The following is a 72,089-nucleotide window of genomic DNA, read 5'->3' on the forward strand; positions in this document are numbered from 1 at the left end:
AAAAATATTTTTATAAAAATGGCTGAAGCAATGAGACAAATATGTTGTTTTTACAATTTAAAAATGTAAATATTTTTAATTTGATGGGGGGGGGGGGGGATAAAATAACTTTTAAAAAAAACTTAATTTGGCAAACCTCCAAACAAAATTATAAAATTTAAACCATTTTTATATGTAGTTTTTTCACAAGCAACTTCTGTTAATTTTTATTAAAAAAAAACACCATAATAAAATAAAATTTATATATACCACATTTTGTCCTTATAAATAATATATAGTAGAATAAAAACTATGGACGTTATAAAATAATTTAAATAAAAAATGAGGGTGGAGGGGGTTGACAATAGATGTCTAACATTATAATTGATTTTAAAAAATGACATTTTTGTTTATTTCTCTAAGCATGATTGACCACGCAAACAAATGACATATTTGAAAATGTCTCTTTATTTATAGTCCAATTATTATTTTTTACTCCATCTTATAAAAAAATAATTTTTCCCTCCAATTCCTTTGTTTTAGTGTTTTAAATAAAAGAATTTTTTTTATCTTTGTTTTATTTGCATATTTTATAAAATATAGTAATTTTAATTAATTACCAAAAATAAAATAAAATTAAAATAGCTTGCTTTTTTTAGGAAAATTTAAATTATAGAATTCCATAAAGACAATCATCAACTGCCATGAAGACATTTAAGATTCCATTCTACAATCTCATCCCTCCAACTACAAATACAGAGTTCTATGAGTGATGTTTGTGTTTCTAGTGCCATGTGTAATATTAAAAAGAAATAATCATGACTAGATCCACACTCATCCCTTATGGGATCTCGATAATATTTTCTTCTTTAATCAGCAACTACAGAAAGCCAAATTATTTACACAAAGGTGAATGTAACCTGGAAAGATGTTTTTAAAGTACCAAAAAAATTTATTATATCCATCACCGGGTACACATTCATCAATGTGCAATAAAGCATTTTGATGTAACAATTAAGAATATACAATTAACAACTTTATTTTACATATACTATATATATTACATTTATATAAAAATTATGCATTTGATTTATCGATAATATCGTGACTAAGAGGAATTGATTTTTGCGGCATATCTTTACCGGTGCTAAATGCATGAGAATCGATGTAAGAAAATAAAATTTTCGACGTTATAGGATTTTGTATACTGTCCCATACGCCTATATTTTTAAAATATATAAAACATATTTTTTAGAATATAAGAATTCACACCTTTAACTGTTGATATATGATTAGGGAAAGATTTGTCAGTTCTTTGTTTCATAAATTTCCAGAGTTTATCTTCGACTTTGCATTCGATTATTTTGTCGTGATATTTTTTAAGCTCTTTCGTAACCTTTAGCAAGGAATTTATATATTAAATGTAGGCTTAAAAATTTCATAATATTAAACTTTAATTTGTGAGAAGGGTCTATCGTAACCGCCTACGTATAAATATCCTTTGAATTCAGGAATCATGCTTAAAGATTATAAATAAAATAGTTTGAATATCCCAATGAACAGGTAAATAATATTGTTTGGAAAAAGCATAAATTATGATATTTAAGAAGATACAAATTTGCCAGAAGGACCCCCCCCCCCACTAGCCATATCCGCATTATGTTTCTTCATTATAGAACGATTTAATGATAAAAAGTTCTTATGTTCATTGTTGTGTTGATCAATTAAATGTCCAGCAACGGTGTTAAGGCAAAATATCAGATTATTGTCCTATTTTTTTTAATTACACATAAATTAATTTTTTTTTTCAAATTTGTTAAAAATTGTGTCTGGGAGGTCCAGAGGATAACACATTGACCTACCATATTCTAAAAGTAATTAATGATTAATATGATTTTAAAAAAGCGGGATAAGCGCTACCATTTTATTCAATATATATTTTTTTTTGTCAAATTACGAATTCACAAATCTTCATTTGATAATTATGCATATTTACAAAGCCAAAATATAAAAAATATTAAATATAAATCTCTACCTATTTATTTATCGGAAGAACTATTTAATTTAAGTTTCTTATCTTTGGAAATAAATTTTGCGAACTCTTCAAATTAAAATTCTAGCTAGGAGCATTTGAGTAGGGAATCGAAAATATATAATTACACATTTTTTCTATGTTGTTTATTGCTTGATTATAGTTAAAAATTCATCCTTTTTTTGATGAAATAAACCTGATAGTTTTGACGAATTTGGAGAGTATAACAAATTCTGAAAATATCATATTATGTGAAATTAACATTATTTTCGACAAATTTAATTGTACATTATATTAGAATAGACTAAATAAGTTATATTATATTGACCACATGAAAATGAAATACACATAAGCTATAAGGAAAGACCGGGACCAGGTGTTTTGCTCTTTTCTGATAAAATTTTAATTATTAGATGAAACTAATTATACCAAAAGATAGCCTCATTATTAGACTACAAAATAAAATAAGCACGGGCTTTATACCTTCTTTAGTATGGTCTAAGGTTTAAATAAATGTAAAAATTTTTGCTATTTACCAACGACCATGGGTAAGATGGCAAATATCAAATTTACATATATTTTTTAATTTTTATTGTTATAAGTTAAATCTCAATTTACCTATTGATCTAAAAAATACTAATATAAATTTTGAATTAACTCACTTTAATTTTTAATTCCTTATTTTTTTTACGCTTGATTTGATTATTAAAATATAATCTCTATCTAACGACTTTGTAAAAATTAACTACGGATCATTTCTAGCACAACTAGAATGTGGCTATTCAGGACATTTGGTACACTGAATCCAATCTTCTCCTTTTTTTTAATATAACATTTACTGCACTATACAATTCCAATCTTATTTTTTTAAATATTTTTATCGTTTTTACATTTTTTTTTTTTATGGAGACAAGATAATTATTTTTGACCCTTTTTATCAATAGGAATATAATGTTTCGGCATTGGAATAATTGAATTTGGATTAAATCTATAAAAACATGAAGGAATATTATTATTTAATAGCATTTCAATATCATTATCATGATTTCAATATTTATATTATCACTCCGAGTATCATTGAGAGAAATAACGTCCTTCAAAATAGTTTGATTCTTCTATCATAATCAGATTCTGTGGAAATATCTGAATTTAGAAGGAATATTATATAGGCTATAAACTCACTTAAAATATTCTGTGGAGACGTAGCCCTAGGTAAATTTTGCTTAACAATATTAGGGATATCGTATATTACGAAATGTTTCCCAACATTGGATCTCATCCAATTATCTAAAGCTGCACTATAAAATTTATTAAAAGGGCCATAAATTATCCCAACGGTTGAAACTTGTGAAAGCAATGAGGAGGAAGAGTCAAAGCTACAATACCGTTATTGCGACAGAAATTTATTGATGTAATTGAGCAATGTGATGTATGGTTATCTAAAATGAGTAATACTTTATTTTTGCAATTATAACTAATAACTTTATAAAAATGTCCCAAAAAATTATGATTTCGGATTCTTGCATCCATCTCGATGTATTCCCAACAGATTTTGGGCCGATTGGCTGATTATTTAAAAAATGATCTTTATATTTTTTCCTAGGAAAAATCTTTGCTCATACAAGCTCTAACCGTAACAGTTTATAGCCCTTTTAAAATTTTATAATGCATCTTTAGCTAATTGGATGAGATCCAATGTTGGGGTATTTCAAGTGGGTTTTTAGCCTGTAAAATATTCCCTCTAAATCCAGATATTTTCACAGAATCTTATTATATTTGTAATGATAGAAAAAGAGATAAACTATTTTGAAGTACGTTATAGAAAAAATTAAAAGCAAGATTGGAATTGTATATTGTACAGTAAAAGCAGGGCCGTAGCCACGGGGGGCCCCCCTAAAATTTTTTTGGCCCTCAAACATGGCCCCAGAAAAAATCTTTGGCTCCCAAAAATGGCCCCCATATATTTTTCCGCCCCCCCCCAATTTAAAAACTTTTTTGTAATTGATTATTTTTATATTTTTAAAATAAATTTTAAATATTTATCCAAAAAACATGTCTTGTTTGTAAATTTCTTCCTATCCTGTTTTATTTTTTTCCAATAATAAATCATCATTCATTCGTATTTTATTTTTCACGTGTGTTTGTGTATAACATTATATAGGCGCTTAATTATAACGTTTAAGTTGTACTTATTTCAATGATAATTATTTTATATATTATGGTTCAATCACAATATTATTATCCTTTGAAGGTCTCTGATATAGATCTGGGTGCAAATAATAAAAAACCGATTGATATATATCAGAGACCTGCAGGCCCGGCCCTAAGTCCGGCCCGTATTTTAAATTTTTTAAATATACCCGAGCCGGGCCTAAAAAAATTTTTTTTAAACATATCCGGGCTGAGCCTAAAAAAATTTTTTTAAATATATCCGGGCCGGGCCTTAATATTTTTTATAAAAATTTTTACATTATGAGTTAATGGTTATAAGATTATATTATATTATAGTTATGATTAATATAATATTGGGTGATGGTTAACACTACCTAACACCCACAGATCGATTTAATTATTAATTTCCTGCAAATTTATTTAAAGTATTAATATATTTTTTTATAATTCATATCTAAATTTTTACAACATATACCAAAACAATCAAATAAAGGAATATCTTAAATAAGCCCCAATATTCAAGTATTATTAATATATTTTTTAATAATTAATATCTAAATTTTTAGAATATATTTTACCAAAACAATCAAATAAAGGAATATCACTTCTTGAAGTTTGTAATACCTTTCAAAGCAAAATTGATTTTACTTAATATAAAGCATTTTTTAATTGAAAAATTTGTTTTACACAAGTATCATTTTATTTATCTTTTTCTCTGTCCCAAATTCAAGCAATTAAGTATGTTGTCAGGGACAGATCGCAAGATGACGGAAAACTATATAAAAGATAATATTAAATTACAAGAGGCTCAGGAAGTAAATGAAATACCATCGACCAGTCAAATTACGACTGTTGTTAAACAAACTGAATCGTTTTATTACAAATGGGGCGATGGTAATTTTGGTAATATGTCAATACCCGATGATGAGTATTATAATTACATAAATAAAAAAATAGATGAAACATTTAAGGTGGATAATTTGTTAGAGTGGTGGGCGGCTCATCAAAGCGAATTTTTTGCAATATAAAATATAGTATATGCTCAAAATATCCATTTTATAAATAACAGTTTTATAATTTTTATAAATTCAATATAATATTCTCAAAATATTTACTTTTTACATGTATTTTTTAAATAATAAGCGATAATACTCGCTGAAAAATATGGTAAAATACCTCATAGGTGAATTTTTATATATACCAGGTCGAATATAATTTTAAAAAATTCCGAGCCGGGCCTGAAATTTTTTTTTAAAAAATATCCGGGCCGGGCCGTAAAAATTTTTTTAAAAAATATACGGGCCGGGCCGGGCCTAAAAAATTTAAAACCGGGCCGGGCCGTGCAAATGGTGCCTCTGCAGGTCTCTGTCCAGATATTTTCACAGAATCTGATTATATTTGTAATGATAGAAAAAGAGATAAACTATTTTGAAGTACGTTATAAAAAAATTAAAAGCAAGATTGGAATTGTATATTGTGCAGTAAAAGCACCCCCGAAAATTTTTTTTGACCCTCAAACATGGCCCCAGAAAAAATCTTTGGCTCCCAAAAATGGCCCCCATATATTTTTCCGCCCCCCCCCCCCTGTTGCATGTGCTCTTTTGTACGCTATTATTTTATTACTTATATTTAAAATGTCAGTTACACTTAATAATATATTATTGTATTTTTATATACGAAGCCTTTAGCCACAATTTATTTTACCATAAATTATATATTACGATATATATATATTGAGATTTGGTTAAAATACACACAATAAAATAATCACTTTCTTTTCTTATATTTTAATACAATTACTCAATTCGATTATAATAAATTATTCTGGATTAATACTTTCTAATAAAGTTATTCTAAATTGAACACTACCATATTTGTTCAATATGGTGGAGGATAGTAATAATAACATTAAAGTCTTACTCAAAACCCTTGACCTAAAATTTATTTCCGAAAACATAACTGATGAACCTACTAAGAACAGTGACCCCTACAACGGGGGGGGGTCCGAAGCAACTGCTTCTATAAATTTCTATGGGGGTACTTTTTTTTTTTTAAAAATTTTTTATTTATTTTTTAAAAAATTTTTATGGTCGATGTTTAGCAAATTAGTTTGTTATCCGATATTTCTTATCATAAAATTATTTTTCCACTTTCAAGATTTGGCGCAAAATTAAAATTTTATCAAAGGGAATAGTAAAAATTTAAATATTTAATTTTATATATAATCATTTATAATTTCAAGATCATTGTCAAAATATGCCCAAAAATATTAACCAAAAAAATATAAATACTTGATTAAAAATTAAGATGGCAATATGATGAGCCTTATTAAACTTATTGCGGATTCTAGCCTGTTCTTAAAATGTATATACAAGATAATGAAGAAAGAAGTGAGAAAAAATTTAAGGGATTAAAATCTAAATTATATTCAAATCTGTTATATAATAACATAAATATTCTTATTGAAACCATGAAAAATATGGTTATAAAAAAAATTCAAAAGGAGATTGAATTCAACAGGTGCTATTCAATTATAGTTGATGGCACATATGATGTATCGAAATCAGAAGCAATAGCTTTGATAGTAAGATATGTTGAAAATAGCGAGACACCTAAGCCCGTTGAAAGGCTGATTAGACATTTATTGTACGGGAAATACAACGGGCCTCGATATTAAAAAGAATATAATATCCAAGCTTGGCTCCATGAATCTACCCCTCGAATTCCTAGTGGGGCAAAGCTATGATGGCACCTCAAACATGAGTGGAAGAATTAATGGAGTGCAGGCTTTGATTAGAGCGGAGGCGCCAAAGGCAGCTTTTATTTGGTGCTATTGTCATCGATTAAATTTAATAGTTGTTCAATTATGCCAATCAGTAAAAGAGCTGCGAAATGTCTTGGGAATATTAGACGAAATTTACGTATATTTTAATGGTGTTAAAAGATATGAAGTGCTCAAAACATGTCAGAGTGATTTACTGACAAAATCACATAGATTTTTACGCATCAAGAATACCGGTAATATTATCTTAATTGTTTTGATATATAATGTTTATTTTATATTTATAGAAGCTGGCTAACATCATATAAGGCGATTGTAAATTTTTTCCAACTTTATGATGCTTTGAGGGCAGCTTTGGCAAATTTAAAGGATTCCGAAGATCCTGCCACTTCCACTATGGCTAGTGCTATAGTCTATAGAATAGAAAAATTTTATTTTATTTTATCACTATGTGTTTTGGATAAAATATTGTTGATAACAAGCTTGGCTTGTACAAAATTGCAAACCATTTCGAAGGATATAGGGTTTGCAATAAATCAAATTCAATTGGCAAAAGATTGCGTGATTAATATGAGAAGTATAATTTAAATTATTATCTTTTATTATTTTATAATCCTAAAATTGATAATAACACTGAATTTTTGGATGTCTTTTCAAAGGCCCAAGATTTTATAAAGAAGAGAAATTTACCTTTTGATTTTGAAAGTTCAAGACTTCAAACATTACAATCCAAAAAGGAGAGGTATATATATACTTTCATCATTAAATATAATATTTTATTTTAGCTTTAAAATCAGTGTGTTTTATGCTGCACTTGATATGCAGTTTAGTGAAAGATTTAACGATGAATCGATAAAATTTTTGAGTCAAACATCATTTTTTACCCCAAAGGGAATGGCGGAAAAGGCAATTGTTAAAGATGATATCAAGGATATCTGTGAATTTTATCAATTAAATACAAGTCAAGTTTTTGAGGAAATGTTGATGTTTAGAAATATTTATAAAATGGCTAAAACGGGGGACGTAATTATTACTCGTGACCTAGAGGTTAAAGAAGATTTGTCAGATTCTGAGAATTGTAAATTTATTTAATTAAGATATTTTTACTAATACATTATTTAGCTTCTTCTGATGATGATAATAATTCTGAGATGAATGATTCAGACTGGAGAAACTATTCATTTATTTTACCTTATCGTCTGCTTATAAATTTTTCTGCTTTCCCAAATTTAACAATTTTATATAAATATTTATTAACTATTCCTACTACATCATGTACTGCCGAAAGGGTCATGAGTAAAATTAAAACAAGACTTCGTAGTGTCATGAAAGATCCATTTCTTAATAATTTAACCATTTTATCAATGGAAAATAATTTATTTAAACAATTAAATATTGATGAAATTATAAATTCTTTTGCTTTCTCTTCCCCTAATTTATCTAAATTATTAATTTAAAAATAATATTTTTAAAGCATATATTTTTTACAAATATTGATGCAATAAAAATTATTTTTGAAATTTATTGGTGTCAAAAAATAATTTACAATGGGGGGGGGGTACTTTAGGGGGGTATTCTGCTTCTATCCCTCAAAAAGTGTAGGGGTCACTGACTAAGAAGTATAAACTGTTCGAGACAATAAATAAAATTTGGCGGTGAGTATAATGGATTCGATTGATAATTTATCTTATGAACAAATGAAGGATTTAATTCAAAAAAAGGTTGAAAAGAACAAAATTACACGTATAATGGAAGTTTTTAGTACTAAACCAGATAGATTAGAGTCATCCAGAGCAGGCGCGTACGCAGGAATTTGGTCTGGGGGGGGATAATAAATTTTTTAAGAAATAATATTTTTAATTAAAAATACTAAGCATAAATTTATTAGGATTAATAACTTTTCTAATACACAATTTTAAACTAATGTGAATTAAAAAAATTATATATATAAACCGGCATTTAAATGTGAATCATAAAATATAAAGTGAATATAACCCACGATATGAATCACTTAAATGACCCAAAATTGAAATTTGAATTTTTTGAGCTTTTAAAATATATAAAGTATAAAAAATTTAAATGTTGTAAATATAAATTAATACACAAAAAGTTTCTTAGGAATAATTGTATTTTGTATGTTTTGAGCTAATTTTTCAATTATCAATCCTTGCTTGGCGTTTAATGTCTATGAATATTCAAAAGATCCAAATCATTCAATCTACTTTCAGATGTTGTATTTCATAGGTATGTTTTTCATAGACTTGCAGGCCCGGCCCCCGAATTTTAATTTTTTTAAATATACTCGGGCCGGGCTCGTAATTTTTTTTAAAAAAAACACCCGGGCTGGGCCTGAAAATTTTTTAAGAAAAAATATCCGAGCCGAGTTGTATATTTTAAAACCAAATATTTGAAATCGCCATTATTAGCTATAAATATAATTTATTTTAAAAAATTCGGGCTGGGCTAGCCGGGCCGGGCCTGAAAATTTTTTTAAAAAAAACTCTACTTCAAAAAAGAATTAATAAAAAGTTCCTTTTATAAATTGCTACAACCACATGTTGCATCTTGTGGTTCAAAATTGGTATAATAATATTGTTATCATTTCTAATTTTTTTAAATTTATTCAATGCATTGCATAATTTTTTAGGCAGTTTAACGTATCCTATAAATATGCAGGTCATACTCTTAAGAGACTTTTATACCAAATGTGCACTAGTCATTTAGAAACATCTCGCATCATTTATGTTAATTTTGAGGCTATTGGCGAAGTATTAGTTTACTTTTCTAATAGAACTCTTAATTCAGAGGTTTCCACTCATGATTCAGTCGAAGCCTCTGGTCTTTTATCTCAATGCGTCAATATATAATACATTATATTAGCCATTATAATTTATGAGATATAATAACTATAGATCCACTAAATAAGTATCTACAGTCAGTAGGTACTTATCAAGTGGATGCTAAAAATTGTATTGATTCCACTATCAATATATTAAAAAAATATAAGAAGCAATAATTCTATTGATTTGATTAGAATAAAGGCTGAAAAACTTTTAGCAAAATTTAATCTCACTCACCACAAATCATCAAGAATATGTAAAACGCCTATATTTCAACATTTTTTAGTCGAGACCAAATTATAATTTGATTGTGAAAAAAACTCCAATTAGAGTTTTAAAAAGGAATTGATTACTTTGTTGATAATTTATTATATAGATTTACACAAGATGATTATAATCTTCTATCAAGTTTTAATGCATTGTCCCCCTTTGATAGTGATTATTTTATATCAGACAAAATGACCCGATTAGAATAATTATTAAACTTAAATTTGAAGTTTTACATCATGAAATGAAAATAGCTAAAGGATTATTAGCTGCAGAAGTTAATGAAACACATAATTTTGGAAATAACCTAAATATTATGTATAAAAAAATATCATCATGCATTTAAAGAATTGTATAAATGCTACTCAGCAGCCATCATCGACCAACGGCTTGTGTGGCTACTTTCTCTATAATAAAGAGAGTTCTATCGAGCACTAGAGGGTCGATGAAAGATCAAATGTAAGCAAAATTTAGTATTGATGACTTATGAAAAAAAAATTAACACAAAATTTATCCTTTAATTCATTTATGTTAAAAATAAAAAATCGTCGTATTATATTATAGTATTATTTTGTATGTTCATATTATAGTATTATTTTGTATTCATATAACATTAATAATTTTTTAATAAAAATAGCAAAAAATTTCTATGAATGCTTAAATATTTGTTTTATTTTTAAAAAAATAGTGGCCCCCCTAAGTAAGCAGCTGGTCCCCCTAACTGAAAATTCCTAACTGGCCCTGAGTAAAAGTTATAACAATAGTAAAAAGTGAGAAGATTGGATACAGTTTACCAAATGTGCTGAGTGTGAATCAGTTGTACTAGGAATGATCCTTTTTTTGTGCGCCCTTCTCTATTTTATTCGCCATTTTACCCCTGAAGCTTTACCCCGGGGGTAGTTTAGCTTAAATGGCTCTAGAAACATTTCCAGATAAGCTATCCGGATTAAGTTCAATAAAGAACCTAAACATTGAGGAAATTAATCTGAGAGAATACCTTTGACTTAAAGCCAAGATACTTTAAAAAAATGTTACAAAAGGGCTAAAAATTTATTTTTTGATCAATATTTTTTGAATACGGAGCTCTTACTATTAAATGAAAATAAGGTGTATAGAAATACATTATGAAAAAATTTGAAACAATTCGCTCTAAAAATGAAAAGGTTATAGATATTTGCCTTCTTACCCAACTTAACGTAAGGCTCCGGTCTCCCCCTGATAAAAAATACAACCATTTCAGCCAGCCCATTATTCGATTCTATCCAATACTTCAGCCAAATGATAGACTTGTAGTGCATGAATGGCTAAAAGCACTCCTTAATCGTAACCTTAGCAATCTATTAACAGATTAACATTTGGGTGGTCATTGGTTTGACATTGTGCAACATTGTGTTAAAATCTTGCCAGTATAAGAATATACATAGTTAAACTGTTTATATGGCACCACCCAGCTATAGATAATATAATCGATCCTGGCTAACACCTGCTCACATACCTAATCATTTTGATCCCAGTAACTATCCCCCAAAAATGGACACAAAACTTGATGGCCTTAAAATAATTCTTTAGGCGTCATAAATAACCAATCTAGGACTGTCTCATCACTTCCCTCAAATATCAACGTTAACGCACTCATTTTCTTGGAAACAAAAAAAATAGAGTTTACCCGAAAGTTACATCAATTAATGACTATTTTTACAAAGAGCAATCAAATTTTAAAATAAGCAAAAAAAATTATAAATTTTATTAAAGGCAATTCGGATTAAAATTAAAATTTTTTTAATTATAACTATTGTTCCTTTTTGGGGATACAACTTTTAATAATAAATTGATTAGGTTAATACAATTGCAAAGTCGGTATTTTTAAACAATGAACATGAGGTTAAAACCTATTCCTGAAGTATAATTTTATGCATTATTCAATAAAATGAAAGTTATTTTTAAATTCTAGTATGTTTTTTTTTTACTTTTTGTTTAAAAAATATTTTGTACCATTTTTTTAATGCATATTAAATATTTTATTTAATAAAAAAAACCTTCTTAATATGGCAAATTATATACTGATTTACTGTAATTTTCGAAAAGGATTTTGATATTAGACATAGAGTTCTTTAGTAAGATCATTATAAATTTTTATTGTCCCCTTGATCGGATATATGATAAATTAGGGCTGTGACTAAAATTGCCGTGAGATGGGGGGGGGGCACTTTTTAAAAATTGCATATTTCAGTCATATTTTTTCTGTAATCTTATCCTCATGAACTAATACTAGATTAATCACTTTTTAAATTTTGATTCGTTAATAAACATTTTAGAGAATTAATTTATGTAATATTTATAATTTCATAAATTAAAATCTACTTCAAATGCCAAAAAAGACAATTAGTAAATTTTCAATTTTAAGGGGCATAAAATATTTAAGGGTCCACATGGCCCTGGCTGAGAACAACGTGAAGCACCCAATTAATTTGATTTTACTGATTCTTGCTTGATATGGGCTAGACCTAAGCAAAAAGAATTATTCTATTCGTTTTTTTCCAGAGATGCACCAATATGGTATCGGCCAGTATTACTATATATTTTAAAAGATACCAGTGGTCGATACTCAGAAATGAATTATCCTTCATAAATTAAAAAAAAAATTCAATCAACATTATGCTATGATTTTTTTAAAAAAGATTTTAAACCAATAAAAAAGAAATGGCTGTTAATCTTTATTTCCTATTTCTTTAATTTAGTTTGCAAATTTCATAAATTAATTATACATGATAATAATGATAAATTATATATTTGCTTTTTTTCAATGAATATACTTTATTATTATTTTTGGTATCGGCCTATATTGTATTAGTATCAATGCTATAGGTATCGACTACAAAGATGGTATTGGTGCATTTCTAGTTCTTCCAAATCTTGGGAAAACATAGTTGACTTGACATATTCAAAAAAAATTGTTTTCATTTTGATATTATAAAAAATTTCCGATCATATAGTGTTAGATGATTACTCTATAATTTTATCTTTGTGCGCAAAACGGGAATATGCAATAATTAATTTAATTTATGTCCTAAATAAAATTTAACGAATCCGCTGATTATAGCATATCTTTTTCTCGAATATAAATCGATTTAGAATGATTCACGAAACCTGCTATAATAATATATTAATGATTTAATTTTTTTTAAATAAGGGTGCCAATTGGGCTGGGACATGTCAGTGAAAAACACAAATAAAACGTTTAATTAAAAAAAATTGTCACGTAAAAATATATTAAAGTAACTATCGGTTTTTAAAAATGTAGCGATCTAATATAAATAAATAAAAATAAAGTTAAACTATAGTAAAGTTATAAGCTATTCTCCAATAAAAAAAGATAGTGAATTATGATGACAAAATTTAGGATATAATTTTTAGAGGGAAAACCCTGAGAACCAAGCGGGAGAAGTCATCGTGGATTAAATCAATTTCTTATTACCGTGGACCAATGAACATTGGAGTTTCATGCTACCCAAGTAATCTGAATGTTCAATCTGTAGCTAGGTAAAAGTTCAGATATTTAGGGCGAGTCAAGCTGTGTCATACAGCTGATGAACTATAGGCAAATGAAATAAATCAAACAGAGATTGGGCACGACTAATCATGTGTTGTGATCTTTTAACCTAGTGCAAAGTTGAGCTGTGACATATTAAAATATAACAATATAACGAAGGTTATTTCGAATAGCCACATCTCCTTTTACCTCAGTTATTACTCCATTAATGATAATTATTTTCCTTTCAGTGGGTCTAGCAACCCTAATTATAATTGTAGCTTAGCTCTAGCTACTGTTCATCTTTGACAATATACATCACGAGAAAAAAAATGAAAAATCCCAAGTTTATTATAAATTGTTTTACGGTAAGATCAAAACTTCGAGAAACTTGAAATAGACAATATATACGACTAATTTATTTCATGAGTATATCATTGTAATGTTATAATTTGTATTATTGTTAATGGCACAGTATTTAAAATGCCAACCACCTTCACCCTCGCCTTGTACAACCTGTTGCAAAAAATGAACTGATTTTATATGTCCAAAATATATAAGGAAACAAACAATAAAAATTTTTTTAACCCATAATTTGTTTCCTTCATGATTTTTAATTTGAAATCAACAGAATTTAGCTCGGGGGGTTTCCATTTTAATAGTTCCTCACATCTTCCCATGTTGTAGGGCTGCAAAAATATTAAATAATATAATTTATAAACACATAAAAAGATTTTTCATTTTTCTAATTTACAATATAATATAAAAGTCTCAGAAATTTTATATTCTCACCAATATGTCCACCAAACGCACAGTACGCATCTTCAACTTTTAACTTTATAAAAAATTTAGTTCACAAAATCAAATCATAAGCATCTGGACCAAGATAATTTCTATCATCTCAGACAGAACATACAAATCAATATTTTCAAATTTAATTATTGTTCCTTTTTAGGAACTCAATTTTACATTTTCTTAAAATTTAATTTTTTTTTTATGAAGAATGTATAATTTGTAAAATATACTCAACTTCTGATACAGGTTGAAAAATTAAGCCATCCATCGTATGACACAGATTTTTCATGAAATCTCCTTCCCAGAGCTAATGCAAATATAATTTAAAAAAACAAAGAAATCATATTATTAGTGTATTTGTTTATGTAGCTATAATATTTTTTAACGATATGAGCTTTTATTAGTTCTGATTCAGGTTTCGTAATTAAATTAATAATTTGTATAATTGATTAAATTTATTCTTTAATTTACTTAACAACAATTGAAAAAGAATCTAGATACAGATACAGATTCTTTGTGAAAAAATGAATCTTAGATACAGATACTAGTATATTTTATCAAAAAGATACAAAATAAAAGATACTTGTAATGTGTTAATTATAATAATCAGGCATTTTAATATTAGTATTAGCCCATTATTAGCATAGAATGAGAAGGGAAACTAGTATTTTCAATGGGAGTTGAAATATTAATTTGCCAAAGAGTATTTAAAATACATTCAATATAAGCTAATCATTATTCAAATAATTTATTATTAAACCAATATTGTACCAAAACTAAATAACCTTTCAATTGGAGCTGATAATGGTATTGCGGTATTATATGTATAAAAAATTTCCTTAATGGAAGGATAATAATTAAGCATTTATAATACATTTCGACTTCCTTTAATATAATTTAAAACCTCCATCTCAATGTTATTTGTATTATTGAACTCAGCACCATTTGTTTCACCAAAAGAAAAATAATCATCATTTTCTTTATTAGATATTAATCCTATGGTTTTTTTAGCTTGATTATATACTCTGGTACTACATTTAGGGCTTCTTTTATCAATATATTTTGAATTATTTAGTTTTATTATCCCACTCAATCCATAAGTTCTTAAAATATGGATGTGATATTGATGTCAAAAAAAGCCATATCTGTGTCCATTTGGGCAGCTTTTACTAAAGATGGACAATATTGTATACTTGAATTTTTAAGATAACTTTTACCCCTTTTAATTACACATAAATAATATAATTTAATATGTTTAATAAAATATGTGTATAACCCTTTATCATTTTTTTGTTTATATAGGTTTTACATCTAACCTGTAAATGTCTTTTATAACTTTAAAATTTCCACATAAAATTTTAGGATTTTGATATGATTCAGGGGAACTTATTTCTATAATTTAAATTTCACTACCTTCTTCTTCACTACCATGAGTGTTACTCATCCTACAAATTAAAAATATTGAGTAAAATTGGTAATGATATGCTATTGAGTTACATTTATATATAAAATATAATCTATATTTATTTCATTTTGGTATTGTTATTTTTTATCTTTCTACATTAATATGAGTTGTATTTTCCATGTAATTTTGGCTGTAAATATATTAAAATATGGTGGAAAAAAATAAGGAAATTAATATAAGATTCTCAAAAAAAAAATATATACTGTGATATGTAAAATTTTAAACATGAATATTAAAAAGAATCTGTATCTCTATCTTTTGTCAAGAAAATAAAAAGGAAAAGGATATAAGATTCTTTTCAGAATAAAGGATCTTAGATACAGATACTAGTCTCTTATTAGAAATGTCAAAAAGATATTGAGTACAAGATATAAAAGGATCTTATATCTTAGACAAGTATTCTATGTTCCGCCCAACTCTGACAACAAATAATAAATATTTTAATTCATTTAATTTAGAATCGATATATAGATTGGTTGTCTCATCGTAAATACTTATTTTGAAATTTAAACAAGATAATTGAATCTCTATCTTAGATTCTTTTTTCAAAAGTATCGTTTAGATTTATAATTTTTATGATTAGTTACAGATCAAAAATAGGGAGAAGAAATTATTTTAAAATGAACAAAGAGAGAATTTGAAATGAACTGGTGGACTTTGGTAATTTAACGAATAATTTTCTAATTGAACATTTAAAATATAAAACACTTTTAAAATATGATATGAATAACCTATAAATTAAGTGTGAACATTAATTTATATATAATTTAATATTTCTGAATATTCATTTGAGTAAGCTAGCTTTTTGACTGTTGTATTTTTTACGAAAAATATGATTATCCCAATATTTTTAAATAATAAAATTTTAGAAATGTCATTCAGGTAGTTTTAAGAATTATCAATTATATCTCTAGCAATAACATATAATTAACTTCACTACAAAACTCAACCCAGTATATCAAAATAATGCAGTTATCAAATTTAGACCAATAAACGAACAAATTTGCGAAGGGGGACCCCCCCCCCCCCGATTATGCCATTGGCCAGCTATTAGTCAGCAAATACATGTATTGCCTGATTAAGCATATTGCCAATATCATATCATAACTAAATTTGTAAAAAAATAAACAAATAACCTTCCTGGCTTCTTTCAAAGGCCAAAAGGGTTTGGCTCTGACCCCAAAAGGCTCCTTGGTTTTATCCAATTTCCCGGAATAGAAGGCTTGATTTCGGACCTGTATGATCTCCTTATCTATGCATATGAGGCGGATATCAAATATATTTTGGCCAACCTTTTGTGACTGTCACATGAAAATTTATAAATTTTAAAAAATCATAATATTTCAAAGGTCCATAATATTATAGAACAGTAAATGTACTGGTATGGCTTTTTAGCCGATATCAAAACTCTGATATCAAATATAATATGCAATAATATTTGAATTTATAGAAATAAGCTGATATAATTTATCAACATTACTTTATATTTATTTATTATTTAAAATTAAATTAAAAAATATGAAATAAAAATTAACAGCACTTTTTTCTTCTTTTTTTTCGGTTTAGAATTTTATTATAAATTCATGGCATGTTCTTAAATATTATTTTTTATCTATAAAGGTTAATGATCATTTTTGAGAATCCGCCTATTGGTATCGAAATTTAAAGCGTTACCAATACTGACCGATACCATAAGTACCGAATCGACACTTGCATTTATAGAATAGATTTGTGAAATTGCATATCCTTTTGTAATCAAATGGATTTATAAACGGCTATTATATGAGTGAAGTTCAAGGATTTGGTCCTTAAGGTCTTATACTGAACCCGGATAGTGAATGATGGATTGTATTTAAGTTCCCTTCCATATCCCTTTAGATCACCCAGGTATAACAGGACCTAGACCTTCTCAAGAATTCTCCTAAAACATTTATAGCTAAGATAATATTCACAGGATGTGAATATTTCCTGCAAGTTAGTGAGCCATAGGCACTATTAAATATCCGTGATCAATTCTTGAGATAATTTTAATTATATAAATATGAAAACCGAGTTTCAAACAGCAAGTGGAAACATTTTAAAAAGTTTTCCCTTAATAAAAATCGTGTCCTCAATATTGCAGTGCCAAACGGTTTGAATTGAAAAATATAAGACCCTTCGGGTTTTTAGAGTTCAATTATAAATCCCAGAAAAAAAAACGATTCCATTCCTTTACCAATTATTTATATCTATAAAAAAGAAGATATCGATTGATTGGATTGAATATCTTCCAAATTAAACAAACAAACACCCATCACTAACTTCTACCGAAGGTTTAAAAAAATCATTTTCATTCGATATCTAAACTAAATTTAATTAAACCAGGCTCTTCCTTTCTTGTTATGTGAAAAAATGTCACATTATAATATTTATAACTTAAGCAACTTCTCTTTGCATTATTAGCCTATAGGACCTGTGTATCACATGAGATTTGTATTGACCTTGAACAAAATATTTTGTTTACTCCCACATGTCCGAAAATATCTAGGATATATTGTAAGTTTTCTCTTTATTCGTTATGTTAATCAATCAACGGATCTAAAAAAATAAGGTTTTGTTTCCTGATCCTATTCTTATATAGTACGCGGGTTTGGGCCATTTCTAACATCATTCTTGTGTTAGAAAATTTTATTTTAGTGGGATAGTCATCATCTTTCTGGATGTTCGACTCCTATTGATACTGCAGACGATTCTAGTTAAGATATGCCGGTATCTTCTTCGATTTTCCCGTATTCGCTCCACCAAAATTGCTATGCCTATTTTAATTCCTAAGCTATCATTGATCATACATTTGATTTACTATTATATTTAAAGTCCCGTTTTAACGAGAAAAAAATTCCTTTCTAAAAAAATTTCACTGATAGCCCTTATGGCTAACGATAACAGTTCATTTTGATAAATGCATTTAGGCCTTATTTTGATATTATAAAAATGGCGTTAATAAATTTAACCCTCATCTCATAAGTCTTTCACAATCAGCATGTTATCAATTTTAAATTAACATTAATTAAATATATAAACAGTCAGACTTCAAATGTAATAATATCGTATATGAGATAACGAGGAAGTTTTTCTTCACCCACTATATCGATGACCATTTCCTGGATATATAATTTGATTATTTATTAAAAATTAAAATGGTAATTAATCCTATCATGAAAGAAATTTATCATTTTAAAATAGTGCTGTAAACATTTCTAAAAAAATCGAACGCGTTCACGTTCATAAACCGTTCAAAATTTTATCATAAATTTTTTTAAAATTTAATCTAATATAAATAAATGTTTTATATTTTTTAACACAATATATTAGCCTTCTTAAAAAATAATAGTTATATTTTGATAATATAATTATAAATAAAATATAATATAGCAAATAAAAAGATATTTTTATTTATAAAAAATTTTTAATAACAATTATTTTTCAAAATTTTCATTTGATAGACAGAAACGCTTGGCAGTTAATACGGCATTAGCTATACTAAAAACGCGTTCTACAAGGGCAGATGAGGGAATTACGGTATTATACTTAATAAACAACTCTTTTAACGTGGGGAACTTATTAAAAACTTGTTTTGTCCTTTGCTTCAAAAAATAGAGATAAGTTATCCTCCTCTAATCCATTCTATACTTCCTCATCAAAAAAAAGGATATCTCAAAATTAACAGTTCTTGCATTCATTTCTAGGGTTTTCAATGCATTTTTCTTCAATAACGCTATAAGTTTATTTTTTATAGGTTCGTTCTGTAGAAGTTTTATCCATGGCCATTGAAGCTTGAATACTGGATGTATAATTGCAGAAAGACATATTGATCTTCATATATATGTTCAAATCTTTAAAATAGGTTTAATACCTTTTATTAATCCCATTTAATACTGCGTCTATAAATGGTTGAGGCCAATAATTTTTTTAATTTTAAAATAACTATCGTTATTGTTGGGGTCAAATAGCCCAAATGCATTTTTTCTTCAATTTTAATGATTTTATTTAGTTATATTATATAAAATAAAAAATATTACAATTAAATGTCGCTTTAAATTGGAACTTAAAGATTTTGACACTGATATAATACTCTTTGGGCACATTTTGCACTTGGTAAGCCTTGAATTAGTTCCTTCAATATAGGATGTTACTGTAAAACATTTATCATAATTGGCCATGGTAATGTTAATTCATCTGATTTTGAATTTCAGAATCAGATGATGATGATGAAATAATAATATCCATGCTTATGCTAATCTATTAAATTAAAATATAAACAATAATATTAAAATTAATAAACTATAATAATGGAGTGTTAAAAAAAATTGAAATGTGAAAAAGGAAATACAGCCGATTAAAAAATATAAATAAAAAATTCGGATTAATAAATTTTTCAAATAAATAAAAATAAAAAGTATTTTTAAAAGTGAACGAACGTTAAATTCGAACGCGTTCGTCATAAAAAAGGAACGCGTTTACGTTCAAAGTTCGTCAAAAATAAAAGGAACGCCGTTCATCATTTTTTTTAAAAAAAACGAACTTGAACGCGTTCGTTTACAACACTATTTTAAAATGATCGAATGAATTCAGTTATATAATTTTAAATGTAACTTTTATCATATATACCCCATCTAAGAGTGTGTTTTCAATAAGTTGATCAGGTAGCTTTCTCTTAGGAAAAGTTAAATTGTGAACCCTAAAATATCGATTATCTCTATCTATCATATAAACAAATTCTTTGTCAATAAGCATCATGTACCTTTTTTTTATTTAAAAAAAGAATAAATTATTATATAAAATGAAGTTGATTTTAAAGTAGGGCCATAACTATCGGGCATTTGGGCCCCCTCCTCACGAAATGTTAACCCCCCCCCCCATTATAAAAAATATGTGTTGCGTAAATTAACCATAATTTTACATAAATTCTCATGTACAAAATGATGCGAAATATTACATGAATTATGCTTTTATATTTTTTTTATTACCTAATTCATATTACAATCTGCTTACTCACCATAAAAATAACGAAAAATGCAATACAATTCTGATCAAAATAAGGAAAAAGATCCCCCTCCCCCCCTTCGAGAAAAATTCCTAGTTACGGTTCTGAGATTATGATAATAAAAATTCCATTTTAAAAAGGGGGGGGGGATCTAAGAGCTAAGACATCACAAATTTTTTTATTACTAAATAAATATTTTAATAGAAGCATGAATTGTGGCATCTCTGGCTTTGAAAGCTGCATGCATAGTAGACGCAAAAATTCACGATAAATACCAAAATTATATACAAAAATGGCTTAGTTTATGCATGCTCAAATGAAATGGCATGCCGAGCTTGCCACCCCCCCCCCACCCCCCCCTTAGAGAGTCAAGTCTAGATTATTCCAAGTGTTTTTACATGAGGATAACAAAAATTTAAACACTTTTTATACCAAATTTAAGAAGAAGAAAAGAATAGAAAATAACAAAAAAGAACAAGATATTTTTTTGATTTATAATAAAAATATATCATCAAAATTAATCTTATTTTCTATCCATTAAAAAAATATATCAAGTAAAATAAAACAATTTTTTTAAAGGAATATTAACCATCTCATATATACTAAGTCACTAATGCCCTACATTAACTCACCCGATTCCAATTCGACTAAAAATCGTTAGGACATTTTGTATGTCTTGGACAAGGCCGGGTTTGTATTGTTAAACGACCCGACCCGATGGCCAATTTTTAAAAATGGCTCGATTAATATTTTAGCCAAAATGATATTATGTAAGCAAGGCTCTTATACTAACCCTAGCGAAATTCGGCATATTTTGTTAAATAAAATTAGCAATTTAATGTGCAAATTATATAAAATATATCTACTTATCACTATATTTTTTTTATTGTTTAGATGATTTGTTTTATAAATTTTGCTCATAAGTATTTAAATCAGAGTCAAGTTTATGAGATTAAAGCAAACTAAATAGAAATTATGTTAAATTATATTTTCTAGTTTAAACCTACCTCATTCCATCGGCTTTCCAACTAACTTTATAAGGCTTTTGTGATAAAAGAGTTATATTTTGAATGTGCATAGAAACGGGTTGACTTCCTGGGAAAGAATTTCTAAGGGAAAAAAATTTATACATGAATTCATTTAAAAAAATATATATAACTTTATTAATAGTTAAAAATAAAAATTAATAAATAAATTAAATTGTTATTGATAAACTTAAGGTAATTAAAATTACAAAAAAACATTATCCATTCAATAAATAATCAATATTTAATTTGAATATATAGAAGTAGTTTTCAATTTTATCGAATATCCTTCAATGTAAGAATCCTAAATTTATAAATATTTAATTTATATAATTGAACAATAATATTGTCACTTAAACCAAACTAATTTTAAAAAGAAAACCTTGTCTTGTGATTGAAAAAAAATGATTGTTATTAAAAAATTTTAATGTAACCCCTTATAATCGCACATTTCTTTGCACATTTTGCGTAACGAAGAGAGTTGTTTAGAATTGACGATTTGTTCGATACCAGTTATGCCTTCCATAAATAACGAGCTTTTACTCTTAATCATATTGTTTTTAAAAAAAAGTATATCTATGTAAATAACAATGGAATAATAAAATACTTTTTCAGCCTATATTTTTTCATAATTTTAATTCAGCACATTGAATTAATCTTTAATGATTGGATATAAATTTGTGTTAATCATCATTAAAATTCAACAAAAACAAAAACTTGAGAGGCATCTGATTCTGATGTAGTTAATGAGTTGGAGACATTATTGTTAGGTACGTCTTCACCATCATTGTCATCATCAATACCTAGTTCGGTAACACTTTTCAAATCTATCACATAAATAAGAAGTTCTAAAGAAATTGATCAAATTATATTTCTTCAAGGATACATCATACATACAAATAAATATTTATATTAAATCTATTTTTTATTTTTTAACCTTATTATGTAAAATTATGATTATTATTATGGACGATTTAATTTGAATAACTTAAAAGATTTAACTGTTTGCAAAGCATAAATTTAAAAAAAAATTAAAAGAATATAATTGTAGTAAAGCCTTAGAAGACCAACCCCAATCAGGTATATCGGGTGCGACGGGAGTTTCCATTTCGGAGTCAAAGCGCGAAAATAGTTCGTTCAAATATTCTTGCTTGTATATACCCGGTGGTCTGCACTTAAAAATTATAGATTATTTTTAAATTTAATAGGTTGGGAAAATTTATACTAACTAAATAAAAGTATAATATGAATTATTGTTGTAAGTGCGTGTCGTGAAAAAATCTAAGCATTGAAAGTTAGTTAATTAATTTATTTCCTTAAGAGCCATATTTTTAAAAAAAAAATTTAAGAGGAGTTAATGGATTTGGTTAAAACTTAACTTAGCCTTTTTTTCGACAGCATAAAATATAACAATTACTCAATTATAGTAAGGAGTGACCGAGGCCAAATAACCAGGGGGAGGGATTCCATTGAAAATTTGCAAAGTTTCGAAATATCATTTTAAGCAAATAAAATTGATATCCCTACCCCGCCCTCTCCCCAAGAATAAATATAAGTATTATAAAAAATATTTTGAGGCCCGCAATAGAGCCTATAGCCCTCCAAAAAATTAGTGGATGGCAAGCCACTCAAAGTTCCCCTAAAGAAAATCTTAGATATGCCTATGGCTGGGATAATAAATTTGGGTTATAGCGAGAGTTGGGTTTTCTTTCTAAAATACTATACTTCAAGGGTTAATTTTTCTACAAAAATATTAACTATGTAACATAGAGATCAACATGGCCTACCTAATCTGTTTTTTGCCCGATCATTAATATATTTTTTGTACTAGTTGTAAATTGGAAATTTGCATTATTCCTTTGAAAATATTTTACGATATTATGGGCGGACCTGTTTCACAAGCTGCCAGGTTCATAAAAAATATACAGAGAATGATTGCCATTTACATTATTCAATAGTTTATTTCAAAGAGATGGAGGCACCTCGGGTAGTTCTTTGTAAAACGTGTTAAGTAAATATTAACGAAAAATCTTAAATTTTTCAAACGCTATCTAACTAATTTATCTACTTAATATTTATCAGACATGCAGATTTGGAAAAAAAAATCGCCCTGCCCTGATTTTTTTAAATAAATTTTCCACCCTATTTTTTTTAAATAAATTTTCAACCCGGATTTCTTTCGGCCAGGGTAAAAATTTTTTCTACGGCCTTCGTTTAAAAAAAATATATATTACCTATTCCTCATTTAACAGATCGATTTTCAACGAATATGAAATCCATATAATAACTTTTCAAATTATCTTATTCCCTCATTTGTCATAAAGGAGTGAGTTTGAATCACCACATTTCTATTCGACTGGTCGATGGTAATTCCATTAATCCCTGTTCCTCTTGTAATTTAATATATTCATTTATATAGGTTCAGTCATTTCGCTCTCTCCCTGGCAGTATAAGTAATTGCCTGAATTTGGGACCGAGAAAAGAAGAAATAAAATGATACTTATCTAAAACAAATTTTTCCCTTAAAAAGTGTATTATATTTTGAATATTGAGTGTATCTTTGAAGCTTTTAATTTGATTGAAAGTCACTTAAAATAATGATTAGTTGAATGATTAATTTGAATAATATTTTACTAGAAATATTTTCTAAGAATCGAAATAATCGAAATAGTAAAATAAGTGAATAAATGTGATATTATTCTATGATATACAATTTTTAAATATATTTTATTTATTTTTAATTTTTATAGATAATAATGGCGATTTAAAATATTCAACTAGACTTTAAAAAATTCTTTTAGACAAAAAACACCTGCCGATATTTATGCTAATGTAACAGGGCCAGGCTTAAGACCGAGCCATATCTAATATTTATGCTAAATTTTTAAAGTAATTCAAACTTTCCAAATATTTTAAAGTTAAAAAAAACAGGACAATTGGACATAGTCAGATACAGGGCGCATAAGGCAACCCAGAAAATTATTAATAATAAATTATCCTTATATAAATAAAATTGTAAATAATCTATTTTGTTTATAAAAAAATTAATATAAGAATATATATTTGAAATCTATATAAAGTAAAAATTTGTTTAAAAAATTAAACGATTAAATATTGCACTCTTAACATTCACAACAAATGTATTTTAATGCACAAGAGTGTGCTTCAATACAACATTGTAGCTATATTTCATTATGATGTTTTTTATGGAATTCTGAAACAAGATTTTTTTGTTTGTGTACGGTGATAATAAGTATACATCTTAAATTTATTTCTGGCTGTATTTTTAATTAAAAACGCGGAGGGTAGGAAAACTGTTTCAGTAAAATTATTGTCATATTAAGATTTCGCTTTCTCAATATAATTTTAGGAACAACTCCGATAAAAGGGTTATTATTATCATCATTTTCTATATTTGTATGGTTATCATTAATTATTATATATTCAGTAACGTAGGCATGGGGGAAGGGGCCTTGAAAAAATTTTTTAAAACTATTTTTTTATTTAAATTTAGTAAATTGATAATAAATGCTTGAAATTTAATAAACAACTATTTTTATGTTTTTAATTTGTTATAAATAATAATTGGCAGTATTTGATTATTTATATATTTTTTAAATAAATTATATGATGTTGTATTTGCAGCACTTGAATTTTATATATCAAGCAAGTAAAAAAATTCAGCAGATGCTGAGGGATTTAAGGGAGGTTATGAATAGAGCAAAGGATATTGATGAAATATTAACATATCAGAGAGAATGTGGATGAAAAATTTCATGAAATATATAAGAGAGTAAATGAGATTGCTAATATGTTTGGGATTGAAATTTGTAAACCTAGAGCAGTTTCTAGACAATTCAATCGCTCAAATATTGATGTATCTACGATTGAGGATTTTTATAAAATAAACATTTTTATTCCCCTTTATTGATATATTTTTATTTCATTAAAGGAAAGATTTTAATTTTTTTTAAAATACTTTTATTTTCTTTTTTCCGGTTGAGTCTAACCAGATAATTACATTTGAAACAAGGGAGGATATTAAGATTATCTTAAAGTTTTACGCTGATGATTTAGTAGGCTTATATGATAAGATACTTTGTGATGCCGGATTTTGTATAAAAATCTTGACAGAATGTATTCTTTGAGACCAAAAAATGCTCTGCAGGCTCTTTCTATGTGTAATTGCACTTTAGATTCCCTGCCTAATATCAAAACATTGTTAATTATTTTAGCTACCTTACCAATTTTTAACTTTAAAAACCACCGGTGAAAAACGTTTAAATGGGCTAGCCCTAATAAATATTTTAAGGAGATTATTCTAAATAAAAATTTGATTCTAAATGAATTAGCAAAATCTCAGAGAAAAGTAGACCTCTCTTTATAAATTCAAATCATTGCAATATGATTATTTTAGTTTTAATATATAATATTTATAATCAAATTTTTTAGTAAAATGAATTCTTAGTTATAACATTTATATAATCTTTGTATTAACTCTTAAAATTTATGCAATTAATACTATTTTTAAACAAGATGTATTATTTATATTTTGATAATATTGTCATATGTTTTTAAATCATTATTTGCATACTTATATTTTATGTAATTGTTAAATTATATATTTTTTTAAATAGTTTTTATACAATAAATTTTTTAATATTATTATATATATAAAACATCTATATTTTGAAATTTATTTTAAATAATAAAAGCAAATACATGATTAAATAAAGGAAAGTATTTTTATATAATAAATAAAATCTATAATGAAAACTCTCTAAAATTGTTATATGCAAATATTTAAAATAATTTTAACATAGCCTAAGATTTATGCAATTGAGCGTTCGTAAAAAATGGGAGGTTTGGGGAGCGAAGCCCCCTTTAAACCCCCCTCCCATGAGAAAATTCTGATTACGCCACTGATTTTATTATTATTATTGTTAAAAGCAGATATGCATCATTACTCATATAAAAAAAATCCAAAATCGAAACTTACCTCCCCCCCCCCCCATTTTCATGACGAATTTGCGCCTTATCCATATACTCCCCTAGTAATAGAAGTTCTTGGGTATGGCATCAGCTGATGCTTTTTATTTTTTGATGATACCATGGGTGTTTTAACTCGATCGAAACTAAACCGGAAAGGTTATTAATTTCTTAATCAAAACCGAACAGTTGAAAATTGAACGCGTTTGAAACCAAACTATTTTAACGATTATTAATATCAGTTTTTATTGATTAGTATTTTTAGATATTTTTTTATATCGCTATGCTATTGACTATAAAAAAAATAGGAGGTAAATTACTAATATTCAGTATTTATCATTTTGAGATAACAGATTTTAATGTTTTTTTAAATTAAAATGATTTTAGAACATTAAATTTATATAAGATATAAAGGGGGTAATACAAAATAAAATAATTATAATTTCAGAATAATAATACAAAAGATAGAGTGGCCAAAAATGATGTTATATGTATAAAAATATTTAACGAGTCACATTCAGATATTACTCGTTAAACGCTCTAACCCGCTTATAAAAAAAAGGTCTAACTCAAGATTTTATCCAAAAAAAATTACTCAAGTTTGGAGATTTTGCCAATAGATGGTAAAAATGCTTGGACATCGAGTCGGAATTTTGAGGCATAAGTAATAATATTTTGGCTAAAATCTTGATTTATCGTTTTTAAAATAGGTTAAATCGAGGAGTTTTATAAAATTCCATTCAATCAAAAACTTTGCCAATATTTATATAAGATTATTAACTTTTTGAGAATAAAAAAAATAATACATCTAATCATTTAAGAAAAATTAGTTGAGAGTTAATTTTTGAATATAAAACATTTGACTTTTTTATGACAGGTTCAAAAATAGTAAATAAAAAACAATATCAATATCAGATCGGCATTTTGTAGTAATATCGGATAGTAAAAAATTTATAGATCGGCATAGCTAAAAGTAACCAACCAATATTCATTGTTTTATAATGTGATTATCAAGATATTTGATTTTTAAAAAATTATAAAAGAAAGTTACAATAATGAAAACTAAAAAAAAAGAAGTATTAAAAAGGATTAGTGAAGGTCAACAGTTCGGTCCTATTGGTCTCAGTCCAATTAACGAACCGGTTATTTCTAGGAAGGTGGCCCGGGCCAGTTTTTAATTTTTCTAGTCCGGAGAAGGTTTTTATTAATATTTAGGCTTGCCGTACTATTAAATTCATATAATTTTTTACGAAATTTTTATATTTAATTCATCTTATATTACCTTTTTAGAGGAGTTACCTTAGTTTTTGTAATTCTATTTATTTTTTAATTCATTTCTATTTTGCAATATACTATGAAAAGGAAAGTCAAAAAAGCATTTACTTATAGTACCAATAACACAAAATATGTGCTCACTGCAATACCAATTTATATCATCAGCAACAATAATTTTAAATATTTTTGGGTGCTTAGCAGACATCTCATAAAACATCAAATTTTTTCTTTCATGATGAAAATATCTTAGAAATCTAATCTACTCTGAATTTTAATATGCCATCCACGACAAAGTCACTTTTCTCAATACCATTAGACAAATATTAAACTGAACAAATGAACCAAATAAATTAATTCATTTTTTATGAACACTCAATTGCTTAAATCTTAGGCTATGTTAAAATTATTTTAAATATTTGCATATAACAAAATTTTAGAGAGTATTTCTTATATATTTTATTTATTATATAAAAATACTTTCCTTTATTTAATATAATATTAAATGGTTTATGATAGACAAAATGGAATAAACCCACCACTATTAAGCCCCCTTTTCTTGACATTAGCATTATTTTAAATTATTTGTATTATTTATTATATTATTCATATTTGACTTGATATATTAACAGAAAATATATACTTTTATATATAAAATGACAAAACAAAAATTAAATTAGGTTAGGTTAAAAACGTAAATATTCTTAAAATAAAAAAAATACCGATAAAGTAGATAAAATTTTTATCAACTTTTTGGCATAAATTAATGCATAAATAATATAAAATTCAATCACTATTCAGACATGGGGCTGATAAAACAAAAAATATAAATTTTGTTTTTGGTTTTATATTTTCAATTTTTTTATTGAAAGCTGTGTCCAAAATATCAAATAATTAAATTTGCAAACTTATGATAGTTTATTTCCAGGAATAAGGAGGGAGTGACACCTACTGAATTGTTTTTGGGCAGGAGGACTAAGGTTCCCCTAGATTTTCTAAGGGCAGAGAGTCACGAGAGGGGAATTCTGGAGGACCGAAAAATTAGATTTGGAGTTGGAGAAAAAGTATGGACTCGTCTGTTTGACGGGGGCAGGAAATAATGGGCCAAGGGCATTGTTGGGGAGAACAGAGGTTCAAAGTTGAATTTGGTTCAATTGGAAATGGGCGGCACAGTTATGCGCCACAACGATCATATACGACCCCGGGAGTAGACCGGAGGTAGCTTAGATGACAATACAAATATGATATATATAAATAAAATGAAGGTGCATCCCGAAGGATTAGACTCGTCTCCGAGCCGATATAAAATGTAGATGTGATAAATGAAGATTTGGGGTAATGTATCGTACGTGGGAATGGGAGGTTAAAGGGATCAAATAGGAGAGGGGCTCACATCTTAGAGAGGTCATAAAAATGTTTATGTGAAAGCGAGAAATTGAATAAAGAGGTTATACGAGAAATTAAAGTATATGTATGTATATGTAATGTTAAGTTAAACTGGTTTAATGTTCCGGCTGTCGGTAATAAAAAAGGAAAAGAGATTGAAATTGTGGTGGTGTAATTATTGTAAAAAGGAAAAGAGATAAAAAAAGTTGTAATTCATTTAGTGAGTACATTTTTGTTCATAGCCTTATAGGATAAATCACGGCTGTTGAACATTAGTATTGGTACTGGGAAGATATTTGTAAAAAAAAGAGAAATTAAAAAGTTTTTTTGGTTAGCACGTGCGGCATGTTTGGGTTATTTGGTACTGGGAAGATATTTGTAAAAAAAAAGAAATTAAAAAGTTTTTTTTGTTTGAGTTATTTTTTTTTCTTCCCCCCTTTTCTCTTGTTTATAATGTAATGGCCCGTATATGTTTGGAAGACCTTAAAAGGAGATACGAATAGATTTAAAATGTGTTTATGTTTCGTAACGCAATCATTGATTATTGTTTTATTGGTAAATTAGTCAGTGTTGTAAAAGTTTTAAATACATAATCGGTAATTTTTTTTTTGCATTAAATAATTTATTTGTTTGTGAATTCATTTTTTTTTAACAAAAAAACATTAGCATTATTCATTTAATTTTTTTTTGTGTGAAAGTTTTGTTTTAAAAAAAAAAAATTATTACCAACATTTTTTCAAAGACCTCGAATAAAAAATGCAATATATATCCTTGAACAAGAATCTCCTCATAGTTCCAACGTATAGTATTGGAGCATTATCTAACGGTCTATCCATAAATATTTTCACAAATCGGCGTAATGGAGACTCCCTCTAGGCTTGTCGATCTTGGGGACTTTTATCTCCAGGTTACGTTAATAAAAAAAAACAATGGCATGATCTTGGGCCCAAGACCCACTGATGAAAACCAACCACCTTACCCAGGAGTTCGCCGGAAAAGATGTTACAATTGCCAGGGCGAGGGGCACCTCCGTCACCAATGTTCCAGACCCCTAAGGGGAACCCGGGTACCTTTGGAGACCGTTTCCGACAATGCATGGCGGGGACCAAACGATGGGAAAAGACGAGCGTATCGCAAGTTAGGACCCGTGGCGACTTCGGTTCCTCAAGGACTCATAGCCAGCACGGGCAGACCTCCGCAGAATGATCAAAACTGTGACGTGTCGATACCTTCCGCAAGAGGATCTGAAATTTCAGTTGGGGAATTACAACGAGCGGTGGCTGCGTTGGCCACGCATGTACACCCGTCAGCGGAGTCAGCATTTGGAGAATCCAGATCGGGCACAGATGACTTTTGGGGAAATGCCATGTCAGCATAGGGAGGTATTCGGGAAGACTGAGGTAAGTCAATGAACTTTTCCTCATATTTTTTTTTGTTTGTGTAATATGTATTAGTTTTTTTTTTAGATATATACATTTTTGATTTGTTGATATATATATATGTGTGCCAGGCCAATAAAGGGTGGGCATGTCCTATCTTCAGGATAATTAGATATAATCATAGTTTATAAATATATATCTTATATTATAACACGCCAATTATAATCACGTGATGTTTTTTTTTATATATTTAGTTTATATAACATAGGAAAAAGAGATAGAAAGGATTATTAAATTTTATGAAAATTGATTTTTATTGTATGTTTGATTAAATAAAGAAAGAAGTTATTGTCTTATAATTTTGTCTATTTTGATATAACTCTAAAACGTCTTTGGGGTACATAGTTTTGGGTAATATTTAATTTGAGTAATTAAGATTAAGAGGGAAAGAAAGGGGTTTTTTTAGTCGTAATTTGAACGGAATTATGGCTCGACTACCCCTCATTAGGCAATCATCCACCACAGACAATTCCTCTTCCACCTTCTTAAAAACTTTACAATCCTCTTCCCAAGGTCTTTTCCCCGTTACACATAATTTTACCAGTCATTTCTCTATCCTTCAATGTACTCAACTTAAGATCCTCCCAATTGGTAGGACCCCCTGTGAGCATATGCGAAAGCGAACAATCCAGGGCCTTTTCAATGTCCCCCACCCTGTCCTCCTTCAACTCACAATTTTCATCATCAGACCCTAATCGTGATAAAATATCCGGCAAACAATTCTCTTTGCCCAGACGATATCGAATTTCCACATTAGAACTGCCCACCAGCAACAACCACCGTTGCAACCGGGGGGACATCATCAACTCTCGGTTATCTTTCCGAAATAAGTGAATTAACGGTTTGTGATCAGTAAAAATTACAAATCTTTTATCAATCAAATACTCACGGCATTTTGTCAAACCGAAAATCACTGCCAGGACCTCCTGCTCAATCACAGAATACGTCTCCACCTCATGAAAAACACGCGAGAAAAATATAATAGGTCTTTCCAAGCCCTCCACTAAATGCAACAACGCCCCTCCAACCTTTTACTCGAGGCATCAACCGCCAAAATGATCTCCCAGTCGTTATTAAAACACGCAAAAATTGACTCTTTTATAATCTTTTCCTTTAAAACCTCGAAAGCTGATTGCTGTTCACATTTCCACTCAAAATGAGTTCCCTTCTTCAGTAATTCATATAACGGCGCTGCCAACTTGGCGAAATCCTCCACAAAACGATGATAATAATTTACCATTCCCAGGAATGACTGTATCTCCGCCTTATTATTCGGCTGCATCATATTTGTTATATTTTTCAAATTTTTATCAAGGGGTTTCACCTCAATACCATTTATTCGATGCCCTAAATACTCTACCTCCGTTACGCCCAGAACGCTTTTCTCCTTACTAGCTCTCAAGCCCTTGTCACAAATTCTCCTAAACACTTCTTCCAAACGTTGATTATGCTGCTCCGGCGTCACGCCGGTAATTAACATATCATCTATATAGTAAAATACCCCTTCCATTCCCTGGAAAACAGACGCCATAGTACGTTGAAAAATGGGAGCCGATACGCTCAACCCAAATGGTAATCTACAAAAAGCAAATAACCCCTTTGGCGTCGTTATCGTCAATAATTTACGAATTTTTTCCTTCAATGGTAACTGTAAATACGCTGAAGAAAAATCCACCTTTGAAAAATATTTAGCCCCCTTTAACTGAGCCAAAATCTCTTCAATTCGAGGCAACGGATATTTTACCTACACTACCCATCGATTTACCGTGACCCTGAAATCCGCACAAAGTCTCAATTTACCATTTGCCTTCCTAACTGGCACTAACGGGGTTGCCCATTCGCTATATCCCACAGGAATAATAATGCCATCCTTCACCCATCTATCTAATTCCTCATCGATCTCCTCCATTCGAAAGGAACTCGCCGACAAGCCAAAAAGATCGGTGAAAAACCCTCCCTAAGTTGAACATCAACTTGATAATCATTCAAACAACCTAATTTTTCATCAAAAATTATGCCATACTGCCTCACTAGAACAGGAATAGCTTGATTAACTTTACTCCAATCCCCTTTTCCCCCGACCATAATTTGCTTCTCATTTATCTCATCATTAAAATCCGACTTACTCGGTTTCTCCATCATCTCCTCCGAAATTTCACAAATTTTATTACCGGTATTATCCAAATTTCCATTCTCTTCCACATCAGTTATTACATTATCATTAATATTAAAAATATTCCAATAATTATTAGGAGGACCAAGCATGGTAATCCAATCCCAACCCATAATAGTCTCAACATTTTCCTTTACTACCCATAAATATGGACTCCCTCTCAAGTGTTTTTCCAGGCCAATACCTAAAAATTTTCGCTAGACATAATCAAAATGCTAGCTCCCGTATCAAATAACATATCTATATTCTTATTGCCAATCTTCAAATTAACCTTCGAACACATAACTGGTCCATCTAGTCTTTCCGTCATTAAAATATCATATATTTTAATCGAAGAATTAGCGTTTATTTTATCTAAAATAATAATTTCATTGGCATTCACACTGCCCCTTAAATTCAACTCGGAATTTAAATTCTTATTACTGACAATTACATTTCTTTTAACCAGATTTGTGGGACATCTTTCCCAAATAAAATTCCTAACATCATTTCTAAGAGAATAACGAACAATATTCCTCGGATATTGTTCCCACCTAAATCGATTAACCCCTTTCTCAGGGAAATTACGAGAATGACTTCTTATTTTTATTATATCCTTCCCATTATCTCGACTAATAACATTAAATGTTTTATTATACAAATTTTTCCGAACTCTCGGAACCCCGACTCCTATATGATTTACATTGCAATCATATAGTCAACACAAATTTTGAGATACCTCCATGCAGTCCACAGCTACATGTCCCGGCCTTTTACATTTATAACATACTCTGGTCCCGTTTAAACTAACCATCTTTACATTAGCATTTCCTACTTCAGATTTCTTTAACGGAAATCCATCTTTAAACCTATGCTCTGGGACCACGCAGGTATCCCTTTTATGTCCTCTCCATCCGCAACGATGGCAAATGATAATTTCCTCAAATTTTTTATTTACCGACACCCCATTATTTTCCTTGTAATTATTTTTACCATTATAACTATTTTGTTCACATTTAAGACACTTCCCAGAATTTCTGCTCAACCTCATCAACGCATTGATGGCCTCCTTCATTTCCTTCACTTCCCGGAGAATCTCTCTGAACCTCTCCAAATCATTTCCAGCCTTGATTTCATCTAAAACATCTTTTAGACTACTTTCCAAGTCTGCCTTTTTAACCAAATCAGCCAACACCGCAGTGTCCTTTTTAAAATTACCATACATTTCTGCCAGTACCGCAATACCCCTTTTCACCAAAAATTTCAATATAATAATCAATAAATACATCATTACCAATATTCCCACAGTAATCAACTGTTTACCTAAATCCAATTCATTAAAGTTCTTATACATAACTTTATAACCCAAATCCTTATAAAAGAGAATCTTATCCCCAAAACTATGCTCCCCACTATGCCTAAAAAAATAATAATTAAATAAAAATGTTTATATAAAAAGAATATATCGATATTATTACCAAAAAAAATTCCCAATTAAATCCGTATTTTGTGTTAGTACTACTGCGTTGCCAAAAATTTATCAGATAAAATATATATCAATAAAATTTTGTTTTACCTTTAAAACCGAATCACTCCAAATCTTCCGATCTGCGTCACGAGCACCACTAAAAAAAACCCCTTTCTTTCCCTCTTAATCTTAATTACTCAAATTAAATATTACCCGAAACTACGTACCCCAAAGACGTTTTAGAGTTATATCAAAATAGACAAAATTATAAGACAATAACTTCTTTCTTTATTTAATCAAACATACAATAAAAATCAATTTTCATAAAATTTAATAATCCTTTCTATCTCTTTTTCCTATGTTATATAAACTAAATATATAAAAAAAACATCACGTGATTATAATTGACGTGTTATAATATAAGATATATATTTATAAACTATGATTATATCTAATTATCCTGAAGATAGGACAATTTCTATTACCAATCAAAATTTTATTCTAAATATAAAATTAAATTTAAGACATTTTTATTAAATTTTTTTTTATTAAATTTTTATTAGTCAAATTGAACGTTAAAAGTAAAACATATATATACGTAATTTAAAAATATATATTAAAAATATCATCTAAACTATTTGTAAAATAAAATCTATATAAAAACTGTATAATAAAAAAATTAGTATAATAAATTGTATGTTGGGTGGGAGGAGGTCAAAAAGGGGAGCCGTGGATGGCAATGCAGTTAGATCTGCTTATATCAATAGATATGCGCTGTCTGAGATAGAAGCCTTCCTGTGGATCACCAGTGATGGCGCGATTTTTTTTACCAAGGGATTTAGAAGGTTAGGGCATGATTGCCAAAAAAACCGGTTGTGTCGGATACGATTGGTGTGAGATTGCAATTGGTTAGGGAAGTGTATTTATTAATTTTAGAGTTTTCCGCTCGCACGAATGAGTTGTTACTAAACGAGGGAGCAAATCGGTCGATGCAAGTATAATCCCATGCTAATGGAGTTCCATTACTCCAAGGTATTAAGGTCAGCCCATCTGGCCGTATATTATTCTCAGTTGAGAGGCCACAGGGTTCAAGGGTTGCGGGAATTTGAGCTGAGCGTAGAGCACGGAGAATGGTGCCGTTAACTGCACTGTGTCGAGAATGTCTACCTTTAGAGAATTGACAATGAAGAGGATGATGTCCGAAACAATCAACAGGTTGGGATGTACATGCGGAGTTAGCCAGTATTTTACAACCAAGACGGAGACCTATTGCTATGGGTAATTCTTCGTTTGTTAAGAGGAGTCCTAAGTTTATTCACACTCACGCTTGGACCCATCGTGCCATGCGTAATTTCTCGGCCCGCGCCCATCTCTACTCGCAAAGGCCGCCAATAGTTCTGTCGACGCACAGGTCTAGTAATAAATATAACTTATCAATTTAAAATTTTTATTTTGTCGTTTGCCCCTAAGATTATTTTTAAAAAGTTTAAAAGGATGGACGATGTTCAATGAAAGAGGAGTATAACATAATTTAACAAAATGTTTGACATATATTTAAATAAAAAATTCTTTTATTTTATCTTAAAAAATTGTGATTTTTTTCCAGATGTTTTTATTTACGGGGTTGGTTTTCTTTCCGCATTGAAAATTTTTCCCATACTCTGTTCAAAATTGTAATACTTAAAGTTGCCTTTATTAAAATCTATATAAAATTTATATATTTATTTTGCTCGCTATTTAATTTAATATTAATTCTTTTTATATATTCTAGTGACATTTTTCTTAAATTTTAAACTCAAGCATTTTTAAATGAAATTTCAATTATATGTATTTTTTTTGGGCTGTGTCGATATTAAATATCGGATCGAATCGGCGCCGATATTGCGCGTTTTCCAAAAATATCGGATCGGGCAATACTTGTAAAAATCGATCCGATCTTTTTACTTTTCTTTTTTTTGTTATTTTATGTATATTTATTTTACATTAATAATATTTTCTAAAGTTTCTTTTAAACAATGCAAATGCACAACACGCCTTAGGCTGCATTCAAAGTGGAGACGGAATCGTTTTTACATCCGTTCCGTCAAAAGTCAATTTCATTAAAAATGATATTATATTGATTTTCATTTTTAAAAAATTATAAGTAACGTTATTGTTGTAATTGTTGAAAAAGAAGAAATAAATTGAATATAATACATAAAATGTTAGTTATTTTCTGACAGGGGAATTAAGTTTTCCTTGGGGGAAGAAGAAGAGGATGATCACGGGGTGTGTTTCATTGTTAGGAAAAACCCCTAGTTGGAGATGGGGAGATATTGAATAAGATGTCAGCTGTGAACCTTTGGGAGATGAAGAAATGGATAATTATATTAAATTATATTATATTTTTTTGTTAATGTATAGAGATTGTTGTTGATGTTTTTTAATAAATAAATTTGAGTCTTATTATTATGAATTATGGTTTGTTTTGTGTTATGGGATATGGCATGAATTATAGGGGTTGTGATAGTGGTGCACGATGACTATAGGATAGTTTCGATTCCAGGGTTATTCGGTATTTTAAAGGTAAAAACAAAATTTTTGTATATATATTATATGAGAAATTTTAACCATGCAATGTACTAAAAACTATATAGATCAGTGAGATTAAGGATTGTTAAATATTTAAATATTTGAAGTTTAGGAAAATATATATGGAAATAGACTTTTGTAATAAAGAGTATATTACAATTATGCATTTTGGGGTTTTAAAGGGATGGACATGTGTGGGATCATTTATTAATAATTAATGTTAATATATGGTATTTGTAATTTAGTTTCAATTAAGGTTGATATGTTATTAAGGGATCCATTGAGGGTGAGGTAATGTGGTTTATTTTGAAGTAATTATAACCATTTTGATGAAATAGGGTGTAATGTGAATTACACATATGATATATTGAATTTTGTTTAGTTTGAAGTAATTAACCATTTTGATGAAATAGGGTGTAATGTGAATTACACATATGATATATTAAATTTTGTTTATTTTGAGGTAATTAACCATTTTTATGAAATAGGGTGTAATGTGAATTACGCATATGATATATTAAATTATGGATGATAATTTAAGGGAATTGAATTGTGATGAAGTCAGAATAATATTCAATGTTAGAGGTGGATAGTTATTTTGATTGAGTGTCTGAGAATAATATCCAATGTTAGAGGTGGATAGTTATGTTGATTTAGTGTCTGCATTTGATATATATATAAATTGAATAGGAATTTATATGATATATTAGAGGAGGTGTAATATTTTTTTTTTCCAAATTATGAAATCTTTATATTTAATATATTTTTTTTTTAAATTATAAAATTTTATAATAAGTTATATTTGCAATTATTATATTATTTTTATGGTATGCAATGATGTGAAGGGAAATATTTTTACAGATAAGGTCAGCCCGTGTTGATGGGTATGCCTTGAGGTGAGAATATTGTTCAGTTTGCATACTGGAGAAAGTTTTTTTTTGTGTAAATTTTTTTTGTAAATTTATGCTGCATAATACATTTTTTTTATCTTTGTAATAATTTTATAGCACATCACATTTTACTATTTATTTATGAACATTTTTTTTAAAGAAAAGACTCAAATTATTTTATATTGTGAAGGTACATTATAAATTCTTTACGTATATACCCTATAGCCCATTATATTCTCAATTTTTGTTATTTGGCATTCTACATTTTTGTGAAATTTGTGCTAATTGTGATGACAGAGTTAGGTAGAAATGGTATATTTTTCTTAGGATACTGAGTAATTCCTAGATGGAAAATATTGTATTTTCTACATATTATATATTTGTTCCTTCATATATAATATTAAATGTATTTATCTACGTATGTATTGTAATTTTATTTATAATCTTTGTTCGGCAAAGTTTCGCAATTATTTTTAATACCTAAAGATGGATTTTTATATTCATTTTAAGAGATATTTATAAAGATATAGCTTTGTTTTTTTCACATGACAGAAGGAAGACTACATGTGTTGAAGTTGCATTTCACACACAGACAATATGTTCACATTACATTATTATATGTAAAATCATTATTTCTTAATTACCATGAATCATACCCAAATAATGTGTATTATAGCTCATATTTCCCAGATGTCTTAAGATGAATGAAATTTTATGTTTTGCAGATATTACATTGTCCATATTTATGTTCCATAGATTATAAATGCAGATACCCCAATGTACAGGTCATTATTGATAATATGTGTTTTCGCGATTATATATTGAAAGGTATCGGCGATATTATATTATAAATCATCATAAGGGAAGATGATTCGACAAATTCCCTGAATGTCTTCAAGGCGTCCCGATACAATTCAAAGAGGGGATTCGATACAACACCACCACAGAGAGAGGGACGCTGGGCTTGTGAAGGGTGGGCGTGTTGTAATTGTTGAAAAAGAAGAAATAAATTGAATATAATACGTAAAATGTCAGTTATTTTCTGACAGGGGAATTAAGTTTTCCTTGGGGGAAGAAGAAGAGGATGATCACGGGGTGTATTTCATTGTTAGAAAAAACCCCTAGTTGGAGATGGGGAGATATTGAATAAGATGTCAGCTGTGAACCTTTGGGAGATGAAGAAATGGATAATTATATTAAATTATATTATATTTTTTTGTTAATGTATAGAGATTGTTGTTGATGTTTTTTAATAAATAAATTTGAGTTTTATTATTATGAATTATGGTTTGTTTTGTGTTATGGAATATGGTATGAATTATAGGGGTTGTGATAGTTATAACGCTCTATAAAATTTGCCGGATCCGTTTTTAAGTCGGAAGGTATCGGAACGGACGCATTTTGAACATATATATCATTTTTAATGAGATTGGCTTTTGACGGAGGATGTAAAAAACGGATCCGTCTCCACTTTGAATGCAGCCTTAAATTTTATTTATTTTTTAAAATAATAACGCCAATTTTATTATTTATATTTTAAATAAAAAAAATTTTTTAAATATGGTATCTGAATGAAATATTTTACAAAAAACAAAGATAATTTTGCAAAATATGTTATCTGCGGAATTCTAATTTCACGGGGAGGAATAATGAAAAATTCATTTAATACTACCAATATCTGTAAACTTTTTTAAAATTATTGTAGAAATAAAAATTAAATTAAATGCATAATTCGATTTTTTGCATAAAAATATTGATTTCTTAATTACATTTGGTTCAAATGGGGGTGGTGAACAATTATTATAAATATCGGATCGGTATTGAGCCAATATCGGATCGATCGGTGAAAAATATGTGGATCAGCACAGCCCCAATTTTTTTAAATATTACTTAATAAAATATTATTCGCTAGATGGCGCGCTATAAATTCTACAAAGTTATCATTTATATTTTATGATTATCATGTGACCGGTAGTAGATATCTCTTAATTCAGGCCTAAGAAAAGTAATAACCCAGAATCTGGCGTAAAAATTAAAGAAATATATAAATTATTTAAGCTATACATTTGCATCATATTATGGATTCCATTTGCATTTATAAATGTAGTCAAAATGAATGTTAAATCTTAAAAATCTCAACTGGCCCATAAAATTATCAAAATTAAAAAACTCAGGCCCAACCAAAAAATACAGGCCAGATATGAAACTAAGCTAAAGGTAGGAATAAAAAAAAATTGAAGATAAGGCATCGAAAGATATTGCAATTAATAATCTATTTATAGGAGAAGAAATAATAAAGATCATTTGTTATAAACGAATTCATGTATTATATTCTTTAAAATAGTCTAAAGACAAACCACTAATCGAGAAGAAAAGTAAGACTTCGATGGATTATAGACATCGAGTGACTGGAAGCAAGTTTATTTAAATAAGGTAACAAAGATGAAGAGTAATTCCTAAATGTCTAAAAATAGTAAAACGATCTCAATCGATTATATCAAATGTCAGCAAAAAGATTAGGTTAGCTTTGTTTTATAAAAGAGATTATTAATGTTGAAAAATACCACAATATTCTAATCAATATTTACTTCCTCCTTTGTATCATTAATTCTAAAGCCAAATATATATTCCAAAAGGACAAAGCATTCTGTCACACTAATAAAATAACCAAAAATTGATTAAATAATATGATTTTAATTTTGGCCCCAGTAAATTCCCGACCTTCTATTGAAATTTTATGGTATACATTACATATACTGCGAAGATGATAGGAAACTAAGACCGTGTACTAAAGGTTTAAAGATAAAATAAAATGTCTATATATTTCTGAAAAATTATATTAAAGTTTGATTAGTCCATTACCTAGAAGAGGTAATTTAATTAAAAAAAGGTGGTATTAAACAAAACGAAGAGTGACAAACATTTATAAAATGGTCACGTAGGTAATGAGCCTACAGAAGCTCCTAACATGGGGAAGGTTATTTAAAAAATTTGATTATCTTATAAAATAATGAATATATTTTATACTCTTTTGCAAATTAATATTTCAACTCCCATTAAAAATACCAGTCTCCCTTCCCTATCTTATGTAATAATGGGATATTTATTACTAATATTATAATGCCTGATTATTATAATTAACTCATCATTAAATATTTTATTAATTATTGTAAATATTCATTCATATTATATGCGTATATTATGTTCTTCAGAAATAAATAATAAAAACTGTAATTTATAAACCATTAATTGATAGTGATAATTTTAAAGTAACTTGTATTTAAGATACTCTAATTAGGTAAAAGATACAAGTATCTTTTATCTTGTATCTTTTTTATATTTTGAAAAAGATACTAGTATCTGTATCTAAGATTCATTTTTTAACAAAGAATCGGTATCTGTATCTAGATTTTTTTTTCGGAGGACCTGCCCAACTCTGCTTCCACTGATAATTTTTTTTGAAATAAAAGATAATATAATAGAAAATCCCCTCGACGCGTTTTTTAAATCTAAAAATATGAGTTTTTTTGATAATCTTTTTTATATTAAAAATATGTATATAAAATTAAATACTGCCTTGCCCTCAAGTGCTAGTGTTGAGAATTTAGTAAGGCGGAACTTATAATTTCGTCGCTCTAGACTTGGGGTTGGGGATGTTAATATTAAAATGAATTTATTATTAAAATGCAACAAAATAAATAAAAAATGAATATTACCATAAATATTTATTTTTATTATATAAATTTTTTAAATATTTATAAATGTTGATTTTTTTATATTATTTAATATATAATTACATTATAATCAAAAAATTGTTTCTAAATTTTTTTTATAAAAAGTAGCTAAAGTTACTTTTAAAAAATAGTAGCTAATAGCGCGCTACCTTTTTTTTGATGGGTAGCGATAGTGGTAGAGCGCTACTTTTTTTGACAAATAGCGGTAGCGCACTACTTTTAAAAGTAGTGTTTAACAACTCTGGTTTGCAGATAAAAAAAAAATTAAGAGTTTTGAAATCATTTCAAACGAATGAAATTAAAAATAGAGATTTGACAAATTTACTTGCAGTGGAGTAGCAAGATCCTAAATATACTGGGAAGAGAGGGGGGGGGGCAAAAATACTCTAAAATAAAATCTTGCGTACAATAAATGGCACAAGAATAAAAATTTGAGACTATTTTTTATTTACGATTAAATCATATAACCACTGTGAGAGTGGGGAGAGGGTATTCAAAGACAATGCTGCATCGCTGAAAATAGGTGCCATTTTCAGAAATTTTTCAAATATATAAAAGTGCATGCCACATTATCTATTTTTTAGAGATATAGCGTGCCCTAGGGTTAGGGTCAGTGTCTACATGCACGGGAAGAGGGGGTAAGAGCCAAATACTTCCATATATTTTTGAGGGGGTACGAGGAGCAAATAATTTTGGGGAGAAGGGATTAAATCTCAGGCATGTTACCTCCAATTTTTTCTTTCATATGTAGATGCTGAGGTTATATAAAATAAAATTTGTTTAAGAAAAAATCAAGTAAAATGCTCTATATTTTACAACAAATCAATGCAATAACTTATGAAAAAAATGAAGTGGAATATATTACCATAAAAAATAAATATTTATTTTAAAAGTAATAAATTTGAAATATATATTGGAACTGAAAGAATATAATTGAATAATTAATATAATTTATTAATAATTTTATTACAATAGAACCTACAAATGGTGACCGCTCAAGGGTAGTTAATTAGCTGGATATTTTATAGAGGGATCCAAATTAAAGAATTTTTTAAATAAAGAGTTCAAGTTATTAAGGAAAAAATGTTTGTATAAGAATTCAATTTTTTATTAAAATTCATATACAAGTATGATAAAATATTATTATTTAAAAATTAACATTATAATATAGAGAATATAATAAAATATGTCATACATCAGTTTAAGTTAAAAAAAAAGATTGATACAAATGTATATTTTTATAAAAAGAAAAAAACAATTTAAAAAAAAAATAGGTCGGGCCATGATGTTTTAAATATTTGATAATTAGATCTAATTATAGATACTGCGATTTTCTGTTTGAGTTTGTAAAATGGAGAAAGGTATGATTTTTAATTGATTTGGATATTGTTTTGAATAGATCTAAAGCCGCTTGTCCAAAAGAGCAGGTTGATGTATATGCTATAGGAACAAAGTGGTTATCCCACATTAGGTGTGAGTATTTTATATTTTTTAGAGATTCGGCTTTGTTAAGGGGATCATGGGAATTATTAGATGGAGCCATGGGATCAATGCAGGTAAAATCTCACATTAAAGGCTTTCCCATGAAAAAAGGTACGACGGTTTTGCCGTCAGGGCGTTTTTTATCTAAAAGGTGGTTATTTAAAATAGTGGGATATGAATCTAACGGTAATAGGAAAAAACCCCTGGAAAAAAACCTTTGGAAAAAAACCCCAGAAAAAAACACCATGGAAAAAAAATTCAAAAAATAAAGAAAATCGTTATTTTTTAAAAAAAATTTCTTGTCAATTTTTCTTAATTTTTTTTCTCAATTTATTATTTTCTTCCCATTTTTGCTTTAAGTCATTGTTATTCTTTATTTTTCTAATCTTTTCTCAATTTTTTTCTTCTCAATTTTCACTTAATTTTTTTAGTATAACCTAGCAATCTTATTTTCGTAAAAATTTTTGCTATAGTAATAAATACAATATCCATCCTTAATTAATGTATTAAGTAGACTAAATTTGACAAAATTTGCAATAAAATCTGATTATTTTATTGACAAATCATTATTATGTATATAATTTATTATTAAATTATATTTTTATAATTTATTATTAAATTATATTTTTATAATATTTTTTTCTAAAATACTAATTTGTCTATACCTTATTAAATCCAAATAAAAATATACCGATATTATTAGATCTTAAGTAGAAAAAAAATTTCGGGGTTTTTTTCCGAGGATTTTTTTCCGGGATTCGAATCTAACCATTCATGGCTAGAGTTGTTGAAATTAAGAGATCTTAGGAGGGATTTATATTGGTGATCATAGCTCAAGTTGAGGTAAGCTAAGGAACGAGATACCAATCCTTGATCCCAATCTGTTTGTTTCGTTGAATCTGGTGGGGTTGTGTTTGATAAGAGATTAATATTCCAACAACGTAAGGCTTCATCTAATAAATTTTCTTTATCGATGGTAATAATTTGCGAAATAATATTTTTTACAGTTAAGGTTGATGAGATGAAGGAAACAATACTTAATGCCGATCTTAGGCCCATGAAGCCATGAGCTAGAATCGTTTTTGATGTTTAATAACTCTGTCATCATTTGTAGTATCTTTTGTTCATATTCTTTTAAAAGAATTATGCTTGATGGATGGGTAATTTTATTAAGATAGATAGTGGGGAATAGTGATTGAAAGTGATTATTTAAAAAATTAAAAACTCCCTCTGCACCTCCCAATAGGGCTCTTAATATACTGAAATCTTGTAAGGGTGTCCGTCTAAAGTTATCTAATATGGTGTCTGTTGGAGGCTGAGAAGGATAAATTTCGCATTTATTTATATTTAAGGATAAATTAAGTTCATCAAAGTGTTTGTTGATTATATCTAGACAATTCTGGATTGAAGAAATGGTCTCCGATATAGTACAATCGTCAAGGTACCAAACATGTAGATTGAGTTTGCATGAAAGAGCAATATCACTTATTAGGTGTTTAAGGGTATAGCAAAAAAGTAGTGGCCCTAATGGGTCACCCTGTTGGAGGCCTTCTGCAGAATTATATAATCATTAAATTTGAGTAAGGAAGGAATGCCATAGCTAAGATGGATGTAATTGTGGTAGTCAGGGAATGTTTCCAAGAAAGTATCGATCATTTTATTCCTATTAATTGAATTAAAGGCATTGGATATGTCTAGTTTTGCTATATAATTTTCAGGTTTGAGGTTGGATAAAACTAGTCGACTGTAGTGTTGCGTAATCGGCTAATTTTAGCCGACTACAAAACGGCTTAGCCGAGATTTTAGGTGAAAAAATTGGCCAAGCCTAATTAGGTTAAGCCTAAAAATCGGCTAAAATTAAATTAGCCAAAATTCTGCATCGATGCTTAGCATTAATTATTATTAATTTATTTTAGTAAAATAATTTATTTTATTTATATTTAATGTAAATATTTTATTATTATCAACAAATAAACAGATGATTTAATATTTTTTATTTATATTATTATATTTTGAAATGAAAATAAATTTATTTATTTGATGTTTTTTTAATAAAAAAAATAATATGCTGCTATATTGTAAAAATGGAATATTCTTTTTAATAAAATTTATTAGTGATTTTCACAATCTTCTTTGTAAATACATCTTTTATTGAGGAATTATATTGTAAATTTTATTAGATAAATAAACAATCTTTTAGGTAAAATCTTTTATCATTTTTTTAAAATTATCTATTTTTTATTAAATGAGGTGGATTTTATGAAACTTTTTTGATGTTATTTTATATGATCTTTTTAAGGATAATATTTGAATGTGACAATTGTCATAATCGTTATTTTATAAGTTTTTTGAATTTTTTTGAAGAAAATATGTTAAAATAATTATTAATAACATGTGTAAATATAAATTTAGTGAAGATGTACCAATGAAAAGTGACAATTGTCATAATCGTTATTTAAAAAGTTTTTTGAAGAAAATATGTTAAAATAAGTATTAAAAACATGTTTAAATAAAAATTTAGTGAAGATATCCATAGAAAAGTGAAAATTGTCATAATCGTTATTTTATAAGTATTTTGAATATTTTGAAGAAAATATGTTAAAATAAGTGTTGATAACATGTTTAAATAAAATTTAGTGAAGATGTACCAATGAAAAGTGACAATTATCATAATCGTTAATTTTAAAGTTTTTTGAATTTTTTTGACAAAATATGTTAAAATAAGTATTAACAACACAGGTAAATATAAATTTAGTGAAGATATACCATAGAAAAGTGACAATTGTCATAATTGTTATTTTTAAAGTTTTTTAACGAAAATATGTATTAATGAGATGTTTAAATAAAAATTTAGTGAAGATGTACCAATGAAAAGTGACAATTGTCATAATCGTTATTTTTAAAGTTTTTTGACGAAAATATGTTAAAATAAGTATTAATAACATGTGTAAATATAAATTTAGTAAAGATGTACCAAAGAAAAGTGACAATTGTCATAATCGTTATTTTTAAAGTTTTTTGACGAAAATATGTTAAAATAAGTATTGATAACATGTTTAAATAAAATTTAGTGAAGATATACCGTAGAAAATCGACAATTGTCATAATCGTTATTTTTAAAGTTTTTTGAATTTTATTGACAAAAATATTTTAAAATAAGTATTGATAACATGTTTAAATAAAAATTTAGTGAAGATGTACTCTAGATAAGCGACAATTGTGATAATCGTTATTTTTAAAGTTTTTTGATTTTTGTTGACGAAAATAGTTCATTTGCATCGATATTGATTTTAAAATAGAAAAAAAAGTTTACCCAAATTTTAAACAAGATTGTCTGATGAAAATTTACAAAAAAATAATAATTTCTAACTTAGGATTAGATATTATGATATAAATTTTGCATATTAATTTCTGACCTGATGAACAGATGTAATAAAATGCCAATTTGCTCCTGTTTTTGGGGAAGAATCTATTATTACTATATGTTTTTTCTATAGCACATACTCAGGCAATTTTAATTTTACAATCTATATTTTCCCATTTACATAAAAGAAATTTTAAAAACTTTAAAAATAACGATTATGACAATTGTCACTTTTCTATGGTACATCTTCACTAAATTTTTATTTAAACATGTTATCAATACTTATTTTAACATATTTTTTTCAAAAAAATTCAAAAAACTTATACAATAACGATTATGACAATTGTCACTTTTCTATGGTACATCTTCACTAAATTTTTATTTAAACATGTTATTAATACGTATTTTAACATATTGTCGTCAAAAAAATTCAAAAAACTTTAAAAATAATGATTATGACAATTGTCACTTTTCATTGGTACATCTTCACTAAATTTATATTTACACATGTTATTAATACTTATTTTAATATATTTTCGTAAAAAAAATCAAAAAACTTTAAAAATAACGATTATGACAATTGTCAATTATGGTACATCTTCACTAAATTTTATTTAAACATGTTATCAATACTTATTTTAACATATTTTCTTCAAAAAATTCAAAAAACTTATAAAATAACGATTATGACAATTGTCACTTTTCTATGGTACATCTTCACTAAATTTTTATTTAAACATGTTTTTATTACTTAATTTATCATATTTTCTTCAAAAAACTTTAAAAATAACGATTATGACAATTGTCACTTTTCAATGGTACATCTTCACTAAATTTATATTTACACATGTTATTAATACTTATTTTAACATATTTTCTTCAAAAAAATTCAAAAAACTCATAAAATAACGATTATGACAATTGTCATATTAAAATATTATCCTTAAAAAGATCATATAAAATAACATCAAAAAAGTTTCATAAAATCCACCTCATTTGATAAAAAATAGATAATTTTAAAAAAATGATAAAAGAGTTCACCTAAAAGATTGTTTATTTATCTAATAAAATTTACAATATAATTCCTCAATAAAAGATGTATTTACAAAGAAGATTGTGAAAATCACTAATAAATTATATTAAAAAGATTATTACATTTTTACAATATAGCAGCATATTATTTTTTTTATTAAAAAAACATCAAATAAATAAATTTATTTTTATTTCAAAATATAATAATATAAATAAAAAATATTAAATCATATCATGTTTATTTGTTGATAATAATAAAATATTTACATTAAATATAAATAAAATAAATTATTTTACTATAAATAAATAATAATTAATGCTAAGCATCGATGTAGAATTTCGACTAATTTAATTTTAGCCGAGTTAGCTAGACGATTTTTAGGCTTAGCCTAATTAGGCTTAGGCGTAGTTTTTAGCCGATTACGCAACACTAGTCGACTGCAATGAATTGCGGCTTCACAGCCTCCTTTTAGTCCAAATCCCACTTGGTAAGGAGCTAAGCTTAAGGTTATTGTAGATTTGAGTCGATTACAAATAATTTTTGAAATGGTTCGTCGGTAGAAAATTCCAATAGCTATTGGGCGACTTGATTTTCATTTTTTTCAAGCGCAATTAGTCGAGCACCAAAGATTATTGGTGCTAGTTAATGTGGTAATTTCCCGTTGATAATAAGATTAAAAATTTTCGTTAAAGAATTAAGTAGAAATTCGGAATTGCCTAAACCCAAGAGGTCAATAATAAATGAGGGTCGAAGGTAATCCAGTCCTGGAGCAGAATCATTTGGAAAAGATTTAATAGCGGTTAAGGTTTCTCCGGGAGTGATATTTATCTTTGAATTTATTATAGGCAGTATTTGAGGAGTGTATTTGGGGCTCAGATGTTTTTCTAAAAATTGATTTCTTGCAGTGATATTATCGGCTGCCAAAGTGTTTGCGTTAGCAAGAGCTCCTTTTAGATTGGAATTATTAATCTTATTATATATTAGTTTGTGTGAGGGGTTACTTAAAGTCTTTTTAGCAGGATCGTTGATATTTGGTGTTAATTTTTTTAAAATTAAGATCAAAGTTTTCAATTCTTTCTTTCATGGTTTGGCATAGTGGGGCTGGATTATCTTTTGGTGGATTTGATAATATTAATGTTGAGAAATATATTAATTTTATCCAATTTAGATCTTCTGGATTTTGTAAAATATTATTAATGATTTTGATATAAAAAGGATAAATTAATTTAAGGGCTGCTTTTGAGATTCGTGATATGGTAGGGCTAAAATAGCTTATTAAAAATTTTGGGTATTCCAAATCAGGAATTGGATAATTTTTTATAAAGATCTTTTCCTGTGTTGGATTTTCATTTGGTGGATTAAATAATTGAAAGTCATTTGGGGTTGAGATTAAAGGTGGTGGTGGAATATCTGGTGAGATGCTAAGTGATGAAGGTTCAAGCAGGGAGGCTGGAGGTACCTGGGCTTCTTGAAGTGAGTGGTCCATGGATGGTTATTAAATTGTTATTTTTTATGTTAATAATTCTAAAGCAATATGAGCAAGTTCTCCTATTGTTCATGTTCTATGTTTGATTTTATTTGTTGATGTAATTGGGTCTCTTTGTTAGTGGGATGTTTAAGACATTTATGAGAGAAGGTTAATAAGTCTTCCCATGATTTTAAGCAATTTAAAATATCATTGACTTTTGTGATAAGTTTTGTAACAAAATTTGAAATTAGATTTCTAGATTTATATTATAGATGTGTTAAAGTGGGTCCTTTTTTCCATTAAAAAATCTTTTAAGAAAATCTGTCTTAATTAGGGGGAGGATGAGGCTCAATAATATTTAATAAGGGTTTGGGCATTGTTATAATTTCATTGGTGGAGATTTTTGAGAGGAAGGACATGTTGCCTTTGTAACTATGTTTGTATAAAAGATTGGCCTTTGTCACTTTAATTAGTTTTGTACAAATGTTAAAAATTGTTGACATTATTTTATTTAATTTTTTTTAAAATTTTTAATATAAGAATAATTTTTATTATGAAAATAAAAATTTCTTAGCAAAACTATGTATATAAGATTAAATTGTTAAATTAGTGTTACAATTGCTTGTTACAAGTTTGAGGGTATGTGTAATGTGCAAGAAAACTATGAGAAGTATTGTTTGTAATTTGGATCTTGCATATCTAGGCAATGATGGGCCAAAGAGACTGAAATGATTTTTACGTTTGTCAGCAAGTAAATGGATTATTTTATGAATGATAAAAATATTTAAAAGTAAATTAAAACATTAATATTTTCTTTCATGGATGAGAGGTATTGTTTGTAATTTAGATCCTGCACATCTAGGCAATGATGGGTCAAAGAAACTGAAATGATCATGTTTTTCAGCAAGTAAATGGATTATTTTATGAATGATAAAAATATTTAAAAGTAATTTAAAAAATTAATATTTTCGTTTCATGGATAGATGTTTATGAATTCTAAAAATGAAATATAAAGATAATATAGAATAATATTATATGTCAAATTTTTTGAAGTAAATATCAAGTATTTGTTGTTTCTTTTGATTCATATTTATAAAAATATTTAAAGGTAACAAGATGGTTACTATTTTTTTCAAAATGATAATTTCTTTTAAATTTAGTTCATTTTAAGATTGTTTACAGTTTTCTCATTCTTATTCTTGATTATCATGTTAATCCCAAAACTAGTTGGGGTCTTTAAAACGCGTCCTATCATTTCATATGGGTCAGCTTTTATCCAACGTGTCCTTGCGAATTTGAGAACGCCAAGTTAGTCGTGGTCTGCCTCTAGTTCGTTGGTCTGTAACTTCAAGATCGAGAACTTGCCGATTCACGTTAGTTAAGTCAGTCCTTGATTCATGTCCATACCACAGTCTACTCTCCTTTATTTTTTCTGACAAGGGGACTGCGCCCATCTTCTTTCTTAAGCTATCATTAGTCATATAATCCAGCTTGGTGTAACCAATTCGGCATCTGATAATAAAGTTTGTTATATCCAACATCTTTTTCACAGCAGCTCGCATTGTTCATGCATACAACAAGATGGTCTGACGATAGTTCGATAGGCCTTACCTTTAAGCCACAGTAGCATCAACCTGTTACAAGGCGCCTTATGCTACTCCATTTCATCCAAATCTTCTGTATCTTAACGTTGACCTCGTCAAGACAACCTCTGTCTTGATCCATTGTGCTCAAGATAGCTAAAATTTTCAACTTTTTGGGTGTTGAGCAACTTGCATACTTAACATCAACCTGCAACATTTGTCGGATTTGTCTTAGACAAATTGATGCGAAGGTCATATTGGGCCAACATAAATACCCAAGCACTGGCCAGCTGTGTTGCCATCACTTTGGTCTCCTCATATATCACGATGTCATCTGCAAACAGCATTGACCATGAAGCTGGCTTCTGCAAATCCTCAGTTATAGTATCAAGAATAAATATGAAGAGAAAGGGACATAACGCTGACCCTCGATGTAGCCCACCTTCTATGGGAAACGGCCTTGAGTTTATGACCGCCATGAACCCTCAAAGACACATCTAATGGGTTGTACATAACCATCCAAAATTTCTCTTTTGCATATACACCACCATATCCGATTTTTGGGTTTAGTATTGTATGCCAATATGCAGCTCATTCAGCATCTTCTCATATTTTTCCATCAGTGTTCATTATAATATAAATGAAAAAATATTTTTCTTAAATTGTTTCTTCATTGTTTTATTCTGGATTTAACAACTAATTTTGTTATATGTGGATATCTAAAGAAATGTGTGTGCATGGTGGTCGATACAGAGAGGAATAATATCAAATAATAATATAACATCCAACAGACCAAAGTAAAATGGTCACTATCACAAGAAGTTTAATATATGGTGGTAGCATTTATAGGTTCTGAGGCAATCTGAGGACCAAACCTTACATGAGCCATTAAGCAGGTATTAACCATTATTACTTAAGAACCAAAACTGAACTTTTAAAAATTAAATCTCCTGGACTTGAACAATGTTCATGAATATGTTTGAACCCATTGAAACTCTTTTATAGTTATTAATAATAAATTTTGATTGATATGTATAACTATTTTTAGATAATTTTGTAGTTATTTGATGGTGCCAGCTACCCAAGCTAGCATATAGAAGTGAAATCGGGTTTGGGCTGAATCGGGCCTAATATTTTTTTAAAAAATTTGGGCTGGGTCAGGTGTTGGGCCTTTGAAATTTTTTTAAATATATTTAAATTTAACAATTTTATATAACATATATCTTTTATTTTGAGTAATTATAAAATGAATTTATATATTTAAATAAATTTGGGTTGGACCGGGCTAGTAAATTTTTTTTAAATTTTGGGTTAGGCTTGAAAAATTAGGCCCAATGTAGATCACTATTCTCACCCATAGAATTCATTTTTTCTCTTTATAGATATAATTGGACAAAGAAAATCTTGATGATATTAAAATTATTTAAAATTAATATATTTTTTAGGGATTAGTGATAAAAAAATTTAAAAAGGTGTCATTACATATTTCTAACAAGTTTGTAAGTAAATTTTTTTAAGGTTCAAACAACACTAGTATTATGATTTTTTACAGAATCTAAACCATAAACTGTTATTTTGGTCGAAACCTAATCAAAACATCAGAAAAAATGTGATATCTGTATCTGGATAGATTTTTGATTAAAATATCGATATCTAGATATTATTTTAGACGATGTATCTGTATCTAGATCCATTTAAAAAGTATCTTTTAACAACTCTGCAAAACATACATAGGTTGGACCAATTTAAATATTTGTTAGGATCACTAATTATAAGGTATCATGTTTGCTTTTAATCTTATAAAAATAAAATTTTTCTATACATTTTCACTCCTCCAAAAAATTAAATGTATTAACTATATTTTTTTTTTCCAGTCATGGGTTACTTTATCTGAATATTTACTGATATGCATAATATATTAATAACAGTTTATTATTCAGTAAAGAGGATACATGTTATAAATATTAAAAATAAGTTTTATTTAAATTTTAAATAGCCTAATATAATAAAGATATTTTTCACCCAGACAATTTTAATAAATTAAAATATATAAATTATCAAAGTTTATATGGTATTTTTGAAATTCAATCTAATAGGATATAAAAAGTGAATTTGCAAATTCAAAATAACATAATATAAGATTTAAATAAATAATATATAAAAAATACTTCATTAAATGCTTGAATGGCAGCAATTGGGCTGTAAATTAGATAATTTTATTATACGATAAGTTATATTAAAATATAATATTACCTCCATGCCAAGTGATCAATAAGATAAGAACATATTAAAAAACCAGTTCTATTGTAACCATGGGTACAATGAATAGCTATTTTTTTATAATATAAATAAATTATACATTTTAAGTATACCAATGAGATCATTTGGATTTTTATCTATAAATCGAGTGCATTTATCTACAAATTGATCTGTCTGCTCTTGTGATGGAGCTTGCCCATGGCTTTATTAATACAATATTGAATTTAACATAAATTATTGATTTACCCTCTACAAGGTATTTTAACATATTCGGCATCATGGTTTTGAATTACAGTACTATTATAAAAACGATTTGTATTTGTTAAATCAACCCATAGTCCAATTTTTCTCTATTAGGAGTAATATATAAGCATAGTATAAATAATAAATTCTAACATTTAATGATTTTAGTGGCCTAAAAACCATATCTGGGGGGAAACGATTGATTTCTGGAATAACATTATTATATGATTTATCAAGTGGAGTTTTAAATGGTAAAAACTTGTCTAAAAATATGAACATATTTAATTAAAATATTTAAATGTTGGACTGTTACCTGCTATAATTTGCCCTTTTCTTGGGCAATTTATCCATCTCGGTGGTGGATTTAAAATATATTCAGCCATATGACATTATTTTTATTGATAACAAGGAACGTTGAATTTTTTTTGGGATAACACAATGATATTGGGATAACATTCATGTAAGATCTTCTCATATAAAAATAAATGCGACTTTTTTTAACTAATAAACCTAATACTCATACGATAAAATTTCAATAATTGATATAATTATAATTATGCTTAATAACATAAATACATAAAATATAAATTGATTAATAATAATATACATGTTTAAATATTGAAATAAATTGATAAATAATAATAAAATATAATTAAAACATAATATAAAGAGTTTGATGTTAACAGTAATATAATTTAGATAGTAGCATGTAGCATAATATATATTGATGAGAAAACTATAGACGATATATTTTTTCTTACAATTATTTAGATATATTGAAATTGTTTAATTGTAATACCATTTCAATACAATCTTTTAAAAATTTATATTTGAATATAAAATACTACAGTAAAAATAAAATATCTTAATAAATATTTAAAAGGCATTTTATACAACTTCTATATTGGCTATATTTTTAACATATGATAAAATTATTACGTTGTGCCGTTACTTAATGACCTTCTTAACGAATTGAACTGTCCCTTTCCGGAATAAATTTATTCGAAACTTTAATTACTCTATTTATTTTTTTCTTAAACAAAAATTATATTTTTAACAAAATTATAAAAAATCAAAATTTAAAATTACAATTTCAGAAAAATTAAAAATAATTCCAAAAATTAAGTAATTTAAAAAAATTACCAATTATATTTTTTAACTAAAAAAAATATCCTCGACTCACCATGACTCTTCTCTTTCTTAAAACAAATAATCCCGCATATATTATAATATTAATCCGCGCTAACAAAATATATAAAATAATTTCACGACAAAAAAAATAAACACCAAAAATAATAATATTATGACACCTCCACCCCTCCCCACTCCAAAGTTCCCTATTAGAGGGGGGTTAAGTGTCTGTAGTTTTCAAACAACTCATCTAACTCCCTCGTGCTCACCCCAACCTCCAGAAATTCTTCCTCCGTTACTGCCTGCCTTTCGGGCGTGTCCCACACTACCGGCTCCTCTGCGATGACGTGGAGGGCAATTCAAAGGCTCCCGATCTCCTTGGTGGCACCGGCCTTGGCGGCGGCATCGGCCTTGTAGGCATCATCTGCCGGGGCGGCGGGGTTATTCTCAATATATCCAGTCCTCCTTGAGGCGCCATTGTTCGGGGCTGGGGCCTTCCCAATTCTTCATATATTTCTCGTCTCCTTGGCAAATTTCCTTGAGGGCAGTCCCGCCGTATATGCCCCTCCACTCCGCATGGAAAACAGGGTCCTTTGTTCACCTCCCACCTCGTCTGCGTCATTAGTCGGAGTTCTGCACACCGAGCCCGAGAAGTTCCTTGATCCTGATCTTTGGACATCATTCTCCACTCACTCACCAATGGCTCCATGTCGTTGCTAATTAAGTCGTTCTAAGCATATGCGACCCTAAGTCTATGTAACTGACACGACAATAATAGGTTCATATATAAATTTTATTACCCCTACTACCCTATACCGTACTTAACCTTACCCACCACTAATATATATATTTTTTCGGAATTATTATTTCTTACAATATAAGCTTTATCTACAAATATATATTTTTTCCCAAAAATAAACCCCACATTTCATTTCTTCAATTCCGAAAACTATGGGAGAAAAAAAAATAACAAACTTCTTAACCCTAAAATATAAAATCTAAAATAATCCATACTTACCGGTTATCTATGGGAATTTTATTTGAATCCCTCAAGAATAACTCCAATATGTTAGCGAATATTATTTATAATCTTAATTCAAAAACCAAACTGATTTTTAATTCAACACAAAACTTAATGAATTTTACTTCAAAACAAACTTTTTCTATTCCCTTCACCAACCCCATCCTTTACAAATAAATCAATTTCTCGTTTTGTTTTATGCAAACTTTCTTAATATTATTAACATTCCCTTAACCCAGGGTCTACATGACAGGATTTTCACTGGATGCAAACCCCCTTCAAAAACCTTTGCCCACCCTTCTAAAAAATTCCCGCCGCCTTCGGCGGCGGTATCTCTTTATCATTATTTTCACCTATTTATTTATTGATACTCTTTTCAAAGAATTTATAAAGGAAAACTTAAATTAATCTATCTCTACTACCAACTATCGATATTTTATGAATATAACGAATTTATTTTTTAGATAATAAATTCAATAAAAACCTTCATTATTTACAATGAATTTATTATTATGGCATTATGAGCTTGCTGAAATATCTAAACCTTTTAAATTACATTTAAAAGGATAGTTTATTTGGAAAACAATGTGTATGATTGTTTGCAATATATAGATTTGGTCGATGAATTGTATTATAATAATACTATAATAAAAGTATTAATTTTTAGAGCAATAAATTTTGTCCTATTTCATCTTCAAAATTTAATAGATAACCCTCCAAAAAATTTATCCTACCCCCATTAAAGCAGCTTACCCCATACTTCTCAAAAAATAGGATGCAAACTGTTCCTACCCCTCCCGCTCATGTAGACGCTGCCTTAACCTTACTCTTGCTCCCTTTCGTTAAATATAAATCACATTTAAAAACAAATTTTCTTTAACGAAAACAACTTTAATAAAAATATATATTTTTCCCCTTTTTAAAATCTGATCCAATTTATATTTTCCTTTTTTTTAAAAAAAATATAAAATACAATCTGATCCCATTTTTATACTCTTATCATTATTTACAGCAACCAAAAAAAGGTAAACCAACTATCATTTTATATTTCTTATTACCTTTATATATACCCATTAAACATTAAATTATTTTATATCTCTTATTATTATTTTATTTTTTTTACACACTTACCAAAATTGACCAAACTACAAAATGACCTACATACCCCTTAAACTTACCTTATACTTTAAATATTTTTTCCATTACTAATTTTTTAAAAAAAATATATGGTCAAGAAAAAAAACTATAAATCCCTAACGGTTTACTAACCTTCCATTCTACATTTACACCCCAAATTATTTCAATATACATGTTTGGATATATACTTTATTTATTTAAAAAAAATAATTTTTGTTTTATTTAGTTCTTAATTTAACAATGTTTCTACAAACATGAAGTCTGCAATAAAATACAATAATATTCATTTAATAAAATAAAATATATAACTTTGACTATAAGAGTACACTAATTCGGAAAATTAAGAATCGAATTCGCTAAGTAGTCTAAGACTCTCAGGACAAGAGGTACTCTGAAACATATTTTTTCTAAGCGATTACAATATAATTTAAGGAGGAATATATTCATATACAATTAAATAATCATGAGGAAAATGTTACCAATTTTTCCTTACAATTTGATTATAATACACAATTTATTTATTATATAGAAAAAAAAAATGTTACCAATTTCTTCCCCATACCATTTGAATTTACCTATATAATTTAGCATTTATACCAAAGAAATTTTTTTCTCTTTTTACTACCAATTACATATATATATATTTAATTTATTATTATTTTTTTTTAACATCCCCTTTACCATCCTCCGTAAGACATCCCCTTGACCCTCATCAGTGACCTTGACCCCATTAAAAAATTTTTTTTTATGTTCATCCGGCCTGAGCTCTATTGCTGCTCCGGGTCGACCCCTCTACGTAATTGGTCTTGATGCCGCATGCCCACTTTTCCATCCTGAAACTGGACCTTACTCAATTTCTTCCCCACGTTTTCCATCCCTATTCCGGACTGCCACTTTTTCCTTTCCCCATATACTCGGGCCCACACTGTTTGTCCCACCGTGAACTTCACTGTATTATCCTCCTTACGTTCCATTTCTGGCTTATCTGACCTCGACTTTAAAGCATCCAACCCAATCCTCGTTCTGCGTCCTAAAAATTTCTCTGACGGCGACATCTCCTCTCCCTTCCTACTATTATTATAGTACGCCACAGATACCCATACCTCTCCTTTCCCGTACTTTGCCTTTCTTAACCAATTCTTCACTATTCCAACCATCCGCTTTGCCTGTCCATTGGAGCTCGGATGATAAGGAGGAGCTAGAATATGCTTTATCTCATTTTCTCTGCAAAACCTTTCAAACTCCGCTGCCAAACGGCGGCCGGCCATCTGAAACTATCACTTTCCCTACTCTGAACTTCGCCCATAGATTTTACAACTTCCTAACTACAATTTTCGTGGTCAATCCTCAAACCATCTCAAACTCCACCCATTTAAAATACGCATCTACCACGAGTAAATATTCCTTCCTTTCAAATTCAAAGAAATCCACATGGATTCTTTCCCATGGTCCTGATGCTCTCGGCCATCTACTTCCTTTATCCTTTGTTGGCATATTAGCCCAAGTATTGCATACTACACACTTCCTTGCCAACCTCTCAATCTCCTCATTCCCCCCTGGCCACCATACATATTCTCGCCCCCATTGTTTCATCCTTTACACTCCCTGATATCCCACATGTAACATTCCCATTACTGCCTCTCTCAGTTTATACGGTACCACCGCTCTATTCTTCCGCACTACACAATCGTCCATCACTGTCAATTCCTTGCCAACATTTTTATAAACACTATCGCCCTCTTTCCAGGATTTTCGACCCATTATACATTCCTTTATCCTATATAAATCTCTGTCCTTTATCGTCGCCGTCCGAATTTCTTCCCAATTTACCGGGCCACCTTTTAAAATTCTTGACATCGCCCTCACCATGGCCATCTCCTTTTTTTCCTCAATTGTTCCACTTTTGTCTTCAACCTCCTCTCCAGTCTCACATCTTGACATAAGGTCTGGCAAGTAGTTTTCTCGTCCTCTTAGATATTTTATCGTCAAATCGAAACTTCCTACCAACAACAACCACCTCTGCAACCGCGGAAACATCATCAACTCTTTGTTATCCTTCTTGAATAAATGTATCAACGGTTCGTGATGCGTATATACAAAAAACCTCCGTCCAATCAAATATTCCCGGAACTTTGTCAGTCCAAAAATCACGGCCAAGGCCTCCTGTTTTATTACAGAATATCTCGTCTCCGCTTCCGAAATATTCTGGAAAAAAATAATACCGGCCTCTCTATTCCATCTATTTCATATAACAACGCCCCTCCTACTCCTTTGCTGGACGCATCCACCGCTAGAATCACCTCCAACCCATTGTTGAAACAGACCAAAATAGGCTCCTCTCCAATTCTTTTCTTCAAACCTTCAAACGCAGCATCCTGCTCATCTCCCCACTCAAATCTTACTCCTGTCTTCAGCAATTTATACAACGGCGCTGCTATTTCTGCAAAATCCTTGACAAATCGATGGTAATAATTTACCATTCCCACAAAAGATTGTACCTCTGCCTTGCATTTCGGCCTTACCATACTTCCAATTCCAATCACATTTTTATCTAGTGGTCTAACCTCTACTCCATTAATCCAATGCCCCAAATATACAACCTCCATTACTCCTAAGACACTTTTCTCTCTACTCGCCAGTAATCCCTTTTCCCGGATCCTCTTAAATACTTCTTCCAATCTTCTATTGTGCTGCTCTGGCGTAACCCCCGTTATTAGTACATCATCCATATAATAAAAAACTCACTCTAATCCCTGAAAAACTGCCGCCATCGTCCGTTGAAATATAGGCGCCGATACACTCAATCCAAATGACAACCTTCTAAAAGCAAATGGGCCCTTCGGCGTTGTTATAGTCAATAACCTCTGCCTCTCCTTTTTCACCCGTAATTGCAAATACGCGTTCGAAAAATCCACTTATGAAAAATATCTGCTCCCCTTTAAACTGGCCAATATCTCCTCTATCCTGGGTAACGGATACTTCACCTCCACCACACATGGATTCAACGTTACCTGGAACTCCGCACACAACCTCAAATTCCCATTGGCCTTCTTTACGGGTACAAAAAGCGTCGCCCATTCGCTGTATTCCACCGGACTCACTATGCCCTCCTTTACCCACCGATCCAACTCTTTTTCTACTTCCTGCCTCCATTCAAAAGGTACTCTACGCACAGCACAATATTTTAGATTTTAGTATGCATCCCTCCTTCATCCGTATATCCACTTCATAGTCCCTCAAACAACCCAACTATTCACTAAAAATTTCATCAACCGCCCTACTTCTTTTTTCACAAATTCCAATTCCCCCACAGTCTCCTCTGGTCTATTTACTTCTCTTCCTTGTTCTTGCCACTCCTTCCCTTGTAATTCTCCATTTTCTATACCTCGCATCCGCGGTCCAACTATTTCCTTTGTTGCTGTTGCTCCCATTTCCCTATTCATCAACATTTGACCTTCTTTCATTGCCTCTACACGATCCCCCATTGTCATCACTTCACTTTCTCCCCAAAACATGGATGTCCCCTCATCCACTTCTATATTGTCTCGGTCTTCCATCCATTCACCATCTCTCCGGTAAATTTCTTCATCCTCCTCGACCATCTTTATAATATCCTCCCTGATGCCTTCTTTGACGGCCAGAAATACTCCCCACTGCGCAAATACTTCCCAAAAGTTATACTCCTGCCCAACACTCGTAATCCAGTCCCATCCCATTACTGGCTCTACACTTCTATTAATTATCCACAAATCCAATACTTGGGATCTGTCACCTCCGACATCGCCTATTTTCACTTTTCCCATCATCTCCATTTCGGATCCATCAAACTGCCTCACTTGAATCCTCTCCCGAATTATTGTACTATTCGGCCATAGTCTTCTAAAATCTTCATATCCCATTAACGAAATAGCTGCTCCCGTATCAAACAACATGGATATCATTTTCCCGTTTATATTAAACCACACTTTCGGACTCGGAAGATATACTTTTTCCTCTCTACCCTCTTCCCTCAACATTTTCATAACCCTTTCTCGCCCCTCCGCTCTCCCCTCCTTGGCCTGAATTCTCTTTTCCTCACCATCATATAGTCACCCCCTCTCGCTATCTCTTGCCCAATGCCCTTCTTCACGGCACTTGAAACATATAATTTTGCAATCGACCCCCATTTCATCTTTTGTTGAAACCGCGGCCATACTCCTAACATTAATAGCATTCGAGCTCTCTCCTCTTTGGGGAAATCCTCTTCTGGTTTCCACTCTTCCCACTCTGCAATCACTCTCCGCATGTCCAAATCTTCCACATCCAGCGCATCGTAATCTCTCTTTATTACCCGGACAATACATCGAAATGTGACCACTTTGGCCACACTTAAAACATTTAATGTCGTCCCTACAGTTTAAGGCTATATGCCCTTTTAACCCACATTTATAACATACCATATTTCTATTTCTCGGATCTTCCGTCCTAAACGACCTCGTCAATTCTCCTCGACCTCTATATATTCCTATTCTTCCATCTTCAATTCCTTTTTCATTACCGCTCCATTTTAAATCTTTATTACTTGCCCATCCCTGTAACATTTCCTGCACGGGCAACCACGTAACCCTACCATATCTATCTTCTTCCCCATTATGTCCTTCAATCAATAACGTCTGCCCCCGTATCCTAATACTTCTATTCCGGCGTTCTCTCCTGCCGAAATATAAACTACCTAACCAAATCAGCAATACCACTATCGCTCCTAATATATTATACTGTACTTCTACATATTTAGTTAATTTAAAACCCTTCATTTCACTTAAGGAAAAAAATTTTAATCAAATTAATGAAACAAAATATATCTAAATTAACTTAAAAATACTTCTAAATGAATTTATCTATATTAACTATTTTAACAAAATAAAATATATCTCAAAATATTACCTACAAAAAGTTAATAATTAACTTAACTAAAAAAATCTTAACTATCTGAAGAGTTAAACAATATGATACAATTAATAAAATTAATACCGAAATAGCACAACAGTACATCAGACTCTTTAAAGCCTTTTATACTCCACTGTAACCCAAATTACAATTTTTCCTATCCCTATTAATAATCCCGGTACTTCTACCTAATTTTTCCCAAAAAAAAATTCACAGAACCCCTGTGACCTTAACAATAACCACGTACTCACCGATTTTTCTCAAAAAAAAAATCCCACAGAATCCCTGTGCCTTTAAAATATAAATTCAATACCACAGTTAATCCACTGTGCCCTTAACAAATGTTTTTCCTTTTTATTTTTTATACCTAAAAAAAGATTATATATAAATATAAAAAATAAAACTTACCTTTTATTTTTTTGACGGTACCAACTATTACGTTGTGCCGTTACTTAATGATCTTCCTAACGAATTGAACTGTCCCTTTCCGGAATAAATTTATTTTACTTTTATTTTTCTTAAAACAAATTGACATCGAAACTTTATTTAGTCTATTTATTTTTTTCTTAAACAAATATTATATTTTTAACAAAATTATAAAAATTAAAATTACAATTTCAGAAAAATTAAAAATTATTCCAAAAATTAAATAATTTAAAAAAATTACAAATTATATTTTTTAATTAAAAAAAAATCCTCGACTCACCATGAGTCTTCTCTTTCTTAAAACAAATAATTCCGCGTATATTATAATATTAATCCGCGCTAACAAAAATATAAAATAATTTCACGACAAAAAAAATAAACACCAAAAATAATAATGTCATAAATGATACTGTTTTTTAATATAGTTAAAATGTCAATCATTTTAAATGATATATTTTTTTATCGTTTTTGAAAAAAAGTGATTTTTTTTAACATCCTTAATTTTTTATGAAAATGAATATTAATATTTTTTTTGAAATTAATTGTATTTTTTTTTGTTGAATTACTAATAAAGAAAAAGATTTTATTATATTTGTGATTTTAGTGATTTGAATAAATTATTTCTATATTTAGATCATTGCCTAGGTCTTTTTATTTGGTTCCCTAGTTTGTCATTTACATTTCTGTTTTTTTGATTTTTTGTAATCTCGTCTTTTTTGACAGTTGTTGACCGTGACTACAGGATAGTCTTGATTCCAGGGTTATTCGGTATTATAAGGTAAAAACAATATTTTTATTTTATATTTTGTATCTCTCCTCAGGACACAACGCAATCACATTTTTGTTTAAATTTTTTAGAAATTTAATTAATTTAAAAAATAGTTTTAAAAAAATAAAGAAAAAAGAACGTATTTTTTTAAATATTCTAAAATTATTTATTTACCACGACCGATTTAAAGTAATATAAATTTTCCATATAATGAGATGGGCTTTATGTTTAATTTTGATATTGAGCCTAGCTTATTTAATAAAATTTCGGAATATCCGAGTATTACTTATCAAAATTTGTATCAAATGGTTGATAAATTTGATGTAAATAATGCATTAGTGACAATTTTATTATTAATCACAATATATTGGTTATCTATTATAATAAAATTTTTGTTTGGAAAATGTACTCTTGTTGCGACCAAGGTATATGGAAATTGGAAAATAGACACTCCGGTGTCGGCTGATTGTTGGAAAAAAATTTCGGTCTTGGAAAGTAATTTAAAAGTGGTTTTAAATGAAATCAAGAGCGGCAGACCAGAAATGGTAGAATCTTTGGAATTTAATAACGTTGATCATTTGGATATTGTGGAGAGATCTGTAGTTATCCTCCAAGAATTGAAAGAAATAAAAGAAGTGATTAAGATTATGTATCAAGATATAAATAAATTGGTTATTGCGAATAGTAATAGTAATAAAGGCCAAATATGTGGTCCGACATGGTCAAATGGAAAAAATATCTCCGTTGAAAAAAATGGTTTTCCTGGTCATAAGAAAATTTTAGAAGATTTGAAATGTACCCGCTGTGGGTATAGGGGCCAGAAGGTAGAGACCTGTGTGGTCAAAGAACAAAATTTTCGTGAAGGTTTTCCGTTAAAGAAACTGACATTAGAAAGTTCTAATGTAAGAAAAATTTCTGGTACCAACACGAATAAATTTGAGGTTCTACGATCGAATTATGGCAAATCCCGTTTGTGTTTTAAATGTAACAAACCGGGACATGTAGCCATAAATTGTATCGAAAATTGACTATATGATTGCAAGTGTAATCATATAGTAAGTAGGAGATCGGGAGGGAGAAATAATAATAAAGTAAATAACCATGCTGAAATGAGATATGATCTCGTAAAAGCAGTGGTTTTAACAAAATTTTTTTTATCCTGATGATAAAAATAAAAATAATGAAGATTCTAATGATTTTAAGTGGGAGAAATATCCTAAGGGTATTGTTAAATATTCCGATGAAAGGAATGTTAATACTTTCAGATGGGAAAAATATCCCAGTTATATTGCAAAAAAATATATGAATATTGTTAATGAACCACTAAATTCCGAGTTGAATTTATGTTCAAATGGGAATTCTCATGAAACTGATGTTTCAAACGAAATTAATCTTGATCAGTCAATTAAAACGTATGAGATTTTAATGACTGAGAGATTAGTCGAACTTTGTCCTTGTCCAAGAGTTACTGTAAGAGTTTATTCGAGGGACATCGACATGTTGTTCGACACAGGGGCTAGCATTTCCATAATGTCTAGAAGAAATTATTATAAGTATTGGCCTGGGGGTAAACTTGAAAAAAAATCTATGTGTGTCAGACAATTTGATGGGTCTGAAATAATAGTTTTGGGAAAAACTAAGTTGGGAGTAATTCTCCATGATACCACATTTTTCCTAGATTTATGGATAGTAAAGAAAGATGTGGAAACCATCATGGGGTGGGATTGTTCAGTTAGGTCCTTTCAATAATTATTGGAATATTTTTGCCATACATAATGGTTCGGCCCTAAATGAGACTAAAAACAAAAATATTGCTAATAATGCTCGAAAAAATATTCATGAAATAGAAGGGACGGATTTAACCGTAAAACAAGATAATTCAACCCTTAATTCTGATAGGTGTGTAAATTCCACGGAATTAATGGTTGAAAACAATATTAGCATTGATGAAAACCCAATGGTTGCTATTGGTATTCATGAATTATATAAAATGCGTGAAAATATATCTCTTTTAATGAAGACAATCAAAAAAAATGGGAAAGAGGTCGGGTAGTATTAAATCGGGGTTCGAAATTAAGTGAAATTTTGTTAATAACCGGGGTTACTGTGATCCGTCATCACGATCATGTAAAATTGGGATAAATAAGAGGGGTAAATAATATGAGAAGATATACTCGATTTTTTTTAACGGTTCATATCGGGTCAGGGTTCCGTATATTGGATCATTTTTTTAATATTGTTCAATGTATACAAGTTTTTATGGTCAGTTTCGATTCAATTTATAGTTCAATTCAGACGGGTTCATTAAAAAGTTTTTCACCATTTTAATAATATTGGAAAGGTTTTTCTTTTTGTTAGTTAAGGAATGTTCTTTGTCTGCCAGATGATAGGGACAATAAGTCATTTTTTTTAATGAATAGAAAAGTTTTGTTTTTATCTTTTATTTAATAAATAGAAAGTTTTTTTTTCAGGGTATTAAAATAGTTTTTGTTCTCAGTGTTAGTCGAAAAGTTTTTTTGTTGTTGGTCGTGTTATGTTTGATTAGTCACATTGATAAAAAAAAAATTTTTTTCGAATCTTAAACATTTGGTAAAAATTTTTTTTTATTTAATATTTTTTTTCTCCCAGCCCTTCTGTTGTATATTTTTTTTTCCCTAACTTATTTTTATTGGAAGTTGCCTCTAATTTTGTAATTAATATTAAGAAATGAATAATACTGACTTGGGGATTCGCATGACTGAGTTAGTTGTGGATAAAATATTTTTTTGTGACATAAATATCATTAGTATTTTTTTTTTCGGTCACTTATGATAATTTATTTTCTTTTATTTTTTTTGTGTTTGTATTTCACTTGTATTTTAATGATTTTTTAAAAAAAAATTAATTATTATAAAATAATAATAATATAAATAAATTGCCAAAATCACATGTGAAACGTATTCCCCATTATCAGACTCGTGTCCAGTTAATTATCAAGCCAATGCTCATGAATTATCGTTTACTCAACCTTTCGGAGCAATGACAACCACCCGATTACGATGTATAACGTCAATGTAGATAAATAGAGATCCAATCCTTTTACGCTATGGCCACGTTATTCAGTGGGGCTACATTTCTCTACGTCGCCGCTTTTCACATCTTGCCAGAAACAGGCTTTTTGAAACATTCGTCTCATAATAATAACGTCTTTCATTATTCCAAAACTCCACGAAGGAATACCACAGTACCATCAATGATGAATTTAGGCAATGAACATTCTTTATTACGAATGGATATCGCAGACTAAAAAAAAATCGAAGTGGAAAACGAAGCAGATGATTTGACAAAGATTTTATTATCACCGACAAAACAAATTAATGTTAATGTTTAAAATAATATTAATGACAATTCTGAAATTGGATGCTTTAGGAAATATCTATTGTTCCTTTCGAGTTTGGTGTTTCCCATAGTTATATTCACTATCACAATGGATCATTCACATTGAAATTAGCTATTTTTTTGAAATATTTAAGGTAATCATGATATTATTAAATTAATCAAATAAAATCGAAGGACTTTATAAAATTTTACAAATCTGTTATAGCAATTTAATTGATCATGCAACACCGTTATATATCGACCATTTTTTTTTAACAAAAATGTATACCATTGGCCTATAAAGAAGTGGCATGTCATAAATGATACTTTTTTAAAATATAGTTAAAATATCAATCATTTGAAAAAAAGTGATTTTTTTTAACATCATTAATTTTTAATGAAAATGATTATTAATATTTTTTTTGAAATTAATTGCAATTTTAATAAAGAAGAAGATTTTATTATATTTGTGATTTTAGTGATTTGAATAAATTATTTCTATATTTAGATCATTGCCTAGGTCTTTTTATTTGGTTCTCTAGTTTGTCATTTACATTTCTGTTTTTTTGATTTTTTGTAATTTCGTCTTTTTTGACAAATAATATTATGACAAAAATGATTTGTATAAGGTATAATGTTGTTAAACAGCTCAATATGTGTTGATTTTTAAAAAATGTCCGATTAATGTTTTAGCCAAAATAATAATATCTCGATACTTCATAATATTATTTTGACTAAATCCTTAATTGTGCCATTTTAAAATCAAACCACAACACTAATTAGGATTTGAGTTTTTATAAATATAGATTATGCTAATTAAATAATATATCTTAATTTGGAATGGAATTTTATATCTCAATTCTAAATTTCATAGAAAGCAATTTTTAACTTTTGAATTTTTAATATTATAAAGATTTCTCAGATAAATTAATAAATACACCATTATGGCTATATTTAAATAATTTTTATTTAATAAATATTCGATAACCAAATATTCCGATATATTATATTTTTTAAGTGCGTATTTTTGTAAGTATTCCATAACCTTTGAGATTTGGGATTAAGAAATTTTAGTCTGCTGTCAATATTTATTCTCATAGAGATGAAGAAGTAGCCTCTCTTCTTCTTTTTTTGAGTTAGTATTTTAGATATAGTTTTTTTAAAAAATAAGTATAGGGCGTGAACATAATAAGAAATATACAGTCCAAAAACCTTTTTCCCTTAAATTGCATATAATTTGGCATATAAAATCTAAACTTAGTTAAGGGATTATTGTTTGTTAGAGTGGTCGATAGATATAATGTTATTTTAATTATGATTCCATTTATTATTTTGATATAAACCATGATATTTAATAATTCTTTATTCTATTTATATTTTATCAAATATTTTCTATATTATATTGCAAAATTACATACCGATATTTTCTTTAAAAAATATACGCCACATATATTATATAAATATAAAATAAGATTATTTGAATTGAATATAAAAATTGATTAGTAAAATATAACTATAGATTAGATTATATTTTTATAAATATTATATTTTATTTATACATATTTTAATTATTATTTAAATTTATTTCAAATAATATATTTAATCTTAAATATTATTTTTCAACATCTATAAGAATATTTTAGAGATTATGTAGAAAATAATTTTATTCGAATTATTAATCTTTTTAACTATGCTCACTAATTTAAAGGAAAATTATTTGTAAACACAGATAAATATTTAATTCAGTATAATTTTGACCTTATACCTTTATAACATATTCATGGATAATATAATAAGACTATCGGGCTAACCCATTACTAATAACGGGATTCGGAAATAGTTGTTAATTATTGGTGGTAAATACAGGGGCTTCGCTAGCCTTTACAACCTCAGGGGGTTCAGCCAAAAAAATTTTTATGGAGGGCTTCGCCCCCCCATACTCCCCAATTTGGGGGCCTTTGGCCCGCCTTTACCGGCCTTGGGCCGGGTTTTATATTAATATATTATACATTTTTAAAATATGCTAACTCTAGACAATTATTCTGAATTATTTTGTCATTTATAATATTTTGCATACAAAATAAACTAGGGTTAATGATGCTTGGTACCTTAAGGTACCATTTATCAAATTTGAATTTTGTTCATTTTTCATTTGGATAGGCACTACCAAATATATTTATAATATATATTTGAAAAATCGTGATTTTTGGAAAGCCTCTATGGCCTAGTAGGCAAGAGCTTGGCTTACTTATCCTATGCTCCCGGGTTCGAATCCCGGGAATGATCATGTTTTTTTTTCTTATTCTAACTTGGGGGTTCCATCCTTGGGGGGATGATATATAGAAGGCCGGACTCGACCACGTGATTCCGTATTAATATATTAAATAATAAGGGTCTTATTACATTTTAATAAATTTTGGTCGGTATTTAGCAAATTAGATTGGTATTTAAAATATTTCCATACATTCACTTGGTAGTAAGCATCATTAACCATAAACTAGCATATAAATAATTAAAACATTGCAATAAATTTCTAAAAATAATATTTTTTAATACAAAATCTATTTATTACAGTATAAAATATTTTCGATGGCTGATATAAAAAAATTTTGCGTAAAAAAAGGTTAATTAATTCATACATATGCCTCAATTGATAATGGTTTTTAAAAACCACATAATGCTATATAATTCTAGCAAGTTATGTTGTCAAAATATCATGACACTCACGATGGTAACCCATATCAGAATTTATTATGTTAGATAAATTGATAAAACAAAAACAGTAAAATTCTTTAGAAGAAATTATACAAATATATTGAAGTTTTGAGTTATATACACGGCAAGGATGCCATATTAGAAATGAAACATTTTTTAACTATAAAATAAGAAGCAGAGTGATATGATGAAAGTAATTAAGATTTTATATATTATTGTCGCACCATCTCTTGTTGGTTTATTATATCTTAAAATAATAATAGATTGTAATAATATCAAAAATATATTCGTATTAAAAATTTAACTCAAAACTGTTTTTCAAAGAAGAAAAAAATAGCTTTCCTAAAAACACGTAAAAAAACAGAAGAAAAGATATCTAATTTATTTCATCCATTGTGGGATGAATAATAAGAAGTTTTAATAATATATTTAATAAATAGACGGCGTTAAATAATTGAATGCAAATTGTTACTTATATTTATTATCAAAAGCATTAATTAAGATTTCAAAATTATTAACTGTAATATATTATATAAGTCAAAATGTAGTTGATTAGTGATTTTGAACTCGGCTAATTACAATATTAAATTTGTTAATTTTCAATTAAAAAATGATTATATTTATTTAAAGGTTATATAATAATTTAAATAATAAAAGTCAATTAAGCTTCAACTGTTAATTCTAAATTAATATTTAGTGAGTAATATTGATATATTTTTAACACAGAATTTGATTGCAAGCTGACAGAGTGAACATATAATTTATATGTATAATCTAATCTAATAATTAAAATAGTATTCATTTTATAAAAATTTAGATAGTTTTATTCATTTTTAAATAATAAAATTAAATCTATATATTACTCAATAGAATTATAAAAGAAATCGTTCAAAGGGCAATTTAAAAAATTTATTTTTATTTCAAGGGAATATTAAGGAGCAATTAAAAAAAAATTTTTTTGCTTCAGGGGGCTATTCAATTTTTTCAGGGGGCTCGAGCCCCTGCTCGTTCCCTCCTAGCGACGCCACTGGGTAAATAACTGGTGGGTAATAACTAATAGTAATGCTAGTGGCGAATCAGAAAATACAATATTTCCATAAAACTATGCTAAAAAATATGAGTTATTAGCAATTAGAAACAAGGGAAGCATTTTCCCTTGAAAAATTTCTTTTATCTTTATGTTGAAAAATTATATTTTTAGCACATTACTACTTTAAAAAATATTATTTTTATTAAGTTAAAAAATTTACTACTATTTTTACTATTCAAAATAAATATATATGAGGGAAGCAAATTTAATATTGTTTAATTTTAAAAATAAATATTAAAATCATGCTCATACGATACATATTTGGTATAATTTTTTTATTACGTCAAAGAATATAAACATTAAGGAAAAATATGAAATTGGTTATTTTTTAATAAATAAAAATCATGCGATTGTATTGTGTAATTTTACGTTTAAAATGCCGATTATTCTCAATGGGTTAGAATGACAAAAGAATATCGGATATGATGTTGCAAATAAAAAAATAATTGTTACCCTAGTCTTCAAGCTTTTGTCACTTTATTAGCATATTATTTAACAAATATGAATTTTATTTAATCGATATTCATTACTTAAACTACATTAATTATAAATGACCTCTTCACAGGGGCGTCGCTGGTTAGGTAATTTCCCAAAACTAACATCAATTTAGAAAAATGGCATAGCAACCTACTTTTTCTTTTAATTAAGATAATTTAAAAAAATAAATACTCATTAAAACAAATATATTCATTTTTATTTAGAGTTTTCCTTCGAAATTATAAGGCTTATTTTAAATAAATATTATTTTCTTTGTGATATTATATCATTTCATTATTGTAATTACCTTCTTTCGCGTTTAGCAAAAATAAATTATGAAAAATCAAAGTATATTAAATTAGAAAGGGTACTTAATGTTGAACTAGTCAATTTGTTTTTAGTTTTTTTTGTATACTGATATGTTTTATTTTATCTTTTTTTAATTGTTATTTTTTGTATAACTTTATACGATCTTCGTATTAATTTTATTATTATTAGAATCCATTAACCAAATAATAACTAACTTTCTGTAATTTATATTTTGATAAACAATTTAAAAAGTATATATATGATGAAAAGTTCGAAAGAGGATCATAAAATGTGATTTAAATTATTCATAATAAACAATATATACTATTTAAGAAAAGATATATAATTAGAATAAAATTATTTGATTAAACCATAAAAATACCAAGATATATAATCTATTCAGATTAATCAAACAATAATAAATTTGTAATTATTTTAAATGATTTTACAAATTAATATTTTATTAGATGATTGCACACATAGAATACGTTTATGTTGTTTGAATTTAATATATTATGCTGATTTTTGAGTGTAAATATTTTTCAATTAATTTAAAGTTCATTTTTGATTAATGTTATTTTTATTCGGATAAAAAATTCAAAACCTTGACAGAAAATTTGTTGGAGAGAAATCTTACAACCCTTTATCCTCATGTAAAATGCTGTATATCGCAATGTTCACTTTTTTTAAAGAATAGAAACATTAATCTTTTTTAGTAATATGAGAAATCAAATTTTTTAAACTTTGTCACTCCATAGCAGAGTTGTACATTTTCTCAAAATAAATAAAATTTGAAGATCTTTTATTTATAAAAAAATTTGAGCAACGATCTTAAAAGATCTAGATCTTTGAAGATCGTAAAATTTGAAGATCTTTTATTTTTAAAAATTTTGTGTAACGATCTTCAAAGATCTTCATGATATTTATTTTTTTACCCCTTTATTAAAAGCCCAGATGTTTTTCAATTTTATTAATATAATATTTCTTTTATGTTTTATACCTCTCCTCCTGCCTTGATGAAAATTGAAAAACATCTGGGCTTTTAATAAAGGGGTAAAAAAATAAATATCATGAAGATCTTTGAAGATCGTTACACAAAATTTTTAAAAAATAAAAGATCTTCAAATTTTACGATCTTCAAAGATCTTGCTCAAATTTTTGAGCTAGATCTCGCTCAAAAATCTTCAAAGAAGATCTTTTGTACAAACTATGGAGTCCATAGTCCAGATTATTATTTTCGCGCAAGTGTAAAAGAACATGATCATTAAATGTTACTAAAAATTAATGATCTCCTTAGGGCTTAATTTTTTCAAACCAGGCCCAGCCCAAGTTTTTTTAAAAAAAATTTATTAATTTTATATAGACTATACTGAGTACGGCGACAAGTATTTTTTTTTAATATTCATAATTTTTTCCTATATTTTATATGTGTGTTAATTCAATTACGAAATTAAAATCGGAGTTGTTAAACCCTACTTTTAACAGTAGC

General features: G+C 28.3%; 2 protein-coding genes and 1 long non-coding RNA gene across 3 annotated transcripts; 1 reads left to right on the top strand and 2 right to left on the bottom strand.

The window, feature by feature from the left end:
• Positions 1 to 1,056: 1,056 nt before the first annotated feature.
• LOC135928360 (mRNA-capping enzyme-like) lies at positions 1,057 to 53,667 on the bottom strand. The gene is made up of 18 exons (XM_065464816.1): positions 53,556 to 53,667; positions 53,396 to 53,505; positions 53,246 to 53,349; positions 53,113 to 53,201; positions 52,994 to 53,069; positions 52,909 to 52,939; positions 22,981 to 23,083; positions 22,627 to 22,736; positions 22,344 to 22,453; positions 21,892 to 21,993; positions 20,509 to 20,641; positions 18,930 to 19,001; positions 16,998 to 17,162; positions 14,632 to 14,703; positions 14,190 to 14,290; positions 1,432 to 1,498; positions 1,252 to 1,375; positions 1,057 to 1,199 (listed from the first exon to the last, which is right to left on the bottom strand). The coding sequence occupies exons 1-18, from the start codon at positions 53,623 to 53,625 to the stop codon at positions 1,057 to 1,059; spliced, it is 1,782 nt and encodes a 593-aa protein (XP_065320888.1). The 5' UTR covers positions 53,626 to 53,667.
• Positions 7,632 to 8,189, top strand: LOC135922889 (uncharacterized). Its single transcript, XR_010571065.1, has 3 exons — positions 7,632 to 7,707; positions 7,791 to 8,043; positions 8,088 to 8,189. It is a non-coding gene; the product is annotated as an uncharacterized LOC135922889 (long non-coding RNA).
• Positions 53,668 to 57,298: 3,631 nt separating the features above from the next.
• Positions 57,299 to 57,799, bottom strand: LOC135928367 (uncharacterized). Its single transcript, XM_065464826.1, has one exon. It carries the CDS (start codon positions 57,797 to 57,799, stop codon positions 57,299 to 57,301), a length of 501 nt encoding a protein of 166 aa, XP_065320898.1.
• Positions 57,800 to 72,089: the final 14,290 nt, after the last annotated feature.

The sequence above is a fragment of the Gordionus sp. m RMFG-2023 genome, chromosome 1 (genome assembly GCF_954871325.1).
Source record: "Gordionus sp. m RMFG-2023 chromosome 1, tfGorSpeb1-WG-v2, whole genome shotgun sequence".
NCBI lineage: Eukaryota > Metazoa > Nematomorpha > Gordioida > Chordodea > Parachordodidae > Gordionus > Gordionus sp. m RMFG-2023.

Bases quoted from the DNA above. Each gene is read 5' to 3' on its own strand.
- LOC135928367 (XM_065464826.1), bottom strand. From the start codon at position 57,799: ATGGCCGGCCGCCGTTTGGCAGCGGAGTTTGAAAGGTTTTGCAGAGAA.
- LOC135928360 (XM_065464816.1), bottom strand. From the start codon at position 53,625: ATGGCTGAATATATTTTAAATCCACCACCGAGATGGATAAATTGCCCA. The intron at 22,737-22,980 runs GTTGGTCTTCTA...TTTATGTGATAG, and splicing joins ACCCGATATACCTGATTGGG to ATTTGAAAAGTGTTACCGAA. The intron at 19,002-20,508 runs GTATATATGATA...TTATATATCCAG, and splicing joins AAAACACACTCTTAGATGGG to GAAATGGTCATCGATATAGT.